This window comes from Durio zibethinus, chromosome 14 (assembly GCF_047325235.1).
Source record: "Durio zibethinus cultivar Kanyao isolate XHJ-2024 chromosome 14, ASM4732523v1, whole genome shotgun sequence".
In the NCBI taxonomy this organism is placed as follows: domain Eukaryota; kingdom Viridiplantae; phylum Streptophyta; class Magnoliopsida; order Malvales; family Malvaceae; genus Durio; species Durio zibethinus.
In genome coordinates, this window is record NC_143175.1 from 20,413,562 (window position 1) to 20,476,167 (window position 62,606).

A 62,606-nucleotide genomic window follows, 5' to 3' on the forward strand; every position below is an offset into this window, starting at 1 on the left:
AGGTCTGCTAACCAGAACAAGGTTCGGGAGTTCGATTACGTGTGAGAAAGGTTATAGCACCCTCACAACGCCCATCAAAAGATGGTACCAGCTTAAATTTGTGTTATCCGGTGAACCTTAAAATTTTACCAAGTAATTAATTATTGAAAATTTTTTTCAATTGACTCTAATACTTTTAGTAGAAAATTGAGAAAATTCCCTCACCTCAAGAGTATGCAAGAAAAAACTACTGTTTCACTTGCAGAGGCTCCGTCGTCAGATTAGTTAAAGAAAAATCAAAATCAAAATCAAAATAGAAAGAAAGGAAATGATGGTTGTTCTTGTGTAGGAAAAATTGATACTTTTAACTTTTCCCCAAAAATGTTTTTTTTTTTTTGAAAACTTTGATTTTCAAGAAAAATTGATACTTTCAACTTTTCCCTAAGAATATTTTTTGAAAATTTTAATTTTTAAGAAAAATTGATACTTTCAACTTTTCCTCAAAAACCCTTTTTTTGAAATTTTATTTTTCAAGGAAAATTGATACTTTCAACTTTTCCCCAAAAATATATATTTTTTATTTTTATTTAAAGAAAATAAAACAAAATAAAAGTGAAAATAAATAAAGATAAAAAAAATAAAGAAATGTAAAACAAAAATAAAGATAAAAAATTTTAAATAAATCTAGTCTAATAAATAAATAAATAAATAAAACAAATAAACAAATAAATAAAAAATTTCCAAAAAAAAAAAACCTGGAGCGGCTCGGTTATCGGCTCGACTTAAGGAAGAAAAAACGGCTCAAGGGAGCGGCTTGGAAGCTCAGCTCGACTCGGCTCGGAAGGGGGCAGACATGCGCGGGTCAGATAGCAGGTCGACGCTCGGGTCGGATCGGATCTCGGTAAAACGCGCGGATCCTCTAGGTCACTTAAGGCAAAAACGACGTCGTTTTGAGAGGGTATATAAGGCAGTTCCCTTCATTTTTCGACAGAAAGCTCCTCTTCTCTCTCTCTCTTCTTTCTTTTTCCTCTCTCTTCTCTCTAAAAGATCGAAGAACTCCGGTTAAAGATTCACCGGATTCTGGGATTTTTAATCGAAATCTGGAATTTTCGTCGGAAGTTTACCGAAAGTTCACCGATTTTTGGGATTCTTCACCAAAAACTGGGTAGGTCACCGGAAACTTCAAGGTTGGCCAAAATTTTTGTCGAAAAATTCAAGTTTCACCGAAAAATTCAACCGAAAACTGGAATTTTCCAAAAATTCCCAGAAAGAAAAATCGCTAAAATCTTCAAAAAAATTTTGCTAATTTCCAAAACCCTTCTACACATTTCCTTAGCCTTCTATACACCTCTTTTCTCTCAAATCAGTAGTTTTTGCTTACTGTTTTCTTCTGTCCCCTGCATTTCAACCGAAAACTGGAATTTTCCAGAAATTCCCAGAAAAAAAATAGCTAAAATCTTCAAAAAAATTCTGCTAATTTTCAGAACCCTTCTACACCTTTCCTTAGCCTTCTATACGCCTATTTTCTCTTAAATCAGTAGTTTTTGCTTACTGTTTTCTTCTGTCCCCTGCATCTGTTCCAAGAGGTCCCTTTTATAGAGATTAATCAGGAGTTTCTGATCAATCCCAATTCTTCCTTGAACGGGGATTCAATCTTTGAATCCAATCTGGACTCTTCTGATTGAATTTCCATTCACAATGGGATTCTTCAACTTTCAATCACAGCCATCAAAAAAAGAAAACAAATAATAATAATAATAGTAATATAATAATCAGATAAACAAAAATCATATAAACGAAACAAGAAAAGAAAAAAAATTATTAACAGATAATTAGAAATACAATAAGATAAATCCAAAAAAATATTACAAGCAAAAAAGAATAATAAATAAATTATAATATAATAATAAATATATAACTATATAAATAAAATACATATAAATATTAACAAAAATAAATAAATAAATAAATAAAGATATACATATATTAATACATAATAATAATAATAAATAATAAAATACATAAAATACAAAAGAAAAAAAATAAAAATAATACAAGATAAAAATTGAATTGGGCTTACCCATTTGGGCCAGGCCCAATTGATATGGCCTGGACCCAATTGGGTGTCTACAATATGCCTTCAATAATTCCCTCCATTCTTATCATGGGAAAATCAGTAAAGGTGTTTTTCTACTTAAAATGCCTTTCAAAATTGTTTAGAATTATCAAAGGCATTTTTTTTAAAAAAACGCCTTTAATAATTTCCTTTAAAAATTATTTTTTGGATTACTAAAGGTGTCTTTTTGTAAAAAAAACACCTTCAATAATCTATAATAAAATTTTAAGGGGATTATTGAAGGCATTTTTTTTTTCAGAAAAACACCTTTAATAATAATTTTTATATTCATTCCCCTTTCTTGAACATCGGAATCACAAATTGTTAGTATATAAAACGATTAAAAGCTGCATTAATCAATCAAACCAAACCCATAAACACATTTCTATCAAACCATTGCTTTCTTTATCCCTATCGTCGCTATCGACCTTTAATAAATCAATGGTGCGCACTTTTCTTTTTATCAATATGTCTTTATTTTTTTTGTTTACTATATTATTTATATTATTCGATAGAGTTGTTTTTTTTTTTTTGTTTCTTAATATTTACATATGTGTTTATATATTTTTATTAATTTCACCGTAAGCATAGTCATCCAAGCACCTTTCATTGCATGTATGCTGTTTTTGTGTAGTACGCATTAAATATTGTGGTTTACTGAACCTTATTGTATGATATTATTTTGCTAAATGGTATTGTATGATATTTGTATGCTGAATCGTATGCTGAATTGTATGCTAAATGGTTTACTAAATGGTGTTTCTGAATGGTTTGCTAAATGATGTTTCTGAGTACATTGCTGATTGGTTTGTTGAATGGTGTTTCTGTACGTAGTATGGTATTGGTAATATTTAATTACGTATAGTGTTAAATTTAAATGGTCATTTTATGTAATTCTTATAATTATAATCAAGATCGTAGGTATTATAGACTTTGAACAATATCATTCTTTTTCTAATGAATATGCACAAGATACACTTGTAGGTAAAAAAAGAAAAGAATGGGCACAAATAAACAAATTAAAGTGAGTGATACAAAATTTCATGTTGACTTCAATCAAAATGGGCAGCCTGTGTCTAAATGAGCTACCAAGTTTGCTACTCATATTGGAGCCGTCGTTCGTAGTAGGATTTCAATTACGTACACCAATTGATGACAAATTTCTAATGATCTAAAAGATGATATATAATAGTCGATTGTGGTATGTTTATTCAACTATTTCTTAAATTTTGTTAAATGATAATTTAATTGAAATTTAATTTGTTCATACTAATTTGTTAACTTATTTAGGAACGGTTCGACGTACCAATTGACTGCAAAAAGATTATGTTACAATCTATTAGGAAAGCATTCAGAGACTTTAAAAGTAGATTTACAACCTAATATATTTTACAGCTAACTGATCAAGGTGATGTATTGGTTGTTCCACCTGCATCATATGCAATGTAATAAGTGTTGAAGATTGGATAAATTTTGTTCGATATCGACTTTCAAAAGATTTTTCATTCCGTAAATCCATTACAAAAAAAATTGTTTATAAGTCTTTATGCAATATATCCTTTGATCTTCATATGTGATTGATGAAATTTTTTTCTTTTGTAGAAAATGAAAGAAAACCAACAGAACATTTGGGCCAAACAATAATATCATCATCGGATAGCAAGAAAGGGATATGCAAATGTGAAGTATGAGCTTGTATGTATTCGCACACTTATTTTATACTCATTAATGAATATTTATGAACACTCATTCATACATTCTAATTCTTATATTACAGTAATTTAATAAGAATCAACGAGCTCTGGCACTAAAGTTTTTAGATGAGATGTCTAAAAACAAAGATATCTACGAAAGGATGGATCTTTTACAGATAAAGCAATCACAGAATGGTAAAAAAATTGTATGTATAACTACTTTTTTAATATCATATATGATTGACATTGTGGTTGTATGCATGACTTTATATTAGCTTTTATAGATTTGTTGTTACAGCCCATCTTATTATTGTCTTTTAGGATGATTATGTTGCCAAAGTCAAATCTGGTGAATTAGCAACCCAGTATAGTGAAGATCCATTGTCTTTAGCATTAAGCGCTAAAGAAAAGCTTGGTCGGGTTCGTGGGGTTGGTAAATTTGTCTTGCCATCAAAATTTTTTAGTAATCAACCCAAAACCCCACGAATAAGAAATGCACAATATGAAGCAATCATTGAGCAACAATAGCAACAAATTAATGACTAGGAGTAACGCTTCAATGAGCAACAACAAAGACTTGCTGCTTTGGAGGCTGTGTTGACAGCAATGCAGCATAACTTACTAGTAGGCCAGTCTGATAGCATCGTCCCCATATGACAAGCATCCGTTGCAAGTGAGGCAACGAACCCATTCTCTGCTACCACCCATGAAGTATGATTTTGTTTATAAGTTTAATATTAATTTGTTTATTATATTTATTGATTTGATTTTAATACTTATATTTCATTATATATTGTAGCAAGATGTTGGAACTCATAGTATGACCATTGCTTAGGCTACCATGGATCAGTTATCTAATTATTCGTTGGAGCATTTATTTGGAGGAAACTTCATAACCATTAAGTCTGAGGAAGGGTTATTTGATAAACCATCGTTTTCTTTCATTAGTGTGGAGGAAATTAAAGAATTTTGTGAACTAGATGAAATATCAGCTATTGATATTGTTGCTTATATGAGGTTAGCTTATAAATACAAATATACACATTGAATATGTATTAATCTATATTACGGTGTAATACTAACTAGCATTGTTGATTAGTATCGTGTAGCTTCCTATATAGAGAGCTTAAGGAGAGACAATTGACCAATAGTTTTAGATTCGTTGACCTCAACTTCATTAGTGAGCAGAGTGACATAGTCGTTTATCATGCTAATCATGTGATTGAATGCATGAAAAGATCGATTGATTATTATTTGCTCTTGTATAATGTGCAGTAAGTTATATTTAGACTTTACTCAAATCTGATATGATGCGTAATCTGAGTATATCATTATTATTATTTTGCTGTCGTCATTGGATGCTTATTGTGATTGACACCAAATCCTTAATGCCATACTTACTTAATTTAGTTAATCCAATGGCGATGCCTAACCCTAATATTCAAACTTTTATAAAGAGGTATTACACTTTATTATATTATATATCTTTTATTTCTTCATAAGTAATTATATTTACGTATTAAGTAATGTTTTTTCAATTTAGGGAATATCTGCATTTGATAAGAAAACAAAGAAATTGAAATGGGTGTCATTACCGATAAACATAAAATTTATTCTTTTATGCTGAGTTTGTGTAGGTAAATATTTTCTAAACCCATTCAATTTAATTTTCAAGTATCTCGTCAACTCGATAATATTGAATGTGGATATTATGTCTTTCGTTTTATGCGGGAGATAGTTTTATATGATTTTATGACCACATCATTTAGATTAGTATAAATTTCATAAACTTGTTATATCTTCAAAAAATTAAAAAGCTAACTTATGTTCTTATTTATTAACATTTACTTCTGATATTTTTTTTAGTGGGAAGGTAAAGAAAGCTCCACGGTAGAGGAACTAAATGAAGTCAGTAAAGAATGGTGTGAGTATGTATTATCATTTATCAATGTTGATAAACTTTGAGGTTAGACATTGTTAGTTGAATGTAAATATATGAAGAACAAATTATTGTAATGTTTTTAACATGCCATGTTGAATGAAAAATTTAAGTTTGTAGATTGGGGTATTGGTTTAATGTTATTGATATACTTAATATGAATATACTATGTGTCTTTAATATATTATTTAGTATGATTATTTCAGAAAGTATATTAATATGGTAATGTTATCACTTTTAAATTAAGATGTGTGGTCAATTTATTGAAATACAACAATGTTCATTGTGTAAATTTCAAAATGTAATTCGTAGTATCATATATATAAACTAAATATTTTCTAGGCTTAAATATACAATTGACTTCAAATATTTTTTAGGTATAAACCTATAACTGACTAACATATATAATATCAAAATGTATTTTTGATGGGATTAATGAAGACGTTTTTAGCAAGAAAATACCTTGAATCATCCATAACAAAATGTTATTGAAGGTATTTTTAACGAAGAATCCTTTCAATAATCCCACCTAAAAAAATATTGTGTGAAATATTAAAGAGTTTTGGGCAAAAAATGCCTTCAAGAATTCGTTTCAACTTTTTTGTACGGATTATTGAAGGTGTTTTAAAAAAAATTACCTTTAATAATACCAACTAAAGTTTAATTGAATGGATTATTGAAGGTGCTTTCGACTAAAAATGCATTCAATAATTCGTTTCATATTTTGGTATGAATTATTAAAGGCGTTTTTCTACTAGAAACGCCTTGAATAATCCCTAACAAAATTTCATTGAAGGCTTTTTTCAAAAAAACCACCTTCAATAATTCAATCATTCAAATTTATCGTGTGAAATATTAAAGGTGTTTTGAGCCAAAAATACTTTCAAGAATCTGTTTCAACTTTTGTTAAAGGTGAGTTTGGCCAAAAATACCTTCAAGAACCGATTCTATATATTTCCTATAGATTATTAAGGGCGTTTTCTTTGCCAAAAATACCTTCAATATTCTCTCCATAATTTTTTGGAGAAATTGGTGAAGGTTTTTTTGCCCAAAAAATGCCTAGAATAATCAATTACAGAAATCTCTACAAAAACCAAAAAAAGGTTAAAGAGAGGGATCGAACCGACCACCTTATAGTTAACATCCGTAATATCCAAAATTTTTTATATGATATTTATTAAAAGTATTTTTTACCAAAAACGCCTTCAATAAGCCTATGAAATTTTTTGGTGAAATTATTAAAAGCGTTTCTTGTTGAAAACGCCTTCAATAATCGCATATATTTTTTATGAGGGGATTATTGAAGGCGTTGTCTACCAAAAATGCCTTTAGTAATTCCCTATCAATTTTTTTAACCAGATTATTTAAGTTATTTTTTGTTAAAAACGCTTTAAGTATTCACTCAAATTTTTAAGACAGGATTCAAGGCGTTTTAGTTGGTAAACGCCATTAATATCAAGTCTTAGGTAGCGTTTATAAGTAACAACACCGCTATTTGAATATTTAATGATGTTTTGATAATAAACGCTTTAAGTTTTATAAAAACATGGAAGCTAACGGCATTTGTAAGTTAAATCCCGCTACAAAACTATCACTAATCTTCCATTTCCTTGTTCATGAACAGTAATAATACCAATGGTTTGGGTCCGTTTTTCCTTCATAAACATCACAGTAATGTTGTTCTGCAGCATCATTGTCACCATGATAAGTAAGTCTTAGTAAGTGACTATCACACTTGCGCTGAATTGCTTGCGGTAACGTCATGCATGCAAAATCCAAAGCAAAACTTCACTCCTTACATCTGAATGCACCATACTCACTACCGTCACCTCGAGCACTGCATTGCCTCTTGCATTTATAATAAAAAAAAGAGCAAGTGTTGGTGTCCTTCATGTCCGATGATATTAGGAACTCTAGCACACCTTAGGCAAAATTTGTAGTATCTTCGTTCGCTGGCACTTCTGTAAAACAAACCACTACATAAGCGATTACACAAGTCACACTCAGAAACGATCCAAGGCTTCGAGGGTGAAAGTGAATCGATGAAACCAATGATGCTTAATTTTGGGTAATTCTGCACAGGTTTTGTGAAGGAAGAAATTGCACTCTGAACAATAATAAAATGGAGTTGAGATGGGTAGCATGCACCCATCACATTGTCTATCATTATCCTCTTTGATCTTCTCTTCAAACACTAAGTTGTGTTCATGCTTGAAATGTTTAATGATCTTTACAGCTTCTCCATGCTCGTTCACCTCAATAACATAAGTGATGGAAGAATCCGTGGGCTCCTTATCTTGATGCTCTTTATCAATTATGTAGTACAAGTTATCATCTTCTGTCGCACATTTTACGTGGACAATATAATTGCAATCTTCCCTCGAACAATGGTAACTGCCATGCTCTGTTTTCACTTCTTCAAAACAAATTTTGCAATCATGTTTTTCAAGTTCCCTTTTTTTTAAAGAAATACTTGTGGACGACAACATGATCACGTCGTGTGACTTTGATTTTGAGCGGCAATGAAGTGCAATTCTTATGGACATGGAGGTGGCATGTAAGACATATATAAGAAATAAACTTGCCATTGGTGCCACATGCATCACAACTGAGTGAATCTTTTCTACAAACCAGGTTGAATGGATGCTCATGATACCTATTAGCTTCAATAATAGGTCTTGGCCAAATGCAATCAAGGTGAATATCAAACTTGCAAGCAAAACAACGATAAAAGAAACTATAATGATCTTCCTTTTGGCATACCTCGCAAAAACGATTGCTTTCACCAAACTGAAGAGTGAGGGTGTGCAAACGGTGGCAAGGGGGATCAATTTCAGTGGGTAACTGATTAAAACATTTTTTATGAAGGTAAAGTTTGCACTTAACAGAAACATATATGGAACCTATTAATGATTGGTGACACCAAGTGCAATCAACATTTTTGAGTTGATCCTTACGATTTTCGAGGAAGATGAATGGAATTTGGTGGCCATCATCTTTGAACTCATAGATACTTTCACCAACCTTATGTGAAAGTAAAGCACATTTGATGTCAAGGGCAAAATAGCAAGTCCAAAAATTACATTCATAAAAAACATATTACGTTTTTCCTTGCATAATGCACAACCATACCCTGAACGAGTCCTTGGAGTACTTTTTAAAAGAAAAAAAGGTGCAAAGTGGCGGAGCTGGAGGGGTTGGTTAGGTATTTGATAGGGTGCATGGGCACATTCCTTATGAAGGTGATAGTTGCAGCACTCTGCACAACTAAAGCGTGAACCAGCTGATACCACTTTCCCACATCCCGAGCAGTAAGCTTTTTCATTTTGATTGCTTTGCTCATCTTCAACCAACACCAAGGGATGGCGATCAAAAGGATGTCGAATCTTCTCTCTCTTTCTCCATCTCCAATATTTGTGAGTAACGATAGAATGTGATGAGGTAGCAGTGAATGTGAATTTGATGTTCAAACAAAGAACAAAAGAAAGAAAGGAAGAAAGAAGATTTGAATTTGTTGATGATCACCAAAAATAAGACTTGTTTATACTTTACTTTTTTCTGCTACGCACTTTTTTATTTATTTTCTTTTTTTTTTGAAAATTTGTTTATTCTTTTCTTGTATATATTGAAAAAGTATAATTTGGAATACGGTAACGCCTTCTCATTAGTAGGAAAGTATATATAGAATAAAATAACAATAAACCACTACTATATTTGTAATCATATGTAATATAAAAGAATTCATGTCTCATGTCTAAATATAGTTTAAATTTAAAATTTACCAAATATAGGGGTGAAATATCTCTAGTAAATCAAGCAAGATGCAATATTTTTATTTAAGTCTGAAAATAAATTTAAGAATATATATATATATATATCATCAAAATTTATCAATTTGATAGATTTGATAAAAACATATATATACATGGATAAATAATTAAATTCAACATTTTTTATTTTATTAAAAAGTATTTTCTAATAACTTATAAATTTCAATATTGTATAAAAAAAATAATTCTGCAAAAATAATTATTGGAGCTAGAATACAATTTCTAATTGGATAAGTTCACCTATTGAACGTGACAAAAGGAAGAAGGAAGGAATTTGCTTTATTCTCTTTTCTCTTTACATCCAAAACAAGCAATGGATTGACAAGAAAAATTAAGTATTATTAAAACTAAAGGAATGTAAATTTTTCATTGCGTGAGGATCTTAACTTATTTATATTGTTAGTGGATATATTGATACAAAAAATTTTTAATTTCGCAAATAAGTTAATAATTATTTTATATCTAATTATTTCTAATTAATTTTTTAATATATTTTAAAAATATATCACTGTATTTGATTAGTCTAAAAATTTTATGTATGAGATATTTTTTATTTAAATTAAATGGATATACGATAACCTTATCAATATACTTGCTTAACTAATAAAAAAATTCCCCATGGATATATAACATATATACTGTTTTAAAATTAATAAAAGTGATTTTGTCAAAACAATAAAAAAAAAAAAGTAAGAGAAGGAAGCTGATTTTATGAATCACTGCTGCATGTGATAACCAAGTTACCATTGGAATACTTTGAACAGACAGTACTCTATTTCATTGCTAAGCTGGCTATGTATCTTTCTTGTTGGGTTTCTCGACAAAAGGCTAAAATGCTTTTCTTTTTGGGGTTTCCTGCGGAATTTTTTTTTTTTGGAAAAGTTCTTAATGTCTTTAGCAATTAATTTTCTCTTCGAACCGTCATTTCTCATTTATTTTTATGATTCTTGAGGAAGTAGTTAGGTTCTCATGCATAATAAATATTGTAGATTGAGTTGTCAGATCTAATTACTTGTGTAGTGGAAGTTTTTTATGGTTTAAACTTTCTGCTTCATATTAATATCGTACAAGTTCTTTTGGCCTGTTTCAAAATTTTAAAAATAGGATTTTTTTAAAAAATATTTTTGCATGTAATTTTCATAAGACCTATTTCAGATCTGTATTGGTTCTGCAGCTTATACATATCCTATTTCAGATGTCATGTTTAAGAGGCAAATAATTCTATACCACGGATTAGAAAATCTACTAATTGTACCCACCTCTTTGAGCTGGCCCTTACAGATTTCATATTCTGGCATCAATATAATAAAGCAATTTTAATCATGATTTTTTTTTCATAAAAGAAAGATCTAAAGTTGAGACTAAAAAAGTTAATTATAAATATTAATATTCAAATTTTATATTTAATATTAATTTTTAAAAATAATTATATGAATCAAATGAATTAAGTTTCAAGTATCAAATTTCACTATGATTATTGAATTTATAACATCAAAGGCTTATAGCCTTAAACTTTTATCATTTTCTGTCATGCCTGCAAGAAATATTAGTATAATATTGTTTCATTTTATATTACAATTAGCCCCACTAGCCCAGGCTCCTGATGCAGGAACAATAAGTTTGTAACTACCATTTTGCTTAGTAGAAAATCTATTATTAGGCCATAGGAAAGTAAATGGTGGACGAGAAGTTTAGGCGGAGAAAGAATATGACCAAAGTAATCCTAGATTCATGAAAACCAGCCGCTCTTTCGACCACTAGCAGCTTTAAGCTGCATTACAAGTTGCTTCCCCTGATCTTCTACCACCGCTTATTTTTATCCAACATGAAGTTTTGATCTTTTATCCAGCCCTCTTATCAAATTCATATAATACGGTGCAAAGCATCCGGAAATCTAAGTTGCAAAATTCATCCTTTCCTCATTACACAAATTCATTAGAAATCAAAAAATGATTTTCGAAAAATAATTTCTGAAAAATGTTTACATATTTTGAATTGAAAAAGATTTTTTGTTATTTTGTTATTTGAATGAGTTAAAGAAAAAAATTTTTCATTGTTTGATTGTTTTCAAAATTTTTTTTGTTTAAAAAATATTAATATAACTATTAAAATATTAAAAATTATTTATTATTAAAATAAATTAAAATTATTTATTATTAAAATAAATTAAAATTATTTATTATTAAAATTATTAATATTAAAAAATAATTATATTTTAATAATAATATTTAATATTAAAATATTATGTTAATATAAAAAATACTTAAAATAAAACTATTTATTATTTATATTATTTATTAATATATTATAATATTATTTATTCATAACATTTATTAATATATTATATTAAGAATATTATTTATTCATAACATTTATTAATATATTATATTAAGAGTATATTATTTATTAATAATATATAATTTTTCATATATTATTATAATATTTATTAATTAAATTAATAATATTTATTATTATATTATTCATTAATATAATATTATTTATTAATATTAATATATTAGTATAATATTTATTTATGATATTATTTATTATTATAATAATATTTATTATAATATTATTTATTTATTAATATAATGTAGACACTAAATTTATCCGAGTCTCGGTTTAAGTTTTTAGACTTTATCAAGCTCACGGGCCAAAACCCAATTTCTCTTTCAAGCCCAAGCCCGCTATTTTATTTCATTTTATTTTTATATTTATTCTTCATATATTAATTTATTAATTAAACACAAAAATATAATTAAAAAACACAATAAAACAAACAAATAAATTATTAATTAATTAAATCCAGTCCCCTTATCAACCACCCGACCAACCATGCCTACCATAACCAGCCTTATGTTCAATCCCCCCACCTACCACTTGACCAACCAACCTTACTTTAGCAACCCTGCAGTTACCCTACGGCCACTCTTACAGCCACCACCTACTCACTATCCGAAGTGCCCCAACCCTATAAAACACCCAACTTCCTCCCTTTCCAAGCTCTCAGCCACAGACATAGGCATCCACACAAACACTTAAGCCTTTTGATACCAGAAACCTCGAGTTCCCTACGCCTAGAAATCCCTAGCACATACCCACGAACCCAATGCTCTACCCTCACTCAACATTTTGCCCAACCACGTCTAAGCCCCATGAGCCTTTGCCTTCTAACCCATACATTGTCCAAGCCAAAAACCTTTCACCCATCAGAAAATAAAAAGCACAAAAAAACCTAAAACAAAAAAAAAAAACAACACAGTCCTCGCCAATTAGTCGAGAAACCAACAACACTGAGCTACCTGCAAAGAACAAAGAAATTATATCAGTTTTAGTTTTATACAAAAAAAAAGGAAACAAAAAGCTTCAGACCTCGATTTACATTGATTATGGTTGTTTCTAGCAAAAGGGAGACTAGATCTAAAAAAATTGCATTGAAGGGAGCTTTTAGAAGAATTTTGACATTTTTTGGTCGCCAACGATCACCAATGATGACCATCGACGACAACCTAAATGGCGGTCGATGAGGCAGTATGGCATCAGACCCCGACCAAGGCTAGAAAGGATTTATGGAACTGGAGGATTTTTCTTTTTGAAAGAGGAATGAAATGAACTAAAAAAAAAGTTGGCTTTTATATAAAAAGTAAAGAAGTAAAACAACGTCATTTAAAATGGGAAGGATCTGTGTGTGCCCGTGACTCGACCCAGAATCCTTGCAACTGACCCGCTGACCCACCTTCTTCAACAACCTTAAACAAGTTCAATCAGACCAAACCGAACCGTTAAATTATCGAACCGATCGAATTGATCAAACTGACATTGATTAGACTATTGACCAATCCAATTTAGATTTTTTTTTTAATTTTTAATTTTTTATATTATCATTTTTGTTATTTTGAGTTTTATTTTTAATATTTATGAATGATAAACTTTTAAATTTGTTAAAATAAATATTTAATTATTTTTAATAATAATAAAAATAAAAATGTATAAAAAAAAAGATAAAAATAAGTAATGAAATATATATAATTACAATTTTTCATAAATTTGTTAATTTTAAAATACACCTTAGAAAATAATAATAATAAAATATTTATAAAAAGCTTATAAAATAGACAAATAATAAGGTAATTTTTCCTGCCTAGATATTGAAGGGAATATAATCATGTTTCAAATAATAATAATTTTACCTAGATGTTGAAAAATTATTATAAAAAAATCAATAAATAAATTAACAATAATAATAACAAATTTTCATAAAAAAAAAATATATGAAAAATTTTAACTAATGTTCAAATATTATAAAAATCGAACTTGCTTTAAAAGTTTGCTTAGATGTTAGAGATTTTTAAAGATGTTCGTATTTTTTTTAAATAATAATAATAAAATAGAACAAAAAATAAAAATAATGATAATAATAAAAACCAAAAACCTTTTAAACCCTAAAACTAAACCCTAAACCTTCCAAACCTGAAAATCGAAACCTCAAACCTTAAATCCTAAAATCAAAATCCTAAACCCTGTAAACCCTAAAACTAAATCCTAAACCCTCTAAACCCTAAAACTAAACCCTAAATCCTCAAAACCCTAAAATCAAAACCCTAAAACCTTCAAACCCTAAAATCAAAATCTCAAACCTCAAACCCAAAATCGAAACCCTAAATCCTTCAAACCTTAAAACTAAGACCCTAAAACCCAAACTTTCCAAATCCTAAAACTCAAGCCTCAAAACCTTTAAACCCTAAAATTGAAACCATAAACCTTAAAATCCAAAACCTCTAAACCCTAAAATTCAAAACCTTAAAATTCAAAACTCTAAAAAACCTAAATTTGGTACACAATCCTGAATCATTACCCAAAAGTTATCGAATCTTAAAACCTCGATCTAAACTTATACTCAAAACTATTTCAAAACTTTGAGGATACGTGTGAAAATCTCGAGTGGAGTAATTTATACTCGAATGCCGTCTAGATGATGGGATATTTAGGAAACTTTATTCCATTTAGTGTTTCATGCGAGTTCTTAATTCATTTCAACAATGGGGTTAACAACAATTAATAATAAAAGTATAATAATAAAATGAAATTTTAAATATAACTAGTCGCATCTAAGCTCTGCCTAAATGTTGAAGAATTAATGTAGTCTCATTATCTTTAATAATCCATTTTTAAACTGCATTTCATCACCATTACATAACATCAATCGACATACATATGTCATCATATTTTGTTGGCGTTCATTTCGCATTTCTTTATCTTTAATTTCTATTTGCTATTTGATAATATTATCATTTACTCTCATATAAAAAATATATTTTTTTTTACAAAAATAAAAAGGCAATACTTTTTTAAAATTGTGACATTATCAAAGTACAACAAAAATAGCATTCCGAAAGAAATCATTCTTGATACTCTACCTAGATGTTGGAGAGTCACTAACAATCATCTTCCATAAAGAGTGTTATTTTTATTTTAAGGAATATTGTGTCGAATCTTAAGTGAAAAGAGTTATTTTAAATTTTGCCCACTTGTTGGAGAATTTTGAGATAATTCTTTAACTTAAAAATTTTTCTCAATATTCTTAAATAAAGAGTTTTAGCGAAAATTTATTTTTAAAAAATAAAAAGAATTAGCATTAAATTTCAAATTAAAACCATTTGATCTAATATCAAAAATAGCGTATGATTAATTGGTACTAATTTATGGGTATTATGGGGGTGCTAATCCTTCTCCACACGTAATCAACTTTCAGGCCCAACTTGATTTTCGTATACTGCAATTTATTTTTTTGATAAACTTTGAACATGTTTTTATAGTTTTATTAAAAATATAAACTTTTGGGTGACCAATCACACTCTAAAAGATTAGTGGTCACTCCTCCATTTTTTTCAATTTTAAAATTTTTTTCATCTGACGGTCTCAAAATCGTTACGACAAATAATATTATTTATAAATAAAACTATGCTAAAAAATATTGATAAATAATTTTACCGATAGACAGCTCTTTTTCAAAAAATATCCCTTTTCAAATTTATAAGACAATTTTCAAAAAAATAACCTCATTTTTCATCTACCAAAAAGTTATTTTACGTTAATCAGTCAATTTTTTAATAAATAAATACTTGAAAACACAAAAGTTATTTTTCAAAAATCATTTTGTGTGACAAACGGAGCCTAATATTGAAAATTACTTTTCTATTGTGATAAAACTTTTTAATCCTTTAATTCTGATTATTTAGTTTATGAATCAAATCACTTTTCAAAACAATGATTTTATTACCTCAGTGACACGTAAGAATTTTAAATTATTATCAAATAACATAATATAATTATTGAATACAGATCACTATGATTTTTAAACAGATCACTCCATCATGAAGAAATGCAACCATGGGATAGTAATACAGGTGAGATACAAAGTTGATTCCTGTTTAAGTGCGTAATAGTAGTACAGGTTTTTATTGATACATAAAAGTTTTAAAAACACATTTTTCCTAATTTTAAAAAGAGAATTTTATTTTGAATCGAAGGAATAAGATAATCTAGTTTGTGCTTTTGATTTGCTTGCTGCCACTGTATGTTGTTTTCATTGCCAAATTGTAATTTTATAGCTTAAAGGTTAGATATGTTACCGTTCTGTATTAACACCTAATGGAAGAGTAGTGGATGATAAACATTAGCAGCGTTTCTTAAATTGAAATTTATCTATGGAGAGAAAATTTTTTATAGCTTTTTATTTTCTGACTAATTTACTGTCTCTTTGCCTATTAGTTCCTTGAAATTTGTTAAAGACATGAAAAACAAATACAGAAAAATATATAAAATTTATAACCATGAAGCTAAAATCTAAAACACATTCGAAACTATTTCATATCAAATTAAATTTGCATATTTTGTTAGAGAGGGCCTATTTTCATGCACATTTTCTCTTCTCGTGCATGCTAATCACATTTACTAACATGCGAGTCCAACTCACCTACTCATGTGATAACTTACGCTTGCGTGAAAGAAGTCAAGCCATAAGTGGAAATAGACTCACCATTATTTAAAATTTTTTTTTTTTGTTCCTTCAGTAAATCACAAATAGCAAAAGTAACGACCAATCAAAGCCTAATAAATTGAAAAATTTTTCTCACATTTTATCGTTTTATAGGAATCAACATCTTCATAAAATTACCATTTCTTTCGAACAAAATTTTAGAAAGGCCCTCAAATTATTTCCAAAATTCCACAACAATTTATATAATTATTTCAACTCAACAATTTCTGGTTCATAATTAGGTAGCATTTGACTGACCCAATTTACAGTCCAAGTAGAAAAAAATCGATGTAAGAAATGAAAAACCTATAGAAGTTAAAACTGAAACGTCAACAGATCTGACATAAAAGAAAATCTAAGCCAAAAATGTAGCCGCTTTTTCCAAAATGCCAATCAAAGATATTCATTTATGGAAATTAAAATTAAATTGCATAACAAATATCGTCTATAAATTAGAAAAAAAAAAAAAAAAGAAAGACTATGATTTACTCATCAAAAAACAAATAATACTAATAAAAAAGCACCGCCCAACCTCGTCTTTCAGCCATGATAAACAAATTATAAAAACAATAGATCTGCTGCGAATTAACAGTGAAAACATAAATTAAAATAAAAAAGGAAATTAAAGGGGAAATCAACGGAAAATGAAAGAGCTTAAATTGAGACAATGTAAGTATGTAACCGCTGTTTCAATTTTATCATTACAATTAAGTAATAATTCAGAAACTGGCTAATACGAAAAAAAAAAAAAAAAAGAGAAAGTATTCAAAAAAAATAGCAAAAAAAAAAAAAAAAAAAAAACAGAAAGAAAGAAAGACCTGAGGAGCATGGAATCTGGAGAACTTGAAACCGAATCTTTCGCCAGATTTATCAGACTTTTGCTTATGTAATCTGAACATTTTTCTTTCTTCTGTTTCAGATTTTCAGTTTATTTATTGAAATTTTTCATAGAGTTGAAGAAAATTTACCAAAAATAAAAAACTGTTTCAGTATTTTCACATGGTCTCTACTCTCTGAAAGAATAAAGGAGAGCGAGAGAAGAGGGACAGAGCGTTAGCTGTTATTTTGTTTTGAAGTTCGTCGTCAGATGTTTGTTTGGGAGCTTTATTTCTTTGTTTTTTCAAAGCTAACATTGTACTATTTTTGTTTATGAATTCATCCCTCTAACCTATAAGTGTAATCTATCGAGTTTGAATTGATATAATATTAAATTTGAGCTCGAATTCGATTTAAAATTTAAAACTCGATTCGAATTTAATCGAATTTTATTTTTTTAGCTTGAGTTTGACTCGAAATAAAAATCAAATTACTCGAACTTGCTTGATTAACATGTAAAAATAAGTTCAATTATTAAATTTGATAAAAGTTTGATTATTTATGCTTGAATTCGAGTTTAAAATATTTTATTAATTAAAATAATAAAAATATATTTAAATATAAAAACTTGATTAGACTCACGAGTTACTTGAATCAGGTATAAGAATATTCGAATTCGGTTCAATCGATGAGTCGAACTACTTGAGCTCGAGCTCGACTCGATAATAATTGAGTCGAATTCAAAATTTATTTGAATCAAACTTAAATAATTTATGAGTACTAATGTATCATTTACACACCTACTCTAACATTTACTATTTTGGTTAATACCCTTCTTGTCTTAAATTCTTTTTCTATTTTTTACTTTTCGTTTAAAAAATAAAAATGCATTTTTACAACAAAGTAAAATATCTTTAAACAGTTACAAAATTATAATAATACAGTTCAATTTAGGTTTCTTTTTTTTTTTTTTCTAATTAGAGTACAAAAAACTTAAAATGTCTTCCTTTTGAAATGAATATTTCAGCTTCGATTACGGCACACCTCCAATTACCTTACTCAAGACATAACTCTATAAATATCCTAATCTTTTCCAGCTTTTTGTAACCCATATATCTCATCTTTGTTTCATCACTCTCTCTCTCTCTCTCTCTCTCTCTCTCTCTCTCTCTCTCTCTCTCTCTTAGTGTCTAGTTTCGGCCATGACGATTTACAAGGTAGGGAACTACTTTTCTTTTCTTTCAATCATTTCGCATCTGAAATGGGCTTGGAACTTCTCGCTTCATTATTTTTTGTGCCCTTATCAGATGCCTGAAATGGGTGCTGAAGATTTTAACCTAGGAAGCTGCAATCACTACTACAAGCAAGAGTCGCGTGAGGAAGATGTGGAATGTGCTATTTGTTTATGCAAGATTGATGATGATGATGAGATCAGAGAGCTGAGATGTGACCATCTTTTCCACAAAGTTTGCTTGGATAGATGGATTGGATGCTGGCGTTCTACGTGTCCCATTTGTCGCAGTTCTCTAATTCCTCGGAGACTAGTCGCCGGAATGGATGTCATTTTTTCAATTATTGTTCTTTTGATGATTCTAGCTACCGCGAGACCTGGTGGCTGCGTTAAGAATATATAGTCATTTAGTCGTGGAAAAGGCTTGAACTTTTGATTTCGAAGAAGTTTCAAGCACACCAGCTCATTAGGTCATATGACAGATTATAGTTCTAAGGTATTGGTATTACTTAGTATTAAACAAATTTGTTGTAAAAAACAAAAGTTGTAGTACTTCAGTGATGTGGCTTTGTGAATGTTGTTTAATTTGAAGTACTCAAAGAAATGCCAATACAATGAATATTATTATCTACCTTCTTAAAGGAGGATTCTTCTTCCTTGTTGGGAATAGCTATATAGCAAAGCAAAGGCAGAAGGTTTTCCATGGAGATTACTTGCTTTAATCTTCTCTTCTTGTTATTTTAGGTTATAACATGAAGATAATCTTAACTATTCTTAGTTTTTAGACTAAGATTTCTTAAAATTTATGCAAAGCTGTCGCATAATAATTTTTTACACTAATTTTAATTACTCCTAGGTAATAATTAAATATTTAAAGCTTGAAAACAAAAAATATATATGTATAGTGACGAGAAAACAACAAAACTAGAAGGCTATGGTAGTATTTAATTTTTCTCTTAAAAAATAAATTCAACAATCAAATCGAATCTAAAATTATTAAAAAAAAATTTGCAAAAAGAACAAAAAATAGTCTTTTTTTTTTAAATCTCATCTCCAAATTTCAAGATGGAAATTGAAGATATCTAATTAAATTAAGTATCAAATTTTAACCCTTGGGTGTCTCAATTAACACCAAAAAAAAAAAGGCCAAATTTGCAAAAAAAAAAGAAAAAGAAAAGAATTAACAATATAGCCATCGTTCCAATGGAGGACTACATTTTAGTTCCAAGTACAATTGCAGAAAAATATTTAATTAAGAACAATGTTTTGCGAATCATTAATTTCACCTTGTTGGACTTGGTTGTCTTTTTTATGGCGGCTTTCAAAATTGCTTTCTTCAAAGATAACAGTTTTTTTTTTTTTTTTTGCCTTTTAGTTTGTAAATCAGTTTTCAAATTATTTTGACTTTCAAAGCCATAGTTGAATTTTAAAAAATTATTTAAAATATATACAGAATGATGAGCAATACTAATTAATGGCTGAATTAAAATTATGTCCGACTAGACACAATAACATATAGTGTATAAATAATTCAAATTTTAAGATCAATTTTTTGTATATATGAAAGTTTAGGTAACTTAACCATGGTCGATTATTTGAACTGAATCATTATGTTTATGTTTTGAAGCATTGATATAATGACAAATTTTACAACCATGAAGCTAGCATACATCAAAAATAAGATTCTTAAATAATGTTGGCTCCCAATTTTAAAATTTTTTATCTAGAACTTGAGTACAATTCACATTGATGACTTTTAAATCCAAATCAATATGATGAAAACTTATTTTTCAAAGAAATTTTGCTTTAAAAAATCATTTTAATAGCCTTTCTTTTTTTTTTTTTTGGAAGTGTAATAGCCTTTCCCTTTAAAAAAAAAAACTTTATTTAAGTCCAAGCACTTAATGATCCTAAAAGATGGAGGATTTAACTAAAATATGATTTGAATAATGTTGCTCTCCTCCTTGTCTTTTAACAAAAAAAAATCATTTATAATATTAAAATATTTTATTTCATAATAAATGCATATATCTTCCTTTCACTTATTGAATTCAAATCTCTTTTTATCGAATATAAATATATCACAAAGAATAGAAAAAAAATGTTTTAATTTTGCAGAAAAATTGGCAATCGATGGTTGACATGTCGTGACTCAAAGTACTTTGTAAATTGTCAGTAAAATCCTACGAAACGCATAAATTTTGTCCTAACATGAAATCAATACTCCGTAATAAAACTGAACTCATCTATCATTTAAAAAAATAGTAAAAAAAATATGAAAGCAATGCTTTCTTATTAAAAACAGTTAACAATTGCATATGCCATAGCACATTGGACAAGTTTTGACAAATCCCAAAGCCATGACAATCAGTCACAGAGTTTCCCACATGTCAAATAGCCAAAAAAATAAAACCTACAAATCAAGAAAAATCAACCATTTTTAACCAACAACTAATAAAATAAAATTATTCATTATATGCTTAATACCTTTTTTTTCTTCAAACTCAAACAACCAACCCACCTCGTCTACCTATCTCAAGAACAAATTTTCGATCCTATCTCTTTTTTTTTTTTTTTTTTCTGATCTTGAAAGCCATTACATTAGAAAAAAGTTTATGGGATTCATGGTATAGAAACAAATTAACCTTAGAAATTGGATTCAATTTTGAAAAACAAATACAATATATGATCTGATAAAATTAAATTGGAAACTAATTAAATCATATATAAATGAAAAGATTTAAATTTTATTGATCGGATAAAAAAACTGTCTGAAAGTTACAGACCCATATAAACTTTTTCTGAAACCTAGTGGCAGATTTGCGTGTAATTTCAATTCAATACATACAATGAAATAAAAATTACCTGTAAAACCCAAAAGAAAGAAAGAAAAATAATGAAACCCCAGCAAAAAAAAAAAGAGACGATAAGAAAAGCAGATATTTTTCATGTACATGGGCACCTTTTTTTGGAGAGAGAATCATCAAAACCAGCTTTGAAAAACGCATCAACTTCTTCCCTGTTAACAATCTCGAAGACCTGAAGTTCAGATACCGTTCTTTTGCATGAAACAGCTGTCTTCCTAGGTTTCCTCGGTGCTGCTGGACATGACAAAACTGCTGGGATCTTGTTTTCTTCCGAGGTTGGTGTTAAACACTCGCTGCTTCTACTGTCATCTTGGTTCTTGTTTTCTTCTTGCATTACGACTCCACTTTCATTAGATTGAACCTTGAGTTTCGGTAATTTTATTTTTGCCAAATCTTTGAACAATTCAAGATTTGTAGACATTGTTTTAGCAAACAAAAAAAAAAAAAACCCAGAAATTTCAGCTTTGAAAAATTGAATTTTTTTGTTTGTTTAAATAATGATAGATTGGAGGGCAAAGGAAGAGGAAAGAAGACGTGTAAGGGAAGGTAAGAGAAAGGTTGAAGGAGTGCAGGGCGTTGGATTCTTTTATATTCTTCTCCAAAGAAATTACTGTGGAGTTTTGGCAGCTTTTCTTCAAGATCAAATGAAATAATAATATTGAATTGCGAATCTTTTTTGTGTGAAAACTTTCTGCTCAAGCTGGCTTGGGGTTGGATGAGTTGGGTTTAGGACTTTGAGAGGGTTGCTTTTATAGGCTTTTTACCTCATATTTCTTTTTGCTGTTTCTTTGGGTAGCTGTGGGATGAAGATTTCGCTTTGGCTTTTTCATAGAAACTGGTTTGTATGAAGACTTCATATGTGATGTCACGTCCGCGTATATATTTTATATATACTAATATATACTTTGAATGAATGAATTATACGATGTCATTCATTAATGAAAATTTTTTATATATAGTTTATAAATTTATAAAAATCAATATTTATTTATTAATAAGATAATATTGTATGATTTATTGATCATATATAAGATCTATACATAAATAAGACATATCAAATATAAACTTTTTATCATTTTTTTCAGGTTTACTTGTTTTTGGGAGCTGTTTCTGGTTTAGAAATCTTTCATTTTTCCTAGCAGTATATATTTTTTTTATGTCCTAACTTTTCTAGCAGTAATAAATTTGAAGAATTTATTAGGGAGGTTTTAAAGGAAAATTGAATGGGTAGATTATTACTTCAACTCTCAAATTAAAATGCAAATGTTGAGACGTCATTCGCTCGATAGTACAGAGACAAAAGTCCAGTACCGTTTAATTATTATGGAGATACTTGATTTTTTATCCCTTTAATGATTTAGTGGAGGCTAATAAAAATTACTATTGATTTCCATCATATCTCATTTCATTTTTTTATCATATTATTTTAAAAAATAAATAATAATCGAATATATTAAAAAATGAATTTTAATTCTATAAATTAATTATAACTTATGAAATAAATGACAGAAGAGACCAACGAAATTAATAGAGTAAAATTGAGCCGTTCAATTTTTATTTCAAGCCAAACACAAAGTAAAATTTATAAAATTTAATTGAAATCAAGTTATGAATTTTAAGTTAAACTCAAATTTAAATTTTTTATTATTTTAATTCGACTCGATGATTATATTTTTAATAAAAATGATTTTTTTTGTTAAACATACGCAAGAGATATTTTTTCAACAGCCCACAAAAATGCCCTAATTAAAATAAAACGTGTCAACGTTTGAAACCTATTTTTATTTTTTCACTTCAGTGGATTTCAATTCTAACATGTGGAACGTAAAACTTACGTCCAAGATAAGGTCGTAACTATTCTATCTTCCGTTCTCACCAACGTTCTTTTAAGTGGCGTGTGAAACACACTCTCCAACGTTTTTTTTTTCCCTCTTCATACGATCATATCTACTCATATTTAGCTTTTTTTAGTTTGGGCTTTTGATTGTTCTTACTTGTGTTAATAATAGGAAATAAATAATTAAAATTTATTTTTAATAATGATAAATAAAGTTGAGGGAGGAACTTGCTAATTTTATTAGTTACATAACTTAATTGTTAGAAAAAAAATTATAGCATCCAAAAATTACTAATTTATGAAAAAATATTTTATAAAAAATAATTTTTAATGATGAGATTTTAATAATTGATGAAGATTAATAATGTCACACTTTTGTATAATAAGACCTATAAAAATAAATTTATTTTTTAAATATATATGTGTCCAAGAGACATAAGTTATATAACTTTCTCTTCTCTCATCTTATAAACTCCTCTTTTTTTTTTTTTATTTGAGATTACAAAAAAATTAAACTTTCTAATAAAAAGGATTAAAAGTGTAACATTTTATTAACAGATTACATCAATTGTAATAACTCTAAATTTTATTCCCAAAATTTAAAATAAATCAAATTAAAAGTTAAGTTTTAAGAAATAAAGTGTCTCATCTTATAAACTAAGTTTCTTTGTAAAATAAATAGAGAAAAGAGGTAAAGAGGGAAGAAAAAAAAGTTAAAACAGCCCATTTCACCCAAATCCCAAAAAAAAAAAAAATTCTAAAATTCTTGTAAAGAAATTTGGAAGTTTTCATTAATAAGATACAAATTAATTTCTTTATAAAACAAAAAGAGAATGGATAATGTCCTCAACATTTTACTTCACCTATCATATTATACCACATGGATTTATATTGAGACTCTGTATTTCCAATTACCATCAAACATATGTAATTTTTAACTTAATTATTATTTTATATCCTAGTTAGGAAGCCGTAATAATATATATTTTTTTTGTTTGAAATAACTCGGGATTAGACTTGATTACTAAAATTAAAATTTCAAGATTCTACAACCGATTACATATGATTATTGATTATATATAGATTTTACCTTAGGTTTAAACAAATTTATTTTATGTATATATCTAGTGAGTATCTGCTTTTTTTTTTTTTTTTCAAATTGATGCTCATTTAACTTTTTAAGACAATTTTACATCACGGCTTGAATTATCTAAATCTCTGCTCAAGTTTTCATCTCATATTTGCTATTTGAGTTAAGCTAAAATGACAGACTTTTTAAGATATAATTCTATATGAACTTTTAATAAAAATCTTGTCTTGCACTTTCTTTCCAAAATTCTTATAATTTTTTTTCTAATACATGCAATAAGGAAAGATTATAATAGTTTTACCTCCTTAATTTCTTAATTTGGTTTTAATGGTCATGTAGTTTTTAATTTTGAATCTCTAAATGTCATGGAATTTTTTGAGTTATAACTTAAGCTTTTTTTTTTTTTTTTGTATTTGATATTACCCAAATTAATTTTATCACATGATCATTAAAATTAAAAGTTCAATATTTTATTAATAAATGATATACAACTTTTCATAGGTTGATGACAAGCATATTGGATGTCATAAAGAATTCCTTACTATAAAAGAAAAAAAAAGGAACTTTTCTTTCTTTCCTTTTCTGAACTTAATGAACATTATGTTGTTTGAAATTGTGAGTGTACTAACTAGAACTATATATGTTTCATCTACCAATTTAATTATCTTAGTTGTATTTCTGCCATTTTTTAACGTTGTCACCAAAACCCACAACGAAATAGTACGTTTCCTTGTCATTATTTATTAATCCACCTTACTTTTTTAAAAGCCTTAATCATCATTTAAATCCAATCTTTCACATATATAGGGAAACAAAAATAAAAACAAATAAGCACCGACGATCATTTCCCAATTATTAGTTGCCTTCAATTTTCACAACTTTCCCACGCTCTTGCTTGTAAAAAAAATTTAAAAGCACACAAGCATTTGGCTCAATAGACTCCATTTCGATCACCCATTCATATCCAATAAAAAAAAAAAAAAAAAACGGCTTGTCCTTTTGCTCTCTCTCATAAATCTATTTGGCATTGGATACCATGTTAGAGCCTTGAATACTCTTATCTAACCAGATCTCTTCGTTCACTATTTTAATGGAAATTTATTGGATTTGGTTTCACCAAATACCAACTCATCTTCACAAAGAAGAATGAATCTTTCCACGTGAAAACTGTCTGTTTCTGCTTAGTCAAGTTAACCTCTCATTGCATGGTTTTCACCAATTGCTTTTCATCTCTAATTTTCAAAGAGGTAAACAATTGGATTATATTCCTCAAACAAAACATTACTATCCAATCTCACCCACATTTAAAGCTGCTAAACAACTTTTCTTTTTTGCTAATGGGATTGGGATTTTAGCTTGTCATTTTCCCTACTTTTTTCGTAAGCTGTGAACAATCTTTTTTATCCAGAATTCTGGGGGAAAGAATAAAACCCTAATCAAAGTCAATGGATTAAAACCCTTTTTCAGGTTCTTCATGAACTGATAAAACAAGACAACAACATTCCAAATCTTACCTTGTTAAAACCCTCCACTTTATTCCTTGTGTCAACCTTGTTAAAGAATTTTTAAGCTTTTATTTCTTTTCTATATTCTTTTCATCTCTTTTTTATATCAGATATCACTTATAAGATAAGAAGAGTTCACAACAAGCCTTGTTTTAAGGGTCTTCTTTTCTAAAAAAAATCAACAAAACCAATCAGCTAAGAGAGAGTAGAAAGGAAGGATTCAAGACTTTGAAGGGTTTTTTACTGGAATTTACAAGCAGTTTACTGATCATGAGCTGTTTTATAAGATTGAACTAAACTATGGTAAGACTCAGAAGCTGAAACTAGTTTAAAGATTAAGACCTCGTCGGCTGAATCTTATCGTTTTAATTCCTTCAAATGAAGTGGAAAAAGGGAAGACGCACAAAAATAAGTTGATTGTCGTGTAGTTCTTTCCTTTGCTTAGCTGAAGATTGGCTGTTCCATCCCTAGCTGTATTATTTGCATTTGCATGTGCTTTTTTTTTTTTTTTTTTCTCTTTATTATTTAAACATGGCTGTATTTGATGAAGGGTCTATTTCAACTGGGGCTGTTTTTAAGCTGCAATAAGAGGAATAAAACTCAAGGGAGAAATGGAATATTAATGTAACTCAATTATATGCAAGAAAAACAAAAAAGAAAACAGTGTACGTGGTCCCTATATAGTTATTTATTTTGTCTAGAATAATAATTTTTCTCCTAGAAATGGAATTTATTGTTTTTATCATATACGTATTTTTTATAATAATAATAATAATAATAACCGTCAAAATTGAAGAAAAGTGAAAAACTAGTTAAATATACTATTAAGACGCACAATACATGTACCAAAAAGAAAAAGGAAAAAAAAAAAAAAAGACACAGTGCTATGCACATGGTTTACACTGATTGAGTGAAAGGATAAATAGCTTTGATTATGAATATAAATTCAACTGTCGTTCTCTAATAAGGATAAAGACGGTTTGGTATGATTATAATCTTTCATGCAGTTTATATTAATACAAGAAATAATTTCTTAAGCTATACAAATAATATAAGGGTTTTTTTTTTCCTAAAATATGTTAAATGGCTCAGATCCGGATATGAGAAGACATAAATAATACAAATGGTATAGTTAATGACGAATCTTGATATTTGATTTTGAGAAAACCAATTAATATTGTACTAAATTTTAATTTTTTATTAATTTATCCTATTATATTATTAATATATATACTAAAAAATCTTACAAAATATATACAAAATTTTAATTTTTTCATTAATTTATCTTTGGCTTGTATTACAAGCCGTCCTGGGTATAGCCCTCCCATTTCCCGTAACTTCTGCTTACTGAAATTAAAGCAGGATTTATATAGGTATTGGGTAAAAACCATCAAAATATTAGCAGTTAAACTAGTTGCCACTTTCGGTTTTCGGTGGATAATGGCATCAACTATGTAAAATTTGCAAGAAATGTACCACAAAAAAAAAAAAAGAAAAGAGTATATTTTCAAGAATAGTATTATTTATTCATTAGCGACCCCTCTGGCCTGCATTTCTCAATTGTTAACCTCTTCTTCACTTCTCTCGTAAAATTTTATTTCCTTCTCTTAGGAATTAAAATATTAGAATACGAAGTAATTCCCTTTAATTTGTAAATATTTCAAGTAAAGTATTTTTGAAAATTCCAAAATAAATATAAAGTTTTAACCGTTTAGAACATCTGAAAATCTAATCAAAAGATTTAAATGAAACAACCTATAATTGGTTGATCTAAATAACAGCAGCTTTTAAGAACGGTGGGCATTGCAACGCTGTAACATTTATGGAATTTGCTTCCCGTTCTTATTATCTCATAAAACTATATCTTTATTACATCTGTACAGTTGGCATAAACGGATACACCTGCCTTGATTTCATTGGCATCTGTTTTTGCTTTTATTACCTTTTTTTTTTTACCCTAAATAACTCCACTGTAGCTGAATTGATACGATGGTTACCTACTGAACATTTAAGAATTAAGCAATGGCTTCCATGACCATGGCTACAAGGTTAAAAATGTGGCATTAGTATTACAACAATTTGCTATAAAAATCACATACATATTAATCTTCGCGTTCTTGATAAGACAGAGATGTTAGATTCATATCAGGATTGTACAAACGAGCAAGAATTATCTTCCATTATAACTTTATGTGATGGAAGAGAAAATTTAGTTCTAGTTTAATATTGCTGTTAAAATTAATTTTTGTATACTTTTGATTTAATTGTAATGCTAAAAGGATGATTTTTCAGTTTAAAAACTTAATTTATAAATTCAAACAAAAAAAAAGCTCTTCAAAAATGTTTTTATAATAAAAAATTACATTTGAGATAAAATATTAATATATCTCTATGTTTTTTAATATTTTATTATTATATATATTTTTTAATATTTCAATTACTTGTCATATTTTTTCACATCAATACTAAGTACTTAAAATTTTTAATCGTACTTTCTTGTTGTACTTTTTAACAGTTTTTACTTTTCGGATCATACCAAAAATGCTAAACGCGCCCTTATTCTCCATTGTTGCATCGGCCAATAAAACCTTTATTTGAGTGTAAATCTTAGACAAAACTCAATCATTATAAGTTAATAAAATGCAGCATAAATTTGGTTTTAAGAGAAAAGCAAGATAGGTGACGTGAACAACTATGAACCTTGTATTAGTATTTTTATACATGCGTCATTTAATAATTTAAAACAAACAGCGAAGATCTTCACTATTTTCCACTTTTAAGTCACGAAAAACATCATCTTCCGTTTCCATGACCTTTTTATGATTACAGTTCTAGCTTATGATAAAATACCAAATTATTGCAGCTACGTAGCTTTGTTAACTAGGATAATAGGCAGCTCAAATCTTATGGCACTCACAACTAGGCAACAAAGAGTTAAATAAACATTAAGATGTTGGTTAGATTGGTATAGAATTTGGCTGGGGTGCCACATCTATAAATATTAAAAGTACAAATATGATCATGAACAGGACTCGCAGATTTCGGATGCATAAGCAGGGATCCAGAAAATCACATTTCCCCTGCATTTCTTGCTTGTCATCCTACGTACTCGGCACATCAAAGAAAACGGATGAACATATACCTATAAAAAGTACCGCTCGATGGCATTTTAAGTGCAATCTAATTCCGTTCGTGAAATAACGTTTGTTGCATTCATAGCATTCAACTCGAATTTGAAGTCCCAAGGAACATTGGACTAACTATAACCATACTACTAAATGGCTTGAGTCGCAAATCCAATTCTGTCCATGGAATAATAAGTGCCCCATCACAACATTCAACTTGAGCCACCGATATAACCAGGGAACTCTTGTAATACCATAATCAGTATTTGGTACCGTATAAACATTTAGCATGCTAAATCGGATGAAATTGGGAACATAACAGAAAAATGACCACATGCACCAATGTGAGTAAAACCCTAGTAATTTTTTTTTACTCTCCAAATTCAAAAACATGCCAAACTGCTACTCAAACCAGAATTTTTTAAAGGCTGCAATAAAGGAGTTGAAAATAGCCCAAAAGGAGTTAGTTTCGGATTCTGCAGCACTTTTTGGTGTCCCTTTCCATGATTCACTGTCCATAGAAACCAACGTAATGCTAAGGAACTATATAATGTTCAAACCTTTGAGTAAGACTGATTCAACTTAAAGTATTGTGAGCAAAGACTAGGAATACTTACAGATTAATTCTGTCTAACGTTTTATCGGTTCCTCTCTTGGAATTGACATGCTGCACATCAACTTTACTTTCAACCACAACAGCCCCCTCAGATGTTGACTTCCCGCTGTTGCTGCCAGTGTAAGTGCCTCGAATGTTTGGGTGGATGCCATTGGAAGCATTTATTGCCTGATAAAAGCAAATGATCAATGAATCAAGAAAAAAATTGTTGCAAAATGTTTCCAAGGATAAATAAAGATTAACTATACACTGTCAAGTTTTATAGGACATTTTTTGAGTTCAGATAACATAAAGGTTCTAAACCATCAGGTTCTCATTCAATCCACCATTAGAATATTTCTCATTAATCGATTTTTGTTCAAACAAGACAGGTTTACTATTATTAAACAAAAAAAATTAAGAAAAATATCCCCACATAGACTGCAGAAGATACCACGTAGTTTAGCTACAAAGGACTAATTTTTTTTGTTGAACATAAACAATCATTACTTTAACCTAAGAAAAATCAATTAACTTTCTCCAACTAACCCATAATATTTTTTATTATGGATCACAACTGCAGAAAGGCAAATAAACTACGAGCACCTAACTCAACTTCAAGTCTTTATTAGGTTCACCACTACTGCATACCTACAAATATATGGAGAAACCAAGAAAGGTGATTTAAAATTTGCTCCCATAAGACACCAAAAGTTGTGCAGGAATGAATTGCCATGCATCTTGGTCATGTTAAATTATTAGCAGCATCATTTTATTTCCAACAAACATGGTGTATAAGGATGCATCTTGGTCATGTTAAATTATAAGCAACATTTTCATTTTTCAACAAACATACATTTGTTGAAGAGCCTAAACTTTAAAATGCATGGATGGAAGGGGACTAGAGGAGACCAAAGGAAGTAAAATGTTTTTCTCCACCTAGTTTGTTTGTGTTTTGGGCACACATGACATATCTTTCAGGAGTAGAGAGGGTTTGGAAGTGAATCAAATCCCTCCAAACCCACACTTTTGGAATTCCCTCAGTAACAAGATTTGAGAGTGTAGTATTCCCTTCAAATGATGTCAGCTTTTGACCCCATTTATACCCTTCAATTTTTTAATGATTTCATAGCAAGGCACAGTGTTGATAGCACATAGATTCCCTCCTCTTTCCAGTGCTCTACTCCCTGTAACTTTTCCCTATTTATTCTACCTAACTTACTTCAAACTTCCTACCACTGTTATAAGCAAACTTACAATTACTGAATTAGCAAAGGCAAACAAATATCCAAATAACATTAGACAAAACCTGTTAATCAGGCATATTTAGCAATGCATTTTGCTTGATGTCATAGACATGCACAAAGTTTTTGGACAAAAGCTCACCTCTCTAACAATTGCTTGGTTTTGTTCTTTTGTTTCAGATGTTAAAACATCATTACAAGATACCTCTAGTGCTGCACCATTGTGAGTATCATCAACGGCAGTTTCCCCGGTAGAGCAATCTGAGCTTTCTAATAGTGGATCTGAAATGTTTTCCACCACTTTCTTATCGGCTAAATCAGAGTTGTTCTCTGACAATAGATCCACATTGTTTTCCACTTCTTTCTCATATGTCAAAATAGAAACCTCAGAGGAATTCATATCATCTAACTTAGAACTGGCATTTTCTGGACTCACATTTACCTTCAAATTTTCTGTTTGATCCAAATTTCCATTTAATTTCATTACTTCGCTAGAGCTTCCATCAATGCTGTCAGTTGGTTTAGCAACAGGATGCAATGGAAATGTCTCTACTACTACATCTGCTGTTATCTGAGTGACTTTAGATGTGATTGCAGCCAGTTCTTTACCACTTTTATCACTTTCCAGAGGTTCAATTACTTGCAACTCTACAATTGCCACTTTATCAGTTCCATTGGTCACATCTACAAGATTCCCATTAATAATTTGCTCACTGTCAAACTCTTTATATTCAGATACCATAGAAAGCCCAGTGACCAAAACTGATTCATCACTTGCATCCTTATGATGACTAGAGACAAAAGAACTTCCATTTGATTGTATGGGCAAAAGAGTTTTGGGTGCTGTGGAAATTGAACCCAGTGGATTTTGTTCCAAGAACTGATCAGTGTTCTGGTCCCCTTCAGTCAACTTAGCAGGACCCAACACTCTATTTTCTTGGATTATCTCTCGCACAATCTCCCGTATTATGTAGAAAGACCCACCAACTTCCTTGTGGGTGAGGTTAAGAGATGGAAAATTTTCATTGTTTGATTTCTGATACCTGCAATAAGTTCATCCATGGGTGAGTTTAAGAGATGGAAATTTTCCATTGTTTGATTTGTGATACCTGCAACAAGTTCACCAAATAAATGGTACAAAAAGATAGCAAATAAATGGTACAGAAAGATAGCAATCACTTCAGATTTTGGTTAAGGAAACTAGAAAGTTTAACATAGTTGTTGAAGAGGTGAACAGCCTATAAGTTTAAAAATCCACATGAATAGACATAAATGAAGAGCCAATAACATAGAAATGGGAACACCAAATTGGATGCAACATGGAAATTGAACCACTCAACTCTACATAAGTTTAAAAATATAACATTGCATACTGAATGAACTATAAATGATGCCCCCACCAAGAATAAAGCTAAAGGATCATTTCAACAAGTTCATGAAATGCCAAATTTCAATTTTTCAGTACTAAGTCTGCTGAAAGTTGGTTGATTTAGAGATTGCATTTGCACAAAAATCCTTACATCAAAACAAAGCATATTCAGTTTGAAAAGAAGGCCAAATGTATCTTAGAATACAATCTTCAAAGAAATATAATAAATTTAGGCATTGAAAATAATACTTATCACAATCTTCTTAATAAAACATAGTATTTTACAAAGTTTTGAGGATATTATTAAGATAGTCAAACTAGGACCCACAAAAAAGAGGGGAAAGGGGCAGGGTTTAAGTTGTTTTACAGAGATTTCTATTGAAATTCTATCAAAATACACAAAATGGACACTGATACAACGCTTACATTATACAGGTTAAATGATCCACCATTCACCCACTTAAAGTTAGCATTGATAAGAGTCAGTTTCCAAGCAAATATATTAATTTAATACTCAAGAAGCAGCACACAACTCACATTTTAAGCAATCACAGGCATTCTGCAATTAATTTATTAGATACTTTCAGAAGATTCATATTGCTAAAATATCCTACTATATACAGAATAATTATTTTATGACTACCAAGGCATGGGGTATATGGAAGGGCATTGGAATGACAAAAGATGATACAACTAGATCACCAGTAGTAGCAAATAAAATGAATGGGAACCGTGTGAGATTACTTCTTTATAAAAGATTCAACCATTGCCTTCCTTTCCTCCTTTGAACGCCGAATCCGAGACTTCTTCCCTCCAGACTCATTGCACTTAGCTAGGGCAAATGTTTGCCCAACCCATGCACCTTTTATAGCATGCATGAGAATAAGAAGGTTTACCAGCTTAGAGCATTACACCTACATGATATAGAATCAAGATCAAGATTAGATAAGTCTAATCCACAAACATAATGCCTTTCATGATGAAGCTCAAATTATGCAATCCAAAGAGAGACATAGTGCATCAACATTCACTTGGTTATTAGCAAGTGCACCATAATAATATCTAAATTTCCATTTTAAATAATGATAAGATTAACAGCAACTCAAGGACCCAAAAAATGACACTCAATTATGTTACAAAAGGCCAACCACAGATTCCTTCCAAACCTACATTGATTTATGAACACATTCATTCTAGATATGGACAAATGATAACACAAAAAGAAAAAACCCCCCAACCCCAAGAAGAAACAATGAAATTAAAAAATAAAAAAATGGTAGGAAGGATCATGACAAACCCTGGTTAGCTATTGCACACAATATCTGGTATTGCATTCAGTAACGGTTTCTTCACCTTATTTCCCTCTCCCCAAACCAGCTTGCAAGTGCATTACTCATCCAATACGTACTCCCCAAACTTACCCAGATCCCTCCTGTAAATAGGCTGTGTCTAAGACTCGTGTAAAGGTAGACTATATCTCTGAACACTCAGCTTAGCTATATGCATGGATCTCACAAGCACCAGAACAGATATATGATGTATTATATTAGCTCAATCATTGAACAAAGAACCTATTACTAGCAATGAATTTGCAGGATTCCTCCAAATATTTTTACCAAAGAGTGGACATTTGCACTAGGTATGGCAGATCCCTGTTTGTTTCCTTCCTGATGTAGAACAAATAATCTTAAAAAAATTTAAGACAAAATGAAAATCTCAATCAAAATTCTCCAATCTCAAACCAAATAATCAAGTCTTAATATCAAATTCTCAAATTATGAATAGCAATAATTTATAGCTACTAGAAACTGAAAATAACAAAGATATTAAAAAGCTAACTCTTAACTCTAACATCAGCTTGAAAACACCAAATGTAGCTCTAATACCCAAATTTTAGAAAATAAGCAAAACAATAATTGATATAGAATAACCTAAACATTATAAAATATCCTTCCATACATAATACACACACGTGTATTACAATTAGCGAAAAAAGGTAGCAAACCCCAAATATCTTAAATAATATAATCCTCAAGCACTTGTTTACATCCTTCGCTTCCTTTCTAGAGACATTTTACAACCCAATAAATATCTTCTTTTTTATTCTAATTCCTATCGCTACCTTTATGAGGAAGCTCCCTTTCTTCTCATGCAAGTGAAACATAAAAACTTCAAGTTTCTATTTACAACGAGAGAACAATATCTAAAATTTCACATGTATCCATTGATTCTGATGAGGCCCATCTACACCTGAATAGAAGGGAACCTCTCTCCAGTAAAATGGCAAAACAAACAAAAGAAAAGCAACAAACAGCACCATCCATCTATATAAGATAGGAGAATTTAACAAGAAAAATATCAGCTCAGAGGATGTGCACATTTCTCAAACTGGTATGATAAGTCCCAAAGTTTTCAAAAGCAGCAGTTCTAAGAAAACACAGAAATTATAGATCAGCAAAAGTTTCTGAATTCAACATACTAACATCAACATAATGCAACTTTTTTATATAAAGTTTTTTTTTTTCTCTAGTTCCAAACAATCAAAATTTTGGCTCCATCGTAAGTCACATTTTGTTATTTTTTGTGGGAAAACACTTATTTAAAGCTGATTGTAATCTTGTAATCTGTATATTTATATTTGTATCTCTAAAATTAAGTATTTGTATCCCTAAAATTAAGGAAAAAATTAGGATAAACAATCCTTCAATTATAGGATCACTTTTTAGGAAAATTTAGTTTCCTAGTTTACCCGCTAGTTGTATATAAATCTAATGTCCTTGTATAATTCTTCATGAGTAGCTTTTTAATATATATTCAGTTTTACTCTTAATTTTCACATAGTTTTATTTCTTAATTTTTGCACATGGTATCAAAGCTTTAGGCTCTTCTTAGGAAGCAAAATTTTCAACCTTCATTGTTGACTTCTATTTTAGGCCTTCATTGCCGAACCCTGTTAAGGGCTTCATAGCCATTTTATTTTTTCATTCTTTAGCCTCCATTGCTAAGAGTCGCTTCTGGTTATATCTTAAGAGTTGTTTCAGTTCAAAGAAAGATATCACTATCACCCAATTTGAGGAAGTGCCAACTGAGAATATCACCGAAGTACTACAGATATATCGAAAACAAAGAGAGTTGGACAGAAAAGAGATTGAAAAGCTAAGAAGCCTATTGAAAACCCTTGAAAAGCCTACTGGGGTATGTCCCTTGGGTAAGGTCTCTAGTTCAAATAAAGTTTTTGATTCTCATAGATTAAATGTCTCAGTTAAGCCTGTTACAAGTTCTTGGCTTATTGACTTAGGAGCCACAAACCATATGACACATTCCTTACAGAAGTTTAGTACATATACCCTGTGTCCTAGTAATAAAAAAATTGTTGTTGCTAATGGTTCACTTACTATAGTGACAGGATTAGGAGTTGTTCAAATTAATCCCTCATTTGTTCTTAAAAATATTCTTCATGTTCTTGGATTGTCTACTAATCTGATATCTATACAAAAACTTACCAGATATATGAATTGCAAAGTGACTTTTTATCCCTCTTATTGTGAATTTCAAGACCAAAGTTCGGAGAAAAGGATTGCACTTGCTAAGGAAAAGGATGGGCTATACTATCTTGAGACATCAAACAACGCAAGTAATATCAAGAATAATTTATCTGTCATTTCTTTCTAAAAAATCTCCCAATAAAGACAAAATCTGGCTTTATAATTTTCGTCTTAGACATCCTTCTTTTGGAACTTTGAAAAACATGTTTCCTTCTTTGTTCAAAGGATTAAATGCCAAAAATTTTCATTGTGATGTTTGTGAACTTGCAATGCATAGACGTGTGTCTTTTCCAATTAGCAATCAAAGAAGTTCTACTCTTTTTTACTTGATTCATAGTGACATATGGGGTCCCTCTACAATTCCTACATTTCGGGTGCAAGGTGGTTTGTTGCTTTCACAGATGATTGTACCAGGATCTCTTAGATATTTTTACTTAAATCCAAATCAGATGTGAATAGTGTATTTTTAAGCTTCCAAAACATGATCCAAAATCAATTTGGAGTGAAAATCAAGAGATTTAGGTCTGATAATGCAAGAGACTATTTTAACCAGAGTTTATCTACCTATTTCCAAATGGAGGGGATTATCCATGAGTCACCTTGTGTTAATACTCCACAGCAGAATGGAGTGATAGTGAGGAAACAGTCATTTACTAGCCACAACCCGAGCTTTACTTTTTCAAGTAAACGTACCCAAATCCTGCTGGAAGAAAGCCGTTCTCACTGTCACACATATTATAAATAGGTTACCTTCAAGGGTTTTGGGATTTAAAACTCCTATGGAACTACTCTCATAATTCTATCCCAACTTTAATGCCACAAACAACCTCACACCTAGGATATTTGGTTGTACATCATTTGTTCATGTTCACATTCACAATAGGGGCAAGTTGGATCCCAAAGCAATTAAGTGCATTTTTGTGGGATATTCATCAACTTAGAAAGGGTATAAATGTTATCATCCTCCTAAAAAAAATTATGTGTCTGTAGATGTCACTTTTGAAGAAAGTAAACCATTTTTTTCTCAACCTTATCTTCAGGGGGAGACTTCATTTATGGAAGATAAGGATAAAGACTTCTTTTTGCTGGATTTGTCCTCTTGTTCAACATTTTCACCTATTAATCCTTCTGAGTCGAAATCTACTTCTTCTGAGTCCAAGTCAAATACTGAATTTGAGTCTGAACCCATTCCAAACACAGAAGATGTGACAAAAGATAATATTGTTCTTGATTCTATGAAGGAATTACAAGTGTACTCAAGAAGGAAAGTTTCGAATCCTGAACCAATGCCAATGTAAGAACCTGATCCTAACTTTGGAAATGAGGTAACTACTGTCTTTGACTCTGTTTCTCAAAATGAGCATGAATCTCCTAAAACTATAACTAGTGATTATGATCTGCCTATTGCCATTAGGAAAAGAACCAGAGAATGTACTAAGCATCCACTATACCCAATCTCTAATTTTGTGTTATTTGAAAATTTCTCCTCATCCCACAAAAATTTTCTTGTGAGCCTAAACACTATTTCTGTTCCAACTACATTATCCGAGGCATTATCTAGTGAGAAATTGAGGCAAGCCATGAAAATAGTAATAGAGGCCTTAGAGAAAAATAAGACATGGAAACCGGTAGAGTTCCCTAAAGGAAAAAATCTAGTTGGGTGTAAATGGGTTTTCACTATAAAATACAAGGCGTATGGTACTATTGAAAGGTATAAAGCTAGGTTAGTGGCTAAGGGCTACACTCAAACTTACGGAGTAAATTATCAAGAAACTTTTGCTCCAGTTGCCAAGATGAATACAATTAGGATTTTGTTATCATTGGCTGCAAATTACAATTGGCAGCTTCAACAATTTGATGTAAAGAAACAAACAAAGTATGCAAGCTGAAAAAGGCTTTAAATGGCCTTAAACAATCTCCTAGGGCTTGGTTCGAAAGATTTGCCAAAGTGATGTTAGCAATAGGATATAAGCAAAGTCAAGGAGATCACACATTGTTTATCAAGCACTCTAATTCAGGGAGAGTCACAGTTCTATTAGTGTATGTTGATGATATAATTGTAACTGGAGATAATGAAAAAGAGAGAGAATCTCCAAAACAATGTTTGACTAGAGAATTTAAGATAAAAGAGCGAGGGAGATTGAAATACTTCATAAGAATTGAAGTAGCTTACTCACGGCATGGTATTTTCATCTCACAAAAAGAATATGTAATGGATCTTTTAAAGGAAACTGGGAAGCTCGCATGTAAACCTGCAAATACCCTTATAGATCCTAATCATAAACTTGGAGAAGCTAATGAAGATGCTGCTATAGATAGAGAGATGTACCAAAGATTAGTTGAAAAACTCATTTATCTATCACATACTAAACCTAACATAGCATATGCTGTAAGTGTGATAAATTTATGCATAGTCCTAAAGAAGTGCACATATAGGTTGTCTACCATGTATTGCACTATTTGAAGGCCAATCCTGGGAGAGTTATCTTATTCAAAAGAAATTCAGGGCTGGTTCTAGAGGCATATACAAATGCTGATTATACAGGTTCAGTAACTAATAGAAGATCCACCTCAAGCTACTGCACTTTCCTAGGTGGTAATCTTATGACTTGAAGGAATAAAAAACAGAATGTGGTTGGCAAGTTCAAGTGCTGAAGCAGAGTTCAGAACAATGGCTCGAGGAATTTGTGAACTACTATGGTTAAAGATTATCCTAGAAGACTTGAAGATCAAGTGGGATGGACCAATGAGACTCTACTGTGATAACAAGTCTGCAATAAGCATTGCACACAATCTTGTGCAACATGACAAAACAAAACACATTGAAATAGACCGACATTTCATAAAGGAGAAACTAGACAGTGGGTTGATTTCTACACCGTATGTATCAACCAATGGTGAACTTGCAAATGTATTGACTAAAGGTCTTAGCACTACAACATTTCAAGAAATTATTTTCAAGCTGGGAATGAAAAACACCTATTCACCAGCTTGACGGGAAGTGTGGGAAAACACTTATTTAAAACTGATTGTAATATTGTAATCTGTATATTTACATTTATATCCCTAGAATTAAGGACAAAATTAGGATAAACAATCCATCAATTATAGGATCAATTTTTAGGAAGATTTAGTTTCCTAATTTACCCAGTAGTTAGTTGTATATAAATTTAAGGTGCTTGTATAATTCTTTATGAGTAGCTTTTCAATATACATTCAGTTTTACTCTTAGTTTTTCACACAATTTTATTTCTTAGTTTTTTCACATTTTCTATTTGCATTTTGTTTCCTATAAGAGTGCTAAAAAGTAAAGGAAAACTCTTAATGGATTAAAATGAACAAAAATACTAATATGAAACAATAATCCTAATGATTACTCTAAATTAAAGAAAATCATATACTTTTTTCTCCAAGAAATTACAATTTTAGTTTTTAATTCTCCAAAAATATTAGTATTCCCTTATTTTCAGGATTTCTATTCCAAAAAAAAAAAAAAAAAAAAAAAAAAAAAAAAAAAAAAAAACAAGAAAATGAAGCCTTACTCATCCCAGCAAAGCTAACAGCTTGAGCCTTGAAGCCATGTTCAATTCAATTCAAAGTGTTGCCTTTTCAGTAAAATAACTTCAAAAAAATAAAAAATTTTAAAATTGAACCCAAAATGCAGCAGTTCATTTCCCGGTGTTAAGTTAATATGAATAAGACCCACTTCATTTCAATTTTCAAGTATTAGACATTGCAAAACCAACTTCAAAAAGGGGATAAAAACTGGAAAAAAAAAAAAAAAAAAACCACTACTTCGAGGAACTAACTAACTATCAAATTCCCATAAAAAGGTTGAATGTCCAAAAACAAGACAAGACAAACACTCAAACCAATAACAAATTGACCCATTTTTTAAAGTGCGTAGGCAAACAAAAACATCTTACACAAACAAACTTTAAGCTAATATATATATATATATATATATATATAAACCCAACAAATGAAACAAACAAGATAATCAGATTTCTTAGGTGGAAATGAATTTCAAAGATCACCCAGAAGAAAAAAATAAAAAAGCAAGCATAAATGTAAGCAGAGAAAGAGTGTTCACCTGAACATAGATAGAGAGAAAGAGAGATTGGCAATTTTTGTTTTTTAATTGTATCGGGGGTTTAGAAAAAAGTTTTAAAACCCAAAGTAGTAAATAAACGAGGCAGTAAAGAGAGAGTAAAGAACGACAGTAACTGCGTTCCAACTGGTTCCTGTTTGCGGGCCGGGATATTTACTGAAATGTACCTTTTTTTTTTCTTTTAATTTGTTGGGTCGGCTAAGTTAGACAGTGGTGTCTGGTTAGATCACTCGTAAAACCTCTTCATTTAGGCCTTTTTTAAAAACTTATTATTAAATATTTTCATATTATTCTTTTAATATTCTTAAACTTTTAAATTAAAATTAAATAAAAATTAATTATCTAATAATAAAATATATTAATGAATGAAACTCTTATTTTAAATTTAAATTAACATTTAATATAAATCGAATCTATTTCAAATTTATAAGGTGATCTTTTTATATTAATTGAGTTCTAACTTAATACAATTATCTTATTTTTAGAGATTAATCTACCAAATCATTATAAATTTTTCAAAGCCATGTATTAGTTACAGAATACCAAAATTTCCTTTAGTTGATTATCAAACGGTTGGATGCGAATATTTTTGACATTGGGTGATGAAGGAATATGATGTAGCTGAATCTTCGGTTAAACAGTTCGTCATTCAAGCACCAATCCCACACGATAAACTAACGTTTCAACTGACTTACGAACTTTGAAAACAATGGTGAACTTCTTCTTCTGGTTCTAGATATGAATGAAACAAGGGTTGTTTTGGTAATAATACCAAGACCAAGCATATTAAGGAGAAGGAATTATGATAAAATTGACCATTTTCTCAACCTTTTCGTTTCTATGCATCCCGAGACCAACTTCTGACGAATACTTCGGCACGGAAAACCAATTAAACCAGAAAAAAAAATTCCTACATTAACATTTGCCTTATCAGACTGTTAACGGAATAAATAATAGCAAGCCTAAGCAGAAAGTAAAACTAATTTCGGATCAAAATTGCCTTTCATTCCCCACCCCACCCCCCCTCCCCCAAGAAAAACAAAAATATACAATGAAGAAAAAATATATCTACTAGCGTACTAGCTCCAAAAAAACAGAGAGAAAAGAAAGGAATATATCTACTGAATTGAATGTTCTGTACGGTGAAAAAGAATTTCTATCTGCCTTGTCGTGTTAACCAAAAAGCTGGAATGCAGTATGCCTCATTAGCTAACCCTGTAAAAAGGCTTGAATCACTAGCGAACTGATACTGGGAAGCTATTCTTGTCTCCCCTCCACTCCTTGAAAGCAGTTTTACTTGATAAAATGAATGAGAAGAATCAAACGTCTGGAATCGTGCTGTTATATGAAACTCGGCCAGCAGTTTTTCTGCTTCCTGGTTTGAGGAAAAAAAAAAAGGGTGCAATAGCTGTGTTAGGAGTTTGGTGTTTCTGAGTTCTATGGTCATCTAATTTAGCTTCTAGATATCCTATAATCCAAGCGATCTCTGCTTGTACCCATTCTTCATCCTTTCCAGTAGTTTCTCCTTAGTTTTCCTCTTTTTCTCCATCTTCATCCTGTATCTTTCTTCCCTCTCCCTCTCATAAATTCCTTGCCAATGCACTTCTCCTGTCAATGGCCACAACCACATCTTCCTTGGCTGGTCATCATCATCTGCAGCCTCTGCCAGATCTCCATCCATGCTCTTTATTAATGTAAAGTTAAAATATCTAGCCCACATAAATTCTTTTCGTTGTTCAACTGGATGTTGCTCTTCAAGCAAACCTGAGTGTGGCTCAATGTAGACCATCCTCCGCCCACTATGGTAAGCCCAGACATTGACCAGAAGTTCCAATACACGACAGTAACAGTGCTTTTTCTGCCCATAATTAAATAAACCAAGAAGAGCAATGTTATGATTAGAATCTCTCAATGGAACCGACTGATGTTATAGGAGCCACACAGTTTACCTCAGGATCTGAGGAACCCAACAAACACGTATTGACTCCACTAGAATTGGTATGCAAGGCATCAAGAGAGTCAACAAACATCCTGCAGTCCGATTATACAAGTTTCCATCATCATTTACTGTACTGTGCTCTAAAAGGATATTGAGAAAGAGAGATAAGATGCAATAAAATAAGTAGTGGGCTCTGTAAATTACCGTGAAAACATTACAAACTCCAAAAAGGAAGTGGTTGGCATCACCCAGCTATGCAAGGCAGACCAGTGACCATCATCTTTGGGCATGGGAGGAAGAGCTTCCATATCTAATGGCAAAATATACATCTTGCGGAAGGCGTTTTCAAAAGCAGTTCTGCAGGCATTTAAAGGAATCTTCTAAGCCACTCCATATACTTTTCATATGGTAATAAAAAATAAGGTAATAAACATGCCTATCTATTGCAACTTGAATCACAAAGCAACAGTTGCATGTCCATAAATTCAGCCACTAACCTATCTAGACCCTATCAGACCCAGGCTTGGTCAAGAAATTTTTTCAATTTTTTATCAGGCAGATGATCACCTCCTAGCCTATTACCCCAATCCCCAGGTTCATGAACAACACATATTGAGTTTTAAATAGAACAGGCCTGAAGTCCAAATCCCAGCCAATGACGAATGACCATCTTCTCACCTACTGAATCTGATCTTAGCCCATGTTCATAAACAAGAAATTTTGAACTTTGATCAGACCAGGCTTAAAACCTGACAAAAGATGCCAAGAATTAGGCCCAAATCAGAGCCAATGATCATGTCTTCACAACGCCAACTATCTTGTTTTTTGGCTTGCTAAAAGGTGTCATGGAACAGGAAAAAACAGCTTTTACCATGTAAACATACAACAGAATTAAAATGGTAACATGATGGCTTCTGGGAAAAAATAAAATAAAATACACTTTGACAAATTTGATTCAGAGAGCATCTTAACAGGAAGAATGAACTTTCGAGAAAGAAACTCATCGTAGGAAGAGATAACCTGTATATCTACAACATGACGAGATGGCAAGCAAAAGACCCATTCAACTTGTAGAAAATTAAAGTGCAAATCTTGGGATCAGCAAGGCTTGATGGAGGAATCCATCACCTAATATGCTTAAAAATCATATAGCAAACTGATATTTAGTGAAACAAACCTGCAGTGTCCAGCATTTAACACATCACACATTGACCAAAATGAGAGCGCATCATTGCTTCCTGCACCTCCACCATCAACATCAAGGTGTGCCCAAAAGTACATGACATCTCCTTTGCTTCCTTGTATTGTTTCTTCTAGAACTTTTTCAGCTTTTGTTGACAACGAAACCTATTTAACAAAAAAGGCTAAGCAGTCAATAATTGCTAACTCTAAAAATTGATACTAATAAACTTGAAGCGAAAGATACAAGAACTGCAGCAAAAAAGGGATCTCTCTAGTTTTGGGAACTTTTTCTTTTTTCTCCTTTAAACACTAGCAATATGAGGGCAGATTTGAAGGTAAAAGAGAGTAAACAGATGAAAGCTGAGAGAATATGAGAGCAAGCAACTCTTCCTTGATTACACTGAGTGCAGAGGAGAGTAAAGTAGCACATTTTCCACCATTATCATTGCACCTTAAGAAAGTTATTACAATAAATATTGAGGGGTAAAAGAGAAATCATCAAGCAGAATACTCTCCTCTCAAATCCTCCTGAAATGAAAGGATTAAAAAAAGTGAGATTATTGGGGGATTGGAGGGATTTGGTTCACCTTCAAACCATCCCTCAAAACCCCAGAACTCCCCTTTCAAAAATAAAAAATAAAAAACTTCTTAACAGGATAAAGTAAACCATTTACTCCCTTCACTGAACTCTGTTATACACCCCTCCCACCAATCACAAAACAGTAAGAAATTTGAAAACAAGAAGTTGGTTCTTAATACTCAAGCTAATATTCAAACATTGAACACCATATCAAATATCAATATAAGGAATACCTTCCTACCAGCAGCATGCCATGATTGAAAACCAATCCAAGGTCTCTTGTGAATGTTATCCACCCTATTTGCAATAGAGAACATTCCTCCAACTTCACACAATAAATCCCTATAGTAAGTATCATTCAAAAGTGGAAGTCGGCCAACTGCATCCACATCATCTGATCTCAACCTCCTTGCTCTTCTAGACTGGCAAATAAAATGAGTAGTTAGAAAATGTAAAAACTTCTTATTTCACATACATCATTTTTCAATAGCCTAACAAATAAAAAAGGAAAGCTCCTCTACAAGGGAAGAAAAAGACTAAGGAGCACTACAGCAAATACAAGCCATCAGTTATAAATAAATAAGTTGACAACATTAAGAAAAGGGGTGCAAAGGGGGTGATGGTGGGCAAGCTATGATCTCTACAAAGTTTGTTCCATTGCAAATTTTGCATGTCAGACTCTTAAGCAAGCATGCTTATATCCACCCTTTGCAAGAAAACTCAAGCTACTCAAGAATACACAAAAAAAAAAAAAAAAAAAAAATCAAAGCTTTTTTGTCAAGAACTATATGATTATATTGTTTATACAATACTTTCTGCACCATGATTTCTCTTCAATCAAATCAACACTCGATCATAATTAAATATAAACGTTCCAGTTCATAAAATCACAAAAACACTTATGATAAAGTGATAACACAGCATGAAGAAGTGTAACAAAGATTGATAAAAAGATAAAATGCCAAATATGGTTTAGGAGAAACTCACAAGACTTAGCCCACGGTACAAAGATCCGTGGTGCAAGAATGGCCAGGCCCCAGCCCCACCATAGATCTCATAAATGCATACAGGTTGACCTGTCCTTTCTAGCTCTCCCTCATCTCTTTCATTTGCCTCAAACTTCAGTTTCTCAGATCTCCGAGCATTTCGATATATCTCATCCCATACACCAGGATTTCTCTCCATTCTTTCATTAACCTATAGATTTGAGGGGAAAAACAAACATTTTTTCACATCACAGTTTATTCATGATAATGTTAAAAAACAATAGAAAGAAAATAGTAACATGAGGAGAAAAAGACAGGGTGGGGAGAGATCCAAAACAAAAGGCTATAATTATGAAGTATTACTATACCTCCTCCAATTCAAGTCTTTCATAATCTTCAAAGTTCTCTATTTCCGTCACGATATCCAGGTCTTGTTCAGTAAGGATATCCTGAATCTCAGTCCGATTCTCAGAGATGTCAATGATGTGCTTGGTGAATTCCTCCTCAAGGGCATAAACAACACTAAGATCTTCTGAAATATCACTGTTTCTTTGTTCTATTTCCTGCCTAAAAAGATTCCATTCCCACGATCCCTGCTGAAGTTCGGAAACACGAGCCGGCAGCAAGACATCTGATGGGAAATTGAGTAAATTCTCCAGAAGGATTGCATAACCAGTTATGCATTCGGATGCAAGAATGTTCTTAGCAAGCAATCTTCCAGAAGAAGCAACTGTTTGACCAAATCTAGAGAGTCTACCATTTGAAGTCAAAAGCGAAAAAGCCCTCAATAAAGCATCAGGGTGATGTTTTGGGAAAAAAACACCATGGGTTCCATCAACAACCTACCATAAAAGGGCAGCTTAAAATGTAATACAGAATAGAAAGTCCCCTCACCCTTTTCTCTCTCTCTCTCACACACACACACAAATCATAAAATATGAACTACAAGGAAAATAATTTAAAAGGACCTACATATTTTTTCATGATTGGAAAATCAGGTGTGATGACAGGAATTCCAAAGGTCATGGCCCGGATAATTAATGGAGGAAAACCCTGTTCTTCTTGGGAGGAACCATATAGAACAATGTCAGCCATTAATAAAACTCCATTGGCATCATCATCCAAGCCATAATGCCTAACAGAGCCTTGAGTAAGTCCTAGTCGTGATGCAGCTTGCTGCATAGAAGCACAAGGCATGACATCAGTCTTGAAGGAAAGAACACTAAGCCAGCAACGAACCTCAATGCAGTGTGCCGAACACATCAATAATATTGAATAGTAGACAAATGGAAAATTACATGACAGCTTCTTATGCTATCCTCTCCAGGGTTTGCAATCTTAATCTTATTAATGCTCTAAGCCTCTATCCCACCTTCTAGCAACATATAAATGATTGGAAAAAAAAGTTTGGCCATACTACAATTTATAAGTTTGTAACTGAAATAGAATAACCTGAATTAAGGGCGACAAACAAATTACAACTGAATGACTTAAGTTGGACATCCCAACTAAATAGCAAAATCAGGTATAATTCATGAAGAAAATGATGATAAGTTGTTTGAAATAACTCATATAATCCATGCAATAAGACAGGGCATATTTCTCAGTTACCATTTTGATGTATTGTTTCCCTTTTCACATTAATCACACAACATTAGGCAATAAACTTGTTTCAGTTCAAAATGGGGGCATCAACAAGCATGAAGGAAAGATATGAGGAACTTATGAAGAAGCATATCTAAAACATATATACATACATAAATATATATATATATATATATATGATGCACCCATCTACAGTTGACTACCTGTAAAGCATCATTATATCCATCAGTGGAGTTACCACTCAAGAAAATAAATTTAAATGACCCTCCTGCATCATTTCTCCTTGCATATCTCATAAGGAGAGGTCCGATAGTGTGCATTGCAACAGCATAGTCCCATGATAACTCATCATAGAAGAAAGAACTTCCAACAATCAGAACCACCATATCATCCATACTAAATCCATTGTCCTTCCGTAGTTGATGCTTTGCATGGGACTTACTGTAACTTTCTGCACCCCACACATCCACAGGCGATCCATGAACTACAAGGAAGTTTCCAGTGTCTAGCTTGCTATATAACATCTGGTACAGGAAGGAATAGAAATTGAGAAACTGCATAAGATGTCTAATACAATGTCACCTAGAAATTCTGTGCGGAAGTATAGACAGAATGTCAGATTTACCGGTAGCGTAAAATCAGGGAACACAATAACATTGGCCCTGGTAAAAGAGCTTTTCCAATTAGAAACAAGATGCTCCAAGCCCATCTCCTCGTAGACAGGAAGACGTTTTGCGAGAGTATCTTCTTGAATTATCCATATAAGTGGTATTGTATCAAAAGGCTCCTGCATAAGGCTGCATAGATATAAAACTCACTAATCATAGCATCTCAAACTAAAACAAAACATATAGAATTTGGAGTACTGAGAAAATCTGTACATGTTAGAAAGAACCAGCAAGCTAGATATAGATGATACCTTGAGATGGCTTCTTTTGCTTCAAGAGAATCAGCAATAACACCTTCAAAACTGTAGAAAATGCAAGCAAACATATATAATCAAAGCCAAGTAAGCAAAAAGAAACAAAATTCACCACAAAAATTGTCACAAAAAATTCAAACATAAACCACTTTGCAAACTGCACATATAGATAAAAATAAATGAAAATAAAGACAAAAAAAAAAAAAAGAGAATCCACAATACATGAATTAGGTAACATACATTGACCAGTCAATGTGACCAAATTGCTCTGGACCTAAGAATGAAATCTGACCACTTATGTGCTCCCATGTCGAAAGTGCTTTGCCATTTCCTAGTGCATAAATCTGTCAAATTGACATTGTAAGGACCCATTATATTTTCTGAATTAATCAGTGCATAAAATACTAAACTTTCATGCTTATGCTGTTAGAAAGCAAAGCCATGCATACACAAGTATTAACACTTCGAACATATCGTAGAAGTTATAAAATATGCTATATCATAAAATCTGTTGTGTGTGCATATCCAAAAAATAGGGAGTACTATATGGAAATAAAATTTAAAAAAATTATTCACCTTAAATACATAGCCAAGTCTCTGAAGACTCTTTACCACAGTAACCAACATCAATGACTGTGGGTCTTTCTTCATTTTCCCCAAAATCTGTCAAATTATCAAGAATGCAAAATGTAAATGCAAAACTCAAACCACTTCAAATACAGAAATACCATAAAGAAGGTGCTTTTAATGCAAGGTGTGGTGCTAAATGATGCTTTTAATGCAAGAAAAACTTATATATTCTTAAAATTACCACCTCCATAAAGATTAATTAGATTTCTTCAAGTATTCAGTCCTTTGCCTCACAGCAACTCCCAATGGGTTTATATTATTATACTTCCTTAATTCCTAATTAAGTTACTGCAATCTTAATAAGCCATCAGAACTTCTTACAACCAAAGCATAAATAGTATAAAACACCTATAACTCCAATTAAAGAAGCCACAACTCTTTACTTCTAATCGTTTTTCTCCCCTTTTTCTCTTTTCTTTATGGCACAATTTTTCTTTTTCTTTTCTGTACTTCTTTTTTGGAAGAAGGGTAAATTTAAAAAGAAAATAATTCTTATACAATAACTGGTAACTCACTTCATGTATAATGCCAAATATAATTAATTGCTTGTTTGGCAAGATATTCATAAAAATTGGATAAACCATTGAAAACGAAAATTCATGAAATTTTAACTTTCGACCATAAATTCCCCAATGTAAGTTTTTTTTTCTCATCTAATTCCCTCATGTTCTATTTAAACTTTTTCTATTTAAATTTCTTCTCAATTCTTATTAGATGTAAAATGTCTCAAAAATCATAAAGTCAGTCTTTTTCCAAGAAGAAATCAAAACCTATTCAATTTTCAATTTTCACTCCACCAAACAGTTTCCATCATGTAAATTTAGTACTAAAAATTTCATTGCTAAAGTTCAGTACTTAATTTTTCAAAATTTCAATTTATCAAACATCATGTAAGAATAAAGGAATGAAATTATTTACTATGAAGCTTGATAAAAAAAATTGCAAAACAATTTTTTGCTTAAATCCAACCAACAATTTAAAGAAAGAAACCCATAACAATGCCATCGAGTTAGCCTTTCAAGTTCTCAATCACCAAATGCTACCTACATCTATTTTTAAAACGTAAAAAGAAACTCATGAGCAATTCATTCATAACTAAAGTAATGATAATCTTAAGCGCTAAAGAATCACCAAAACTCCTAAACAAACATGCAATTCCAAACTTAAAAATTCAATTCGGCCAAGCCATTACTTAACAATTTTAAAATTAAAAAGAAAAAGAATATAAAACTTTAATAAACTAATTAAAAATCATGAACTGCCAACAGAGACAAAAAATAAATGGAATCATGAACTTTTAAGTTTTGGTTCAAAAGTATCAAAGAGAAGTGTTTCAAGTGCACTTAACACTCTAATGAAAAATAAATATCTAAAATACTAATTCATATCTAATATTTAAAATCTAAAACTTAAAATAAAATTTCAATTCACATTAAAACTGCAAACACAAATAAATAAATAAATAAACATCTCAGCTTAACATTAATTAATCCAATTATTTAAAAAAATAAAAAAGATTCACTCACAAGAGCAAGTCTTGGGCCACGAACGCCAATCCTATCAGTCAATCTCATCCGATCAAGTCCGCCGCCTTCGGCGAGCCGCTGTGAGATCCCTACCGGCATAAACTTCAACGAGCTCCCGAACCTCATACCTTCTCTAACAGACCTCTTCCAACCCCTTTCTCCTCCTTGCTTAAACAGCATCGCTGTAATTGAACTCTGCATCACCATCGACGCCACAGCGAAGGCAAAAACCGAAAAAAATATCAAAAAATAGAACAAATAAATGCCTCGAAAAGGAAAGAGCAATAATCCTTTCCGGTTGAACCGGGGACGGGTCCGGACTAAAGGCCGGTCGAGGAGAGAAGACTGTTTGGTTCGGTCCCTGGTGTGGGCAGGGTTTCTTTTGAGAGGAAATCGATCGCGGATCGAGTAGTATCCTTGATCGTTGTTGTTATCACTGTTGTTGTTAATGGTGTTATTTTTGCCATCTTCGTCGCCATTGCCGTCGTGTCTCAGAGGAGACGAGTTTCGGCCCATAGGAAGTGGTTCCTTCTTTTTTTTTTTTTCCTTTATGTTATTTCTCGAGAAACTGACGGAAAATTTTCAGAGAGAAGCTTTTGTTAGAGTCGGCTTTGAGAGAGATATCTAAGAGTGAAGGAGTCGAGTTGTTATTGATTTAGTTTTTTTTTTTTTTCCTCCGTTTTTTAGCCATTTATGAAATTTTATTTTTCTTTTGTTTTTTTTTTTTTTTTTGGAAAAACGGTGGCAAAAAGTCCACGCGCCAATCATAAAACCCACTTCAAATTAGTTGTTTTTATATTTTTTATAGAATTTATTTTTCTTTTTCGAAAAAAAGTATACAAATAATTATCAAACAAATACAGCCATGACTAATTGCAAGATTTCTTATTATTTATTGATGGATTAATTGAGATCAAATGACAAAATTGTCCTTATAAAAAGGGTAATTTTTTTTTTTTTGGGGGGTGAAAAATAGAAGGCTATTTACATTTCTACTAACATACCCATCAATGTAAGGGGATGATTTTCAATTAACAATCATCGGGTACTGAACTTTGCTCATATTCAAGACATTGACAGCAGAAGCCATCAAAAAATGAAAGGAAAATAAAACAATGGAAAGGAAAAATATACATGAATGATCAAAAGGGCTAAACTTCAACATTTATTGCTTGAACAATTATTTGGTAAAATCAAATTTTCACAATTAATTATGTCTTTTTTTGTTCATCATTTAGATTTTCTCAATAACTATTCTACAACAGTTTAGTATTGCTGTGATTAATGCTTATTTCAAACAAAATTTACATCTATACACTACAGCATGTCCTGTTTTGCATTCTCAGTTCACTCTTCATCAGGGTAGGATTCAAGCAACTGTCTAATTTTCTCTCGTTCTTCCTTTGTAAGATCAGGATCCTCACTCGTCAACCTCTTCCGAACTGCTGCATTGATACTGCTTGGATCATTGTCCACAACCTGCACCCAGAGGCACATAAACATCAGAGTTTCTGCATTGCATGATACGATAAAATATAAAAGGGTATGTAAAGGGTGCCTAGTTCATCGAGGGCTGCTTTAAAAGAGGAAATTATGGCTAGCTAATATAGCTTTGCCACATTGTGGCTAGCCGATAGAGCCATTCCTGAGGGTCCTCTGTGAACAAGGTTTCTTGAGGGCTTAATAGTACAAGATTGACGTTGGCCCTTGACAACCAGCAAGTAGAAAGTGGAATCTTACATCAAGGAAATTGTTGACATGGCCATCTTTGTTAGGAGTTGTTACCAGCTCAAATTCATTGCATGTCCATTCACCATCAACTATATACTTGTACTCGTAGCTTCCTTCCTGTTAAAGAAAGAGAAAACGTACATCTTATAATTTGGTCTAGTTATATTGACATGACTTTCCATTTTCGATGTAGCTTTCTTCAAGAAAAAAATCTCTAGATTGACAAATACCTCAGGTAAAAAAACCATATTAACAATTTACATCTGTACTGGGTCATACTGTTTGTTAACCTGAAATCTATTGCCTATCAATGCATCATGAAGCAACGAAATAAGAATTCTGTGCTATGTTCCCATGAGTATTAGACCTGCTGCAGGCAAGGACATGATATTATGTAGCATTTACATTGCTTGAATAAGAACTAGGGTTGAAGAACTGGTACCCAGGACAAGGGAATGCAAGTTGAGAGGCTCAGTATAACTGAAAAGTTAACAATACGCAAATGGATATTGATTCTCCAAACCATGAGTGACTACTAGGCAGAAATTTTGGTGCCAACAGGATGCTCAATTAAGATAAAAGAGAAATATGAAAAGGAACAGGACAAAGAAAGAACAACAAAGCTGTAGCTGGATGCATGTAGGATAATTGTTAATGCAGGGGTTTGAAACACAGGCAAATGCAAGAGTACTTCACATATTTCTGCATTTAAGAAATTAAAGACAACGAAACACATTCCTACAAAAGTAATACAATTACCGGCAGTTCTCTCAGGAGAGTCCATGAACCATGTTCCCTGTCAAACTTCAAAGGTATTCTCTGGACAAAAAAGACAACATAGATAGAATGATCAAACAGCTGAAAGTGAAATAATTAATAAGTATATCATCTTAAAAATGATGAATAATTCCAATCCACTGATCTATTCCTAAAATCTCTCTTTCACTTTTGCATGAAAAGGGAAACTAGATCCACAAAGATAAACCAATGCAGTAGCAGACAATTCTCAATCCATTACAGAGAAAACCAAGAACCTTTTATATGCAACAAAATTAGTTTGTTTCTGTATGACATGCTGGATATAGCTTCAAGAATCTACCCTTTGGGATATAGGTGCCACATGGAACAGTGGATCATTCATCACATAGGATGGTTTTGTACTATTTACTGAGTTTTATGGTTTTTAAGGATTAGAAGTAAATTTGCATGACACATCGGGTGCAGACCTGATGAAGATATACTGAGAGAAGTGCCTGCTTGAACTAAACTGGCCTATTCTAAATGAAGTTGACCTTTTGAAAAGAAAAAATCATCTAACACTTACTTTCAAATATAAATTAATAGAAGGAAATTCTTGCACCTCAATGTGCTAATAAATTAATAGAAGACCATTACCTGGCCCCATCCAATATCAAGTCCAGAAACTTCCACTGTAGAGCACTTGCTGTCTTCCCATGTCAAAGTGACAAGCTCCTTCTTGAGATCCGTAAGCTTTACATTGAGAAAATATGATAAAAGTAGTTTGCAATAATTCCTTATTTGATATATAATACTTATATACCAAATTAAAAAAAATAAAATAAAATAAAACAAATAACTGACAACATGAAGCCCGTGCTTCAGTGAATATTGCAATTAACAGTGTATTACACATCCAAAAAGCAAATGCTTTTCAGTGACAATATGAAGATAATGCTTAAGAAATACTGCAATTAATACTACATTACACACCAAAAGGAAGAATGTTTTGCAATTTCATGAACTCAAGAAGCAAAGAATGAAATAGATTTCTACATTTCTTAATTTCATTTTAGTTCTACTCCTTGCGAAAATACACTGCAAATCATAACATGCTTTCATATTAACCAAGAAAGTATGCTGTCAAAGGAGAGAGGGAAAGAAAACAGAGAAAGTGTGGTGCAACTCCCATAGATTTACAGTTACATGATTACTTTTAGTTGTCACTATCTTTTGCAGGTACAGGACAAATAAACAAATAAAGTCATCAAGAATACAATTACCTTTATAATCTTGAGACATATCGATTTTAACTGGGCTTACCAAAAGAAAATAAGCTATATCGAAGAGCTAGGGAATGCAAAGCATAATATACAAGAGGAATGCCTTAACTATATGAGAAAGTGGACATATTAATGCCTCATAATGGCAGTAATTCTAACCGCAGATTAAGGAAAAGGGCTTGCAATCTTGCATGCTTCACACATTCAATATATTTTTGCGCTACAAAAAGCATGGAAACTACTAAAAATTGTCCACAAAATCAAGCAGTATTAGTATAAAATTGCATCAAATAACTCATTCTGCTCCTCCAACAAAAAGGAAAAAAAGAACAAACATAAACAATTTCAAATAAACAACTTCAAACATCCAAAAAAGAAACAAAAGTTTTAAGGCTTCATGAATCATTATGCCTATGGTAATAGAAGGAAAATCACTCACAATATCAGCAGTTGCACTTTTGATGGCATCCAATTTAGGGAAGCATGAGCGTTTGCTCTAAGAGAGAGGAAACAAAAAAATATATCAGAGATGTTGCAAGATACGCCACACACATTATTGACTATTGACAATGCAAAAAACTATTGTTGATGAATCATTTATAAAGTCAGAGAGAGAAAGGAAAAAACAGGAGCAAGTCTAGAGATTACTATCCAACCAGTTTTAACCCCAAATTTTCCAAAATTAGTTCCAGAACTATACAATCTAATTTTTAACTAGAATTATATCTATGAGAAGGATTGAGTAACAAATCACCTATTCAAGTTTCAGGAACCAGAGGGACTTTAGGGTGTGTCTTCTGTGATTAGAAAAGAAAAAAAAAAAAAAACTGAAATTAAATCCGACTGTCAGTACTAACTATTGAGTACCCTAGATCAACAAGCACATGGTCAGTAATATATACAACAGCTAACTTGAAGGCACTGGTTATTGTCATATTGATAAAGCCAGAAGTTCTGATACCATAACTATGACCCTTGCATTTAAATTGTTGCCATTTAGACTGAGAGATTCTCAACCATGTGGCTCACATTGCAAATACAATCACAGTAATAATTACATGAACAAGTTAGGGCTTCATAAACTTAATTAAAAATATGTCCTTATTGTCAATAATATTGATTAAAGATATAGTTCATCAACCCTAAAATGTTAGAAATTAATCCTGGCACCCAAAATGCACTGACTCTTCTAATGGTTTTAATCCGTTGATAAATTTAGATAGACAGAGCCTGCTTAGGTCTCAGATTATTATCCAAAAAGAATGATAAGCATGGAGACAAAAGAATAGATACCAGCAGCAATCTGTGTGCTTCGCTAAGTTTATAGCCTTGAACCCAGAACATATATGACATCTGTCATTAATAACAACAAAAATCTACAGATTACTATGACAGATAAATTAAAGGAAACAAAAGATTTCTCATTTCATGAAAATTGGGTTTTGAAAACAGGACGGTAAAAGACATTTCAGAAAAATAAATGAGTTGAATACCGCAACAGCAGGAGCTCTTCCAAGTCCAGCCGTACAATGTATATATGTCACACCTCCATTCCGATTTATGGCCTTGTATAATTTACTAACCACGGCTGGAAGCCGCATCCGTAAATCAAATGAATCGAAGTCCCTGCTTCATCAAATATTAAGATCACTATATTAACAAAAAAATGGACTTCTAATAACGAAAACAGATACTTCAGCTTAACAAGTTCAGGTATCAGTGATAACAAAAAGAAGTTGTTAAGTGTTAACAACAAAAATAATCACTACTTTCTCTCATAGCATTACAAATAATGTTTTTCACTATGAAACCTCATTACAATATAATGATCACTCAATTGTTATGTCTGACCTTATTTGAGCACGTATGTGTTCAACATCACCACATTTCTTGGCATAATCTTGAATAGCACCAATATCAACCCCAAAATATCTGGAAAGTGTAGTAAAGGAAACACAACACTTATTTGCTCAACCAATATTGTCAATCTTATTTACAAATGACACGTTACTTACACAAGATCATACAAATGAAAGTACATAAAAGAAGTTAGTTACTTTCGTTTTTCAAATCATAAATATAGATGAAATTTCAATGAAAATAGCATGTAGGATACTCCAAATCTGGATCTTGCTGCAAGCAAAATATGGTTTTCACTCCTATTTTACGAAGCTTGTCAACATCTTCAGGGGTCTATCAATTTGAGAGGGAAAAGAAATAAATAAAAGTTCACGAAAACATTTAAGAGGGGATTTTTTTTAGCTATTTACTAAGAAATGAGAATTACCTGCAGACATGAACCCACAATTAGGTCAGAATGGATGAAGTTATAGTTCATTCCTAGTTCATGCCGATAAGTCAAAACTGCAGAAAACCAAATAAACAAATGATTAAAAACAACTAAACCTAGGGGGGGTGTTCATAATTTGGTTTTAACTGAATTTTCCTAACGAACCGATTTAATTTGGTTAATCAATCGGCCACTGAATTAATTTCGGTTGGTTAAAAAAAAAATGATTTTAGAAGAATTTTGGTTTTCGCTTAATTCGGTTTTCGAATTGAATTAACCGAAATTTTAACTAAAATATAACATAATCCAAATATGAAATGAAAAATACATGAAATTGATTATTTAATTTCATAAATTGTTTTGAGTTTTTAACATAAAACTTTGGTATTTGAATATTTTGTTGGATAATTTTGCTGGCTAATTCGGTTTTCGAATTAAATTAACCCAAATTTTAACTGAAATATAACATAATCCAAATATGAAATGAAAAATACATGAAATTGATCATTTAATTTCATAAACTGTTTGAGTTTTTAACATGATACTTTGGTATTTGAATATTTTGTTAGATAATTTTATTTAGTTTGTTTAAAATATAAGAAATTAAGAGTTTAAAATATAATTTTAACTTAAATGTATTTATTATTCGGTTAACCAAAGAATTAACCGTTTGAAATTTATACATTCGGTTCAGTTAATGAAAATAAAAATAATGTGATTCGGTTAATTCGGTTTTAGATAATTCGATTTGAAATTAACCGATCCGACCGAATGAACACTCCTAAAAACTAGACGAAACAAAATTATATAATATAGTAACCACAGTACCATTAAATTGAACACCAACATATTAATTTGTCATGTTGAATGTTGAGACTGCCAGAAATTATATGGCAACCTGTGTATTTTTTGTTCAACACTTTATGTTAAGAAGATCTCCCTGCCAGTTTTGAGCCCTTACAGTAAGGTTTTAGCTTACTATTTTGTACTCTACATCAAAAAGGCATGGATCTGAACCTCTGAAATGAAAAATGCCAGTTATACCTCAAACTTAATGCAAAAGCACAACACATGTGAACTTACCAGCACCCATAGCTTCAGTCATATTATGACTATATACCTCGGATTTTTCCTCCTCTGATTCAGAGCTACTCTTCTTTGTGCTTGATGTGGAATCAGAAATTGCCTGTTAAAAAGAAGATAGTAACCAAAATCATGGTTCAAATACAATCAAGCAGCATGTTGAGCAGCACACTGAGACTGACTTTTTCATTAAAAACCAAATTAATTTAATCATCATATATAGACTACTAAAAGGTTACTGGCCTCCTAGTAAATGTTGGACACAATCGTCAAAATGCTATAGCTGTGCTTAATAAGAATGTGGATCATTTTGGTTTCACATGTTACATGTTTAACGCAAACGGAAAATTAACAAATCTCTTGTTTTCAAATTAAATGCAGGTTTCAGTTACGAGTTACAGTATAGGCACTTCTTTTTTGTGCAAGAAACCTCATCAATATACAACAGCTTAATCGGTTACCCTTAATAAAAAATCTTAAACACACTCTGCCATTAAGCTTCTCATTCCAATCGTTTGATAAAAATGTTCAATCATAACTACTTGAATTCAATTCAGTGAACTAAACAGTTATAACTAAAACACGAAATTAACTTATTCCAACGTCAATCCATCTATCCATTAAGAGTACAGGATTTAAAAAAAAAAAAAAGCATATCTTGAACCAAGAAGCAAGTTAAAAAATTTGTATATTTAAAAAACTGAGACAAATAGATCAAAATCAAGAAATGAAAAAAAAGATATGTACATAATCTAGAATGAAATCAAATCTCTGAAGCTAACAATAAATTCCAACGAAAACCCACAACAAAAATCCGAAGTCCACGGAATTTTAAGTTACCTTAACCACCATACTTCGCGGTATATCACTATAGTTCATCCATCCCTACATCAAATCACACAATTCATCAGCCAAAAAATAAAGCATAAGATAATTCATATACATATCAACACACATAAATGTTCATATTATACAAAAGATGTAAAGATTAAAGAGTTAAAATCAGAAAGTACCATCATATCAACGGGAAATGAAAAGGGTTTTCTGGGGTAGCACTTGAAACCTTGAAATGGCAAAACATAGGGTCTGAAACTATTCCAAAATCAAATTTTGAGCAAGCTTTTGGATTAGACCCATGTTATAAAAATAGATTTGAATATTAAAAAGATTGAAAAGAAAGGATTTTGATCAGACCTTGAGAGATTCTGAAGACCATTCATGTCTGATCAGGAGAGATGGAAAGTCTTGAAGACGATCGAAATATCTAATTTGCAGTAGAAAGCTTTTTTAGCTTTTATAGTGATTGGTTGGGGAAGAAAAAAGGATTGCTTTTGGAAAGAATCTCAGAAATGCCATCCGGACCAAATATGGGGTCCACGTTCCTAAAATGTTGGATCTCCTTGTCATCGTTTATTACTATTTTTTTTTCAACTTAAAAAGAAAAGAAATAAACATAACGAGCAATTTTTTTGGAAAGGATTTTTTTCATTATTTAAAAATAGTTTAAGTTTTTATTATTTTATCTAATGATAATTAGTTAAATTTATTATTAATATTTGTTTAAATTATTTTTAATTTTTAATTAATTTTTATTTTTAATATTTAATTTCAAATCATTAAATATAAACTATATAAATTTAAGTAGAAAGACATTATTTATCATTAGATAAAGTAATAAAAATTTTTACTATATTTTAAATAGTGGATGGTTAAATAAAATATATATACTAGAATACATCAAATATAAATTCCTTTAAATAAATCCCTACTAAAATAAAAGAAATTAAATACACCTTTATAAATTCAAATTGACAAATGAATCCTTTATAAAATTTATTTATATCAACTTCCAAATTTGAATCATCACTAAATTAAGCCATTAAATACGGCTACAAGAAATTCATGTGGCACCTTAATCTGTGTAAATATATATCTATTTAAGCATAACATAAAAATAGTGTTATAATAATAACTTCACTTATAGTATATTTTGAAGTTACATTTATAATTAAATATTAATTAGCTAAATAAATAATTATTATATTATAATCAAATTACAATCATTAAATAATCAAAATTAATAAATTATAATTTAACTAACAATTAATTTCAAATATAATGAGACCTCGTTACAATTAAAACAAGACTTTGTTGACATTGTCACTTATATTATTTGTTAAATATAATAAAAAAAAAATTTTTGAAATTACACTTTTAATCTCATAATTAAGTATCATATAATTAATTAAATAAATTATTACATTATAATATAGGTAAAATCACTAAATAATCAATTAACAAACTTAAAAAAAAAAAAAAAAAAAAAAAACCTAATGAACTATAGCATAACTAAACAATCAAATATACATACAATGGGATTTGAACCTAAAACTTTAAGGTTCTAAACTTTCCCCTTTCTACTAACTAAAGTTTCATTAGTATAAGTGCTATATACTATTAATCAACCCTAAGATGATACTTCATTAATGAATAAAACAAAATAATTAGATCTTTTAAATAATATTAATAAGTTACATGATAATTTCATTCATAATTACTTTTTTTTTACTTATTTATAAAGTATCATCATATGATTGATTGACAATATATAACATAATATCAAATATTAACTTTATTTTATTATCTTTAAAAAATAATTATTTTATTACTTCAAATAATCAAATAACTCAATTGAAATTTGTTTTTATTATGAAATTATAGCAAAAACTATTATACAAAGTTTTCCTTTTTCAATTTCCTACCCTAAAAACTAAAATGAAAACTAAAAAAGCAAATCTATAAAAAAAAAAAAAAAAGGCCATCAGCCACAGTTAGATTTATGTAAAAATTATTTGAATAAATATTAAACATATATATAGGTGAAAATCCATTAATCATCATTAAATGAAATAGTGCAAACTTTCGTTATTTTTTAAGTAGTTGAGAAAATTTTTTCTTTTTTATAAGATATATAAAAAATTTTTAAAAGTTAAATTTTGTGAATTTATTTTAAAGATTTATAAAAATTTATGTTTACTAATTAATGATGTTTTATCATATGATTTACTGTTAATATATCAAATTTATACACTAATAATGTATAAAACATAAATTTTATTTAAAAATTAAAAAGAAAAAATCCTATTAAACAATATAATTAAATATTTTTCAGATAAAGAAAGACTTAGATGAATTTAATTTCTTAAGAAAATTCGTAAAATTTTCTACTAAAAATAATTAAATCAAAATTAAATTAAAAAATTAAAAAATTTTATTACATAAATCAAGTGTGTAAAATTTTAAAAAAAGTTAATAAATTTAGATTGCTTTTTAAATAAGCATTTTTCATAAATTTTTTGACTAAATTTTTATTATTAAATAAATACTTATCAAATTTCAATTATAAATAATATTTTTAATAATTTTTTATATATTATTAATTCTCATATTAGATTATAACAATCTATTAATTTATATTTTTTATTAAAATTTTTATTAAATTATTTAAAAAATATCACATACAGTTAAAAGATTTTCATCTAAATTTTAACCTTCCGGATAAGCCTTTCCCACTCTAACCAAGGATAGGACAATATCTAATAACCCTTTCCTAGTCTAACTAGGTTTGGGAAATTTCCAAATAACTCTTTCCTACTCCTACTTCGAAAAGGAAGGAACTTGGCGTTTGCTTCGTTTATCATTTAAGCCGTCAGTTCAAAGCAACAAAAAATCAGCCTTTTTTTTTCTTCCCATGAAAAAAGAAAGACAGAAAAACCCCAGAGGCCATTTGGTTTCCTAAAAGATGAGGGTTTTTTGTGAGAAGGTTAAGGAAAATGTAAGTTCTGATGAATATGTGGCCTTGTTGGAGTACTTTCATGGCTACAGCAATGGGAGAATCACGACAATCGGTTTGCAAGATTTGGTGGAATATTTGCTCGAAAATACCCAGGATTTTTTCATGAGTTTCTTTATGTTTCCAAGTTATGTGATGGTTTAACTCCATCAATAGATTCAGTTGAGAGCAGCAACAAAAGGAAGAAGAAGGAGCCTGGTTCTGATCAGGGAGTTGGAGAAATCAATAGAAACAACAAGAAGATCAGGTTAACTTGTAGTTCAGTTCAAAAACCTAGCCCTGAATCTACCCCAGGAAACAAAACAAAAGATCCATGGTTTCGAGCATTAGGGTTCTGTGAAAAAGTTAGGACAGAAACCAGTTCTGAGGATTATTTGACATTGCTGAAATCCCTACACGATTATGGCACTGGAAAAATAACTATGGTCGGTTTGACGACAATGGTAGTCGATTACTTCCCAGATTTTGTTGATGACTTCATTGAGGTTTTGAAGTTCTATGAGAGTTTAACTCAGTTATCATCGGAACCTGAAGAGTAGATGAAACCAAACAAAAACATGAGTAATATGATCACACCAAGCTATAAAATTCTTCCGAAGAATCTTTCAGGAGTCCAAAGTAGTGGAATTGACGAACTTGGGAAAGAAGTATTTAATTTTTGCAGCTTTTCTGAGGGTTCATGTCATTTCAAGGTATGGCCTAAAGACCCTTACGAAAAGATGTTGAATAAACATGAAGATGAGTTGTTTGTGCGTGATATGTTGGAGGCATGGAAACGATCGACTATGGCGAATTCGACCAAACTGTTGAAAGCGATAGACAATGGTGAACATTTCACTGGCTACAATTTCAGATTCATAGAGAAAGTGTATGGGGAGGAGGGATTAATTATGGTGGATTACCTGCGTCAGTCAGCTGAAATAGCTCTGCCAATCATTATCAAGAGGCTGAACCAGCTGGAGATTAAGTCCTTCACTTCACTTGGGACTGAAAATTAGTTCTTCAGTGAAAAATAATATAAGAACTAATATTTTTATTCATTTATTGCAGAAATTGCAAGCACATATTTTGCAGCACAAGATCTTATCACATAACATTTTTTATACTGAAAAGATTAAATCTGTTTTTTTTTTCTTTCCTGAAATGTATTATACAGCCTAAGAAGTTTATATTTTGGGGGGTTTAGCTCTTCTGGTTTTGGTTTTGGGTTCTTTAGTTATCTGTTTTGGTTGCTATCTTGAGTTTGAATTTGTGAGAGATCTCTCATTATTGTATCTTTTTTATTTCCAATAAAATTCTCAAAAAAAAAAAAAATCAGAAGATATGTTCTTATTCAAAAGTTGCTATAATGTGAAAGCAAATTGTATCAAACCAAACGGTATTCGATTGGAAAGGAGTACATGTTTAAAATGTGACACTAAATCTAATTGTTATATGTATAAGTAAAATACAAGCATTTTAAATCATGTATAAGGAGACTGAAATACTTTTGCTAATTATGTTTAACATCTGATAAATAAAAGAAAGTCGCAGCTGTGGGTAATGCTCGTGTTCTTCTATTGCTGGTATCAAGTTGGAAGAGAATTCAACATAAAGTCAGTTGCTTTCTCCATCTGCAAATTTTCAAAGAAAATAACATCAAACTTGTTTTCATATTATAAATGTCGAGGGAAAGGTGCAGTCTTCTAATGTGTGTCTAACCAAATTCAGAATTGTATCACTAAAGTCAAGTTTATTGGATTTGATATAAACTTTGTTACTAAACCTTTAAAATAACTGAAACTTTAGACAAATATGCAATGGTTTAATGTATTTTTGGGTGCGTCACTCTTGTTATCACTCTCATTATCATCTAGACTTCCAACCTGTTAAGCATTGAGTCTCAGTGGGGTTAATAGCATAGAAAAATTTTCCACAAGAAACAGTCAGTCAAGGATACAAATGTTCCTTGGAAATTTCTCATTTGATTGAAACACAGGAAATCTCTGCTACAAAGCGAATACTTTCCAGTGATAACAAAATCTTCATAAGCAAAATATATGTTTTTTAAAGTTTTTCTTTTTTTTCTTTTTATGGATTTGCTTGGAGATCGGTGGGGTTATGGGTTCTGTTACAATTACTTTGCTTATGTTGCAATGTCTAAGAACTTCTAAACTTGGCTTTTCCGCCAGAAACCACAACATCACATGCATTCAGAGCGAGAGACAAGCTCTTTTGAGGTTTAAGCAAGATCCCGAAGATCCTTCAAACCGGTTAGCTGCTAGGACCCATGATGGAGATTGTTGCAAATGGGATGGAATTGTCTGTAACAATGTAACTGGCCATG

General features: G+C 30.8%; 4 protein-coding genes and 1 pseudogene across 6 annotated transcripts; 1 reads left to right on the plus strand and 4 right to left on the minus strand.

The window, feature by feature from the left end:
* The first annotated feature begins 18,385 nt into the window (after positions 1–18,385).
* LOC149515113 (uncharacterized) lies at positions 18,386–19,037 on the plus strand (annotated as a pseudogene).
* Positions 19,038–20,609: 1,572 nt separating this feature from the next.
* Positions 20,610–22,289, minus strand: LOC111295629 (uncharacterized). Its single transcript, XM_022889181.2, has one exon. The coding sequence runs from the start codon at positions 21,930–21,932 to the stop codon at positions 21,591–21,593; it is 342 nt and encodes a 113-aa protein (XP_022744916.1). The 5' UTR covers positions 21,933–22,289; the 3' UTR covers positions 20,610–21,590.
* Positions 22,290–29,299: 7,010 nt separating this feature from the next.
* On the minus strand, positions 29,300–40,068 carry LOC111295626 (uncharacterized). The gene is made up of 5 exons (XM_022889176.2): positions 39,915–40,068; positions 33,021–33,190; positions 31,050–31,950; positions 29,686–29,852; positions 29,300–29,579 (listed from the first exon to the last, which is right to left on the minus strand). The coding sequence occupies exons 2-5, from the start codon at positions 33,152–33,154 to the stop codon at positions 29,471–29,473; spliced, it is 1,311 nt and encodes a 436-aa protein (XP_022744911.1). The 5' UTR covers positions 33,155–33,190; positions 39,915–40,068; the 3' UTR covers positions 29,300–29,470.
* A 969-nt stretch (positions 40,069–41,037) lies between these two features.
* Positions 41,038–49,952, minus strand: LOC111294154 (UDP-Glycosyltransferase superfamily protein). Its single transcript, XM_022887345.2, has 14 exons — positions 49,303–49,952; positions 47,723–47,809; positions 47,387–47,490; positions 47,144–47,194; positions 46,850–47,021; positions 46,428–46,748; positions 45,592–45,795; positions 44,988–45,461; positions 44,621–44,830; positions 43,867–44,055; positions 43,049–43,218; positions 42,076–42,228; positions 41,882–41,963; positions 41,038–41,790 (listed from the first exon to the last, which is right to left on the minus strand). The coding sequence occupies exons 1-14, from the start codon at positions 49,816–49,818 to the stop codon at positions 41,401–41,403; spliced, it is 3,123 nt and encodes a 1,040-aa protein (XP_022743080.1). The 5' UTR covers positions 49,819–49,952; the 3' UTR covers positions 41,038–41,400.
* A 489-nt stretch (positions 49,953–50,441) lies between these two features.
* LOC111294589 (phosphoglucan phosphatase DSP4, amyloplastic) lies at positions 50,442–57,720 on the minus strand. Of its 3 annotated transcripts, none has more exons than XM_022887989.2 (14): positions 57,622–57,720; positions 57,441–57,519; positions 57,268–57,312; positions 56,428–56,530; positions 55,342–55,418; positions 55,171–55,247; positions 54,906–54,986; positions 54,548–54,680; positions 54,348–54,407; positions 53,494–53,550; positions 52,429–52,524; positions 51,793–51,852; positions 51,043–51,150; positions 50,442–50,781 (listed from the first exon to the last, which is right to left on the minus strand). In XM_022887989.2, exons 1-14 carry the CDS (start codon positions 57,645–57,647, stop codon positions 50,650–50,652), a joined length of 1,134 nt encoding a protein of 377 aa, XP_022743724.2. In that variant the 5' UTR covers positions 57,648–57,720; the 3' UTR covers positions 50,442–50,649. The 3 variants fall into 3 exon arrangements, with proteins under 3 accessions (XP_022743724.2, XP_022743725.2, XP_089599871.1); XM_022887990.2 differs by having other exon boundaries at positions 57,441–57,513; positions 57,622–57,705; XM_089743745.1 differs by lacking the exon at positions 54,348–54,407.
* Between the last annotated feature and the right edge of the window lie 4,886 nt (positions 57,721–62,606).

Excerpts from the sequence above, each read along its gene's own strand:
- LOC111294589 (XM_022887989.2), bottom strand. The coding sequence starts at position 57,647 with ATGAATGGTCTTCAGAATCTCTCAAG. Across the intron at positions 54,987-55,170 it reads CAGCAAGATCCAGATTTGGA|ATATTTTGGGGTTGATATTG; the intron begins GTATCCTACATG and ends TACACTTTCCAG. Across the intron at positions 54,681-54,905 it reads CACATACGTGCTCAAATAAG|GGACTTCGATTCATTTGATT; the intron begins GTCAGACATAAC and ends TTGATGAAGCAG.
- LOC111294154 (XM_022887345.2), bottom strand. The coding sequence starts at position 49,818 with ATGGGCCGAAACTCGTCTCCTCTGAGACACGACGGCAATGGCGACGAA. Across the intron at positions 47,491-47,722 it reads GACTTGGCTATGTATTTAAG|ATTTATGCACTAGGAAATGG; the intron begins GTGAATAATTTT and ends TCAATTTGACAG. Across the intron at positions 43,219-43,866 it reads GGCATGCTGCTGGTAGGAAG|GTTTCGTTGTCAACAAAAGC; the intron begins GTATTCCTTATA and ends TTTGTTAAATAG.
- LOC111295626 (XM_022889176.2), bottom strand. The coding sequence starts at position 33,154 with ATGCATGCTATAAAAGGTGCATGGGTTGGGCAAACATTTGCCCTAGCT. Across the intron at positions 31,951-33,020 it reads GTTGAATCTTTTATAAAGAA|GTATCAGAAATCAAACAATG; the intron begins GTAATCTCACAC and ends AACTTATTGCAG. Across the intron at positions 29,853-31,049 it reads ACCAAGCAATTGTTAGAGAG|GCAATAAATGCTTCCAATGG; the intron begins GTGAGCTTTTGT and ends TGCTTTTATCAG.
- LOC111295629 (XM_022889181.2), bottom strand. The coding sequence starts at position 21,932 with ATGTCTACAAATCTTGAATTGTTCAAAGATTTGGCAAAAATAAAATTA.